Raw genomic sequence first — 72,089 nt, 5'->3', positions numbered from 1 at the left:
CTTAATCAAAAGAGCCCAAATACTCTCCTTTGAAGATGTCACTCACCCATGATCCTCTTGATAAAACTTGGCAAGTCCAGAGAACTCAGATATTTAAAACGTTCTGAGTACTCACAGTGAACTGAGCCAATGCAGTAATGTTTGAATACAGGATGATGTTGCTCCCAGTAGAGAATAAAGAAGTTGTACAATAACTCTTTTTAACTGGTTTCTCTGTGTCTTGGATCCCTGAAATTTCTACCCCATTACTTATAATCACAATTAGAACTTTCTTAGGAATTTGATCCTCGATTTCGCCATCACCTTATTGAATGTGATCATTGTAGTACTATTTGTAATTTGAAAAAGGGAGATAACACTAACCCCAACGGAAATGTTGAAAATTTGAACTATATCAAAAGTAGAAGTCAAAAAAGTGGTTTAGGGAAGTGGGTGGAAGTTTAGAAGGAATAGAAGGGAAAATTCTGTAGAGTGCTGGTAATGTTCTATCTTTTGATTTGGTTAGTACTTCTGTTAGTATCCTCACTTTGTGCTAGTTCATCAATTCATACATTTATGTATTTTACTCTTATATATATATATATATATATATATATATATATATATAATTTAACAAATATTATTGCAAAATATAAGATACTTAGAAATAAATCTAACAAAATATGCAATTTTTAAGGACAGAACTGCAATGAAAAGTACAAAGAAGACATAGAAAGCTATACAATATTAATAGATTGAAGGATCCAATATGGTGATGATGTAAAGGTATTTATGGATTTAGTCTAAAAATTTTTATGGAGAAATGATGAGTCCAGACACTGGGTTTGTGTTTTATTTTTATTCGCCTTTTTAATTTTTTTTTTTTTTTACTTTTTCCATTGTGGTAAAATACACACATAAAATTTACCATTTTAACCATTTTAAACTGTATAATTTGGTGACATTTATTACTTTCACAATCAAGTATCAAGTATCACCACTGTTTGTTCCAGAACATTATCATCGCCCAAAAAGGAAACCCCATATCCGTTAACTAGTCATTCTCCATGCTCCTCTATCCCCAGTCACTGGCAACCACTTATCTGCTTTTGATCTGTGTGAATAGGACTACCTGCATGTTAAGTATATGGAATCAAATAGTTTGTGGAATTTGTGTCTGATTTCCATCACTTATGTATAATGTTTCCAAGTTCACCCATGTTGTAACATGTTCCAAAACTTTGTTACTTCTTATGGCTAAGCAATATTCCACTGTAGAGGTGTCCTATGTTTATTTATCCAGTCATTATTTCCTGAGTTGGTTCTACTATTTTGCTACTGGGGTCAGTGCTGCTATAAACGTTCTTCTAAGAATTTTTGTTTGAACACACATTTTCAATTCTTTTTTTTTTTTGTTAACTTTATTTTATTTTTTTTTTAAATTTTTTATTGTTGGCTGTTCAAAACATTACATAGTTCTTGATATAACATATTTCACAATTTGATTCAAGTGGGTTATGAGCTCCCATTTTTACCCCATATACAGATTGCAGAATCACATCAGTAACACATCCATTGATTTACATATTGCCATACTAGTGTCTGTTGTATTCTGCTGCCTTTCCTATCCTCTACTATCCCCCCTCCCCTCCCCTCCCCTCTTCTCTCTCTGCTCCCTCTACTGACATTCGTTTGTCCCCCTTATATTATTTTTCCCCTTCCCCTCACTTCCTCTTGTATGTACTTTTGTATAACTCTGAGGGTCTCCTTCCATTTCCATGCATTTTCCCTTCTCTCTCCCTTTCCCTCCCACCTCTCATCCCTGTTTAATGTTAATCTTCTTCTCATGCTCTTCGACCCTACTCTGTTCTTAGTTACTCTCCTTATATCAAAGAAGACATTTGGCATTTGTTTTTTAGGGATTGGCTAGCTTCACTTAGCATAATCTGCTCTAATGCCATCCATTTCCCTGTAAATTCTATGATTTTGTCATTTTTTAATGCAGAGTAATACTCCATTGTGTATAAATGCCACATTTTTTTATCCATTCATCCATTGAAGGGCATCTAGGTTGGTTCCACAGTCTAGCTACTGTGAATTGTGCTGCTATGAACATCGATGTAGCAGTGTCCCTGTAGCATGCTCTTTTTAGGTCTTTAGGGAATAGACCGAGAAGGGGAATAGCTGGGTCAAATGGTGGCTCCATTCCCAGCTTTCCAAGAAATCTCCATACTGCTTTCCAAATTGGCTGCACCAATTTGCAGTCCCACCAGCAATGTACAAGTGTACCCTTTTCCCCACATCCTCGCCAGCACTTGTTGTTGTTTGACTTCATAATGGCTGCCAATCTAACTGGAGTGAGATGGTATCTTAGGGTGGTTTTGATTTGCATTTCTCTGACTGCTAGAGATGGTGAGCATTTTTTCATGTACTTGTTGATTGATTGTATGTCCTCCTCTGAGAAGTGTCTGTTCAGGTCCTTGGCCCATTTGTTGATTGGGTTGTTTGTTCTCTTATTGTCTAATTTTTTAAGTTCTTTGTATACTCTGGATATTAGGGCTCTATCTGAAGTGTGAGGAGTAAAGATTTGTTCCCAGGATGTAGGCTCTCTATTTACCTCTCTTATTGTATCTTTTGCTGAGAAAAAACTTTTTAGTTTGAGTAAGTCCCATTTGTTGATTCTAGTTATTAACTTTTGTGCTATGGGTGTCCTATTGAGGAATTTGGAGTCCGAACCCACAGTATGTAGATCGTAGCCAACTTTTTCTTCTATCAGACGGCGTGTCTCTGATTTGATATCAAGCTCCTTGATCCATTTTGAATTCACTTTTGTGCATGGCGAGAGAAAGGGATTCAGTTTCATTTTGTTGCATATGGATTTCCAGTTTTCCCAGCACCATTTGTTGAAGATGCTATCCTTCCTCCATTGCATGCTTTTAGCCCCTTTATCAAACATAAGGTAGTTGTAGTTTTGTGGATTGGTTTCTGTGTCCTCTATTCTGTACAATTGGTCCACCTGCCTGTATTGGTACCAGTACCATGCTGTTTTTGTTACTATTGCTCTGTAGTATAGTTTGAAGTCTGGTATCGCTGTACCACCTGATTCACACTTCCTGCTTAGCATTGTTTTTGCTATTCTGGGTCTTTTGTTTTTCCATATGAATTTCATGATTGCTTTCTCTATTTCTACAAGAAATGCCGTTGGGATTTTGATTGGCATTGCATTAAACCTATAGAGAACTTTTGGTAATATCGCCATTTTGATGATGTTAGTTCTGCCTATCCATGAACAGGGTATATTTTTCCATCTTCTAAGATCTTCTTCTATTTCTCTCTTTAGGGTTCTGTAGTTTTCATTGTATAAGTCTTTCACCTCTTTTGTTAGGTTGATTCCCAAGTATTTTATTTTTTTTGAAGATATTGTGAATGGAGTGGTTGTCCTCATTTCCATTTCAGAGGATTTGTCGCTGATATACAGGAATGCCTTTGATTTATGCATGTTGATTTTATATCCTGCCACTTTGCTGAATTCATTTATTAGCTCTAATAGTTTCTTTGTAGACCCTTTTGGGTCTGCTAGGTATAGAATCATGTCATCTGCAAATAGTGATAATTTAAGTTCTTCTTTTCCTATTTTGATGCCTTTAATTTCTTTCGTCTGTCTAATTGCTCTGGCCAGTGTTTCGAGAACTATGTTGAACAGAAGTGGTGATAGAGGGCATCCCTGTCTTGTTCCAGATTTTAGGGGGAATGCCTTCAATTTTTCTCCATTCAGAATGATGCTAGCCTGAGGCTTAGCATAGATTGCTTTTACAATATTGAGGTATGTTCCTGTTATCCCTAGTTTTTCTAGAGTTTTGAACATAAAGGGATGCTGTACTTTGTGAAATGCTTTTTCCGCATCTATCGAGATGATCATATGATTCTTATTTTTAAGTCTATTGATGTGGTGAATAACATTTATTGATTTCCGTATATTGAACCAGCCTTGCATCCCAGGGATGACTCCTACTTGATCATGGTGCACAATTTTTTTGATAAGTTTTTGTATCCGAGTGGCCAGAATTTTATTGAGGATTTTTGCATCTAGGTTCATTAGAGATATTGGTTTGTAGTTTTCTTTCTTTGAAGTGTCTTTGTCTGGTTTAGGTATCAGGGTGATGTTGGCCTCGTAGAATGAATTTGGAAGTTCTCCCTCTTTTTCTATTTCCCGAAGTAGCTTGAAAAGTATTGGTATTAGTTCCTCTTTAAAGGTTTTGTAAAACTCTGCTGTATACCCATCCGGTCCTGGGCTTTTCTTAGTTGGTAGTCTTTTGATGGTTTCTCCTATTTCCTCAATTGATATTGGTCTGTTTAGGTTGTCTATATCCTCCTGACTCAATCTGGGCAGATCATATGACTTAAGAAATTTATCTATGCCTTCACTATCTTCTAATTTATTGGAGTATAAGGATTCAAAATAATTTTTGATTATCTTCTGTATTTCTGAAGTGTCTGTTGTGATATTGCCTCTTTCATCCCGTATGTTAGTAATTTGAGTTCTCTCTCTTCTTCTCTTCGTTAGCATGGCTAAGGGTCTGTCGATTTTGTTTATTTTTTCAAAGAACCAACTTTTAGTTTTGTCAATTTTTTCAATTGTTTCTTTTGTTTCGATTTCATTAATTTCAGCTCTGATTTTAATTATTTCTTGCCTTCTACTTCTTTTGCTGTTGTTTTGCTCTTCTTTTTCTAGGATTTTGAGATGAAGTATGAGATCATTTATTTGTTGGTTTTTTCTTTTTTTAAGGAATGAACTCCAAGCAATGAATTTTCCTCTTAGAACTGCTTTCAATGTGTCCCATAGATTCCGATATGTTGTGTCTGTGTTTTCATTAATCTCTAAGAATTTTTTTGTTTCTTCCTTGATGTCTTCTATAACCCATTGATCATTCAGTAACCTATTGTTCATTCTCCAAGTGATGTATTCTTTTCCCTTCCTTCTTTTATCGTTGATTTTCAGTTCCATTCCATTATGATCAGATAGGATGCATGGTATTATCTCTACTCCTTTTTATTTTCTAAGAGTTTCCCTGTGACATAATATATGATCTATTTTTGAGAAGGATCCATGTGCTGCTGAGAAAAAAGTGTAACTGCTTGATGTTGGGTAGTATATTCTATATATGTCAATTAAGTCTAGGTTATTAATTGTGTTATTGAGTTCTATAGTTTCCTTATTCAACTTTTGTTTGGAAGATCTGTCCAGTGGTGATAGAGGTGTGTTGAAGTCTCCCATGATTATTGTATGGTGGTCTATTAGACTCTTGAACTTGAGAAGAGTTTGTTTGATGAACATAGCTGCACCATTGTTTGGGGCATATATATTTATGATTGTTATGTCTTGTTGGTGTATGGTTCCCTTGAGCAGTATGTAGTGTCCCTCTTTATCCCTTTTGATTAACTTGGGCTTGAAATCTATTTTATTTGATATGAGTATGGACACTCCTGCTTGTTTCCGAAGTCCATATGAGTGATATGATTTTTCCCAACCTTTCACCTTCAGCCTATGTATGTCTTTTCCTATCAAATGTGTCTCCTGTAGGCAGCATATTGTTGGGTCTTGTTTTGTGATCCATTCTACTAGCCTGTGTCTCTTGATTGGTGAGTTTAAGCCATTAACATTTAGGGTTATTATTGAGATATGGGTTGTTCTTCCAGCCATATTTGTTTATTTCTGTTACTAAACATGGTTTGTTTTCCTCTTTGATTATTTTCCCCCCTTTAGTGTCCTACCTCCCACTGTTGGTTTTCATTGTTATTTTCCATTTCCTCTTCCTGTAATGTTTTGCCAAGGATGTTTTGAAGAGATGGTTTTCTAGCTGCAAATTCTTTTAACTTTTGTTTATCGTGGAAGGTTTTAATTTCATCTTCCATCCTGAAGCTTAATTTCGCTGGATACACAATTCTTGGTTGGAACCCATTTTCTTTCAGTGTTTGAAATATGTTATTCCAGGATCTTCTAGCTTTCAGAGTCTGTGTTGAAAGATCAGCTGTTATCCTGATTGGCTTACCCCTAAATGTGATCTGCTTCCTTTCTCTTGTAGCTTTTAAAATTCTCTCCTTATTCTGTATGTTGGGCATCTTCATTATAATGTGTCTAGGTGTGGGTCTCTTATGATTTTGCACATTCGGTGTCCTGTAGGCTTCTAGGATTTGGGGTTCTGTCTCATTCTTCAAGTCTGGGAAGTGTTCTCGTATTATTTCATTGAATAGATTGCTCATTCCTTTGGTTTGAAACTCTGTCCCTTCCTGTATCCCAATGACTCTTAAATTTGGTCTCTTGATGTTATCCCATATTTCTTGGATGTTCTGCTCATGGTTTCTTAACAGTCTTGCTGAGCTGTCTATGTTCTTTTCAAGTTGAAATACTTTATCTTCATTGTCTGATGTTCTGTCTTCTAAGTGTTCTACTCTGCTGGTAGTATTCTCAATTGAGTTTTTAAGTTGGCTTATTGCTTCCTGCATTTCTAGGATTTCTGTTTGTTTGTTTTTTATAACCTCTATTTCCCTGTATAGTTGATCTTTTGCTTCTTGGATTTGTTTATGTAATTCATTGTTGAAGTGATCTTTCATTGTCTGATTTTGCTGTCTGATGTCTTCCTTGAGACTCCAGATCATCTGAAGCATGTATATCCTGAATTCTTTATCTGACATTCCATCTGCTGTAGCTATGACCTCTTCTAACGTTGAGTTGACCTGCAATGCTTGTGGTCCTTTCTTTCCTTGTCTCTTCATACTGTTCGCGTTCCTTTCTACTTGGTGAAACTGTTGTGCTATTGAATTTTCCACCTATATATTTATATTGGTCTTGTATAGTTGCAACGTCTCCCTCGCAGGCGTGGGCGGCGGCTCTGTCCCTCTGCGGGCCGCTAGGCTTGTTCTGTCGGTGGTCACAGTTCTGTCTACTTTGCAGGCGCAGGCAGCGGCACTGCCCTCTGCAGGCCTCTGGGACTGTACTGCCAGTGGGTCGCAGGTCCGCCTACCTTGCAGGCGCGGGGGGGGGGGCGGCTCTACCCTTCCTCATGCCACTGGGCCTGTTCTGTCTCTCGGTTGCAGGTCTGGCCTGTTCTGATGGTGGTCACAGTTCCCTCTACCTTGCCGGCGCAGGGGGGGGGGGCGGCTCTGCCTCTCAGCAGGCCGCTGCTCCTCTTCTGCCGGTGGGTCGCAGGCCCGCCTACCTTGCAGGAGTGATTGGAAGCTCTGTCCCGCCACGGGCCACTGGGCCTTTTCTGTCGGTTGTCACAGTTCCCCTACCTGGCAGGCGCGGGGTGTGGGGGGCGGCTCTGCCCCTCAGCAGGCCGCTGGGCCTGCTCTGTGCGTGGTCACAGTTCCCTCTATCTTGCCGGCACAAGGGGAGGGGGCGGCTCCGCCTCTCAGCAGGCCGCTGCTCCTCTTCTGCCGGTGGGTCACAGGCCCGCCTACCTTGCAGGAATGATTGGAAGCTCTGTCCCACCGCAGGCCACTGGGCCTTTTCTGTCGGTGGTCACCTGGCAGGCGCGGGGGGTGGGGGGTGGCTCTGCCCCTCAGCAGGCCGCTGGGCCTGCTCTGTGCGTGGTCACAGTTCCCTCTACCTTGCTGGTGCAGGGGGAGGGGGCGGCTCAGCCTCTCAGCAGGCCGCTGCTCCTCTTCTGCTGGTGGGTCGCAGGCCCGCCTACCTTGCAGGAGTGATTGGAAGCTCTGTCCCGCCGCAGGCCACTGGGCCTTTTCTGTCCGTGGTCACAGTTCCCCTACCTGGCAGGCGCCGGGGGTGGGGGGCGGCTCTGCCCCTCAGCAGGCCGCTGGGCCTGCTCTGTGTGTGGTCACAGTTCCCTCTACCTTGCTGGTGCAGGGGGAGGGGGCGGCTCAGCCTCTCAGCATGCCACTGCTCCTCTTCTGCCCCATTTTCAATTCTTTTGAGCATGTATTTAGTAGTAAAGTTGCTGAATCATATGGTAAGTCTGTTTTGACTTAGCAAAGAAGTGCCACACTCTTTTTCACAGTGGCTACTAGCAATATAAGAGGGGTTCAATATCTCTACATCCCCGTTGATCTTTATTTTCTTTCATTCTTTTTACTTGAAAACATTCTAGCCATGCTAGGAGGAATGGTGATATCTCATTATGTCATTGTGGTTTTGATTTGTGTTTCCGTAATGATTAGTGATAGTGAGCTTCTTTTTAGGTGCTTGTTGACCATTTGTATTTCTTGTTTGGAGAAATACCTATTAAAGTTCTTTTGCCATTTTTAAATGATTCTCTTTGTTGTTGAATTATAAGGCTTTTTCTTTTTTATTTGTTCTTTTTAAATATGCATGACAGTAGAGTGTATTTTGACATATTATACATCTATGGAGTATAATGTATTCTAATTAGGATGCCATTCTTGGTGTTGTACATGATGTGGAATTTCACTGGTGGTGTATTCATATATGAACATAGAAAATTATATCTGATTAATTCTACTTCTTTCCTAATCCCATCCCCACTCCCTTTCCTTTATTTTCCTTTGTCTAATCCAATGAACTTCCATTCTTCCACTCACTTATTTGTGTTAGCATCCACATATCAGACAGAACATTTGGCCTTTGGTTTTGAGGGATTGGCTTATTTCTCTTAGCAAGATAGTCTTCAGTTCCATCCATTTACGAGCAAATGCCATAATTTTATTCTTCTTTATGGTTGAATAATATTCCATTTTGTATAAACCATATTCTTTATCCATTCATCTGTTGAAGGGCAAGTAGGTTGGTTCCATAGCTTAGTTATTGTGAATTGAGCTTCTATAAACTTCAATGTGGCTGCGTTACTGTAGTATGCTGATATTAAGTCCTTTGAGTATATGCAGAGGAGTGGGATAACTGGGTCCAATGATGGTTTCATTCCAAGTTTTCTGAGGAATCTCTATTCTGCTTTACAGAGTGGCTGCACCAATTTGCAGCCCCACCAGCAAAATATGAGGGTATTATGAATACTAGATTCTTAGTAGAGGTATGCTTTTCAAATATTTTCTCCTAATTTATGGGTTGGGTTTTTAATTCTCTTAGTATTATCCTTTGATGCACTGAATTTTTAACTTTGATGAGGTCCAATTTATGTATTTTCTTTTCTTTTGTTGTTTGTCAATTTTGTTCATCTTTACAAAAAATAAATTTGGGTTTGCTGATTCTTTATATTGTTTTTTCTATTCTCCATTTCATCTCCACTCTATGCTCATTTTTTCTGCTAGTTTTAGGCTTAATTTGATATTTTCTTTCTATTTCTTTGAGATCTAAAGTTCAGTTATTGATTCAAGGTGTTTGCTATTTTTTAAAGTAGGTATTTATAGTTTTTTCCTTTTATTCTAAAAGTTTGAAAATTATCCTTTTTATTTGTCTCAAAATATATTCTCTAATTTCCCCTGTGATTTCTTTAACCCACTGATTGTTAAAAAAGAGTTTTTGAACCTGGAGGCACTTAATCACTGAGCCACATCCTTGGTCCTTTTCATTTTTTAATTTGAGAGAGGGTCTTGCTAACTTGCGGAGGCTGACCTTGAACTTGCCATCTTCCTGCTTCAGCCTCCCAAGTCGCCAGTATGTTGTTTAAGTCAACATATTTGTGAAATATATTTTGCAATTCTCTGACATTTGATAATGGAACAATTATATGAACAAGGAAACAGAGGATTTGAATAACACTATAAACCAACAAACCAGATCTTAAGAGTTATGGAGAACATTCTCCTCAACAGCAGAAGACACTTTCTCCTCAACTGTATCTGGAACATTCCCCAGGATCAAACATAATTTAGCCTACAAACAAGTCTCAATAAACTTAAAAAGATTGAAATTATTCAAGTATGTTCCTCTCCATAATGGGGTAAAACTAAAAATCAATCACAGGAGATTTCTATCTTTCCTTCTTTATCTTCAAGTATTTAAGATGTTCTTGAAGTCAGAAAAAGCATGATGTATTAAAACAAAAACAAAAACAAAAACTCTCAGTTTTAATGTCTAGGACATAGCAAAGAAGGAGGTCCAGGTCGTATGAGGTAGGATAAGGCCTGAATTAGTTAACGTCGACAGAATCTTCCTTAGCCATGAGGTTGAGAAAGAGGGAAAATAAGAAACGCATCATACAAATCACAAAGCTGAATTACCAAGCCTAGAATAATATCTGAACATCTATTTAAAACTCAGATATATTTTCCTGTCTTGTAAGTTTTCAACTAGAGAAATTCTGCTTGCTTTACTTATTTTATCATGCAACTTAATACATGTGTTAGTCACTTCCTGGATGCCCAATCTACTATGTGGATAAATTGGCTCTCCAGCGACCAGGAAGTATATGAATAATCTCTGTGATGCTCTTATTCACCATGCATGAGTGATTTAAATACTAATTAGTATTTGTAAAGTAGGAGGGGAAACAAGTGAAGTGGTGGTTGATTTTCATTACCTGATAATGATGAACATATCATAATATTATTCTAAAGTATAATTGTTCTACTGTCCTTTCATCTTGACAAGTTAATGAAAATGAATCTTTACCTCACTCCATGGGGGAATATTAAACAATAAATAGAAGATAAGGACAATGAATAGAATATAATTTTCAAAAAGAAGTATAATTATAGAATAAATTCTATATATAATTCTAATTATAGAATAAAACTTTTAACCTTTCTTGACTTTTGGACACACTTATTTAATAGATTCAGATAGATATCCACAACTCAAACATGTTCAAAATGTGAGATATCATCTTACCCCTAAACTCAATAGTTATACCATGGAACTCTCCATCTTTCTCCACAAATCTGTTTATTCTGTAGTTCCTATCTCCATAATCAATATAAACATCTACTCACTTTCCCAGCTCAGCAATCTGGGAGTCATCTGTCCAACTTCTGCCATTTCCATAAAAAAAATCTCTTTGTCTTATTGATTCTACCTTCTAAGTTATATTTAAATTCCAGATCTTCCCTATGTCCACTTCAGTTTGGGCTCTGATTACAACTTTCAGAATCCTATAATAGCCTCTTAGTTTTCTCCTGATCCAAATCTTTCTATTCTACAATATATTTTCTATGAATTCATCATAATTAATCTTCATAAAATGCATATCTCATTGCTTTTATGTCCAGCTTGATATTCAACATCGTATCTTATGGTATTTTAGATTAAATCCAAAATTTTTAGTTTGGTTCCTATAGTTCCTCATGACCTGACATTTGCCACCCTTTCATATGTACCTGACACAACAGCCATGCTGAGCTACATGTATGTACCTACATACTACACTGTTTCATTCCTCTGAGCCTGTGCACAGCTATTCTTTTGTATGCACACTGTTCTTTCTTCTACTCTCATATTTTTACAATACTTCTCAAGACTTGTCACCGTGTAACTTAACCATCAATACTCAGCTCAAATAAAACTTTCTCTGAGAGTGTATTTTTGATTTCCCATCTCTATCAGTCTGAGTTACTTGGCTTTCTTTACAATACTGTATAGGATTGAGGAACTTCTGTAAAGTCAAATAATACATATTTTAGTTTTTGAGACTGTAGTGGACTACAAAGATGCCACATCTTTATTTTTAAAAAGGGTCCTTGCAGATATAATTAAGGATCTTGAGATGAGGAAATCATCCTGAATTACTTGAGTTGGACCTAAATTCAATAATAAGCATCCTTACGAAAGGCACACAGAAGAGAAGATAGAAAGATAGAAATGGGAAAAGCAATCAAAAAAAGAGATTGGAGTGATAGAGTCATTAATTAGAGTGCCCACAGCCACCTGAAGTTGCACGAGGTAAGAAATGGATTCTTCCCTAGAGTAGCCAGAGAAAGTGTGGTTCCTTAATGTAAGATAATATATTTCTATTATTTTAGCCACATACAGTGTAGTCATTTCACACACACACACACACACACACACACACAAACACACACACACATATGACAGTAGAATGTATTTTGACATGTTATACATATATAGAGTACAACTTCCCATTTTTCTGTTTGTACATAATGTGGAATTACATAGGTCATGTATTCATATGTGAACATATATAAACAGAAAAGTAATGTCCAATTTATTCTACTAACTCCACCCTTTCCTTCATTCCTCCTTGTCTAATCAAAAGTATTTTTATTTTTCCCTACCCACCTCAGTTTATTGTGACTTAGCATCCACATATCAGAGAGAACATTTGCCCTTTGGGTTTGGGGGTTTGACTTATTTAATTTAGCATGATAGTCTTCTCCATCCATTTACCATCAAATGCCATAATTTCATTTCTCTTTATGGCTGAATGATATTCCATTGTGTATATATACCACATTTTCTTTATCCATTTATCTGTTGAAGGGTACCTGGGATAGTTCTTATGAATTGAGCTGCTATAAACATTGATGTGGCAGTGTCATTATAGTTTGTTGATTTAAGTCCTTTGGGTACATACCAAGCAGTAGGTTAACTGGGTCAAATGGTGGTTCCATTCCAAGTTTTAGGAGGAATTTCCATACTGCTTTCCAGAGTAGTTGTACCAATTTGCAGTCCCACCAGCAATGTATGAATGAACCTTTTTCCCCACATCCTTACCAGCATTTATTGTTAGTTATATTCTTGATAAATGCTATTCTGATTAGAGTGATATGAAATCTCAGTGTAGTTTAATTTGAATTTCCCTAACCACTAGATGTTGAACATTTTTTCATGTATTTGTTGACCAATTGTATTTCTTCTTCTGTGAAGTGCCTGTTCAGTTCCTTTGCGAATGATTGGGTTGTTATTATTATTATTATTATTATTATTATTATTATTATTATTATTATTTTGGTGTTAAGTTTTTTGAGTTCTTTGTAATCCTAGAGATTAATGCTCTATCTGAAGTGCAGGTGGCAAAGATTGTCTCCCATTCTATAGGCTCTCTCTTCCAGTGTGGTCATTTCTTAAAGTAGTTACAGGAAACTAAGAAGGGAGTCATGTAGCCTTAGTTGCAACTACTAAACTCTATCACAGCAGTATTAAAGAAGCTATAGGCAAAATGAGTGGGCTTGATGTTTCCATGAAAATGATTCATAAAAACAGAGAGTAGACAGATTTGATCCACAGGACTTATTTTGCCAACCCATATCTTCGAGTATTGATTGTCATGCCTGTTCACCACTCTTTACTCCCCTTTTCCTAAGAAGTTACTTTTCTCCAGGTAGCACCAGATGTGTACCTCCACATGTGTATTCTAACCAGAAAGAAGAAGGAAAGGACAGGGGGAAGCAGACACCTTCACTTTGATCATGCAACCAGGAAGCTGTCTGCATGATTTCTGCTCATATCCTAATGGGAAAAAATGTCCACACTTAGCTACAAAAGATGTTGAAGAGTGTAGTCCTTACTTTGGAAAACCATGTATTCAGCAAGCAGTTCACATTTACTTTAATATGGAAGAAGGGGAGAATGAAGAGGGAACAATAAGTGTGTAGTGAACCCAATGAAATAGTAAATCTGTTGAAAGAAATAGAGAAATCTGGTTTTAAAAGTCCAGCAAATCAGGCAATACCTAGCAACAACTAGCAAAAGTCAAATATATTGCAACAATCACAGTTTTAAAAAAGCATCAGATAACTGAAAGCAATGAGGTCTGCCTGCTGAGACAGACCAAAAGATAAAATAATTTAGAAAAATGAACAGTCTCAGAATCTTAAGAGACACCAAGCATACCAACATGCAATTATATACAGCTTGTGCATGTGTCCAGAGTGGTAGAAAAACTGTTTGAAGAAATAGTAGCAAAAAGGTCCCTTGATTTAATGAAAAGCACTAATCAACACACGGAAGAAGCTCAACAAACTCCAAATAGAATAGATTTAAAGGATTGCACACCTACACACATCAAAGTCAATCTGTCAGAGGACAAAGTCAGATAGAATCTTAAAAGCAGCAAGAGAAAAGTGACTCATCACATAAAAAGATCTTGAAAAGATACTCTAGGATTCAGGGGAGTGAGCACCCAAAGAAAGACAAGCTTGGAAGGGGAGTTCTGTGGTAGAGGCTGGGCTGCAAGGTCAGTGGGGGGACTCTATGCTCTCATGTGAGGCAGAGGAGAGCTCATGTTGCCACATGTGTTCAGCTGACAGGCTGTACAGCTGCAGTCACAAGAAATAAAACAGTAGATAACTAGACCAGGAAGAGCAGAAAACGGGGTGGACCAGCACCTGCTACCGACAAAGGTTGATATTGTATTCACTGCATAGGAAAAATGCTTATAGGGTCCAAATACAGAATACCTACTGAAAGGGTGAATTTGGTTTTGAGAGGCAATAAACTTATAGCACATGTTATGCTTTGGATGTGCGGTGTCCCCGAAAAGGTCCATGTGTGAAACAATATAAGAAAGTTTAGAGGCGGAATGGTTGAATTTTGAGAGTCTCAGCCCAATCAGTGAATTTATACTGTGAGGGGATTAACTGATTGTTAACTGTAGCATCAGGTGGGGTTTGGCTGGAGGAGTGGGCATTGGGGTGTGCCTTTGGGGTACATATTTTGTATATGGCGAGTGGAGTCTATTCTGTGTGATAATCATGTGAGCTGCTTCCCTCCACCACACTCTTCCACCATGATGTTCTGACTCATTTTGAACCCTGAGGAATGGAGCCTGGTATATATGGATTGAGACCTCCGAAATCGTAAGCCCCCAAAGAAACTTTTTCTCCTCTAAAATTGTTCTGGTCAGGTCTTTTAGTCAGAACAGCGAAAAAGCTAAAACAACATGCAATTATATATAGCTTGTGCGTGTGTGTGTGTGTGTGTTGCTGAGGATTTAACATGGGGGCTTTTAGTACCCTAGGTAAGTGCTCTACCACTGAATCACATCCCCAGCCCTTTTTCTGCAATTATTTAGAGGATTGCTAAGTTGCACAGGCTTGCCATGAAATTGTGATCCTCCTACCCCAGCCTCCTGAGATGCTGGGATTACAGATTTGCTTTTCTCAACTACACAGATTTATTGTCTTTATTTGATCTGACTCAGAGTTCACTTTGTAAAAAGATGTTAGATTTGTGTGTTTATAGCTTTGATTAAATTTGAAAAAAAAAAAAAAACTCAACCATTTATTCTTTGAGATTTTTTTTCTTTGTTTCCTCTCTCCTCTTCTGGGATTCTAATTATATAAATCTCTGCCTGGTTGATTTTGTCTCACAGGTCACTGAGATTCTGTAGTTTCCTCCATCCTCATATTTGTATATGTAATACTGATACATGTTCAAGTTCAACGATCTCTTTTTACTCAAGTATCTAATACTCTGAAGAGTTTATTCAGTGTTTTAGTCAGCTTTGGTTGCTGTGTCCAATAGACCTGACAAGAACAATTAGAGTAGGAAAAATTTATTTGGAAACTCACAATTTCAAACATTTCAGTCCATAGACAGCTGGCTCCATTCCTCCGGGCTGGGGAACATCAAGGCAGAAGATTGTGGTGGAGGAAAGCAGCTGGGGGCATGGCACTAGGAAACAGAGAAAGAGCTCTGCTCAACAAGAAGAAAATATTTACTCCCAAAGACACACCTCCAGGGACCCACCTCCTCCCGCCATACCCTACCTGCCTATGATTCCTACCCAGTTGAATCCTATTAGGGATTAATTCACTGATTAGGTTAAGTCCCTCACAACCCAATTACTTCACCTCTGAACTTTCTTGAATTGTCTCACACATGAGCTTTTGAGGGATACACTACATATCTAAACCATAATATTCAGTGAGTTTTTAATTTCATATATTATATTTTCATGTCCGAGTGTTAAATTTGGTTCATTTAAAAAATTCTATTTCTCTCCTCCTCATGTCCATATTTTAAGTCCTTGGGCATCTATTCAGAGGTCTTTTAAATCCTTAACCTATAAATACCACCATCTCCCTCTTTTTTTTAGTTTTATTGATTTTATTTTTTAAATACACAACAGTGGAATGCATTACAATTCTTTTTTTATTATACATATAGAGTACAATTTTTCATATCTTTGTATATAGAATATGTTCATGAAAATTCATGCCTTTATACATGTACTTTGTTATTTTGCATTACAATTCTTATTACACATATATACCACAATTTTCCATATCTCCGTTTGTATATAAAGTATGTTGACACCCAATTCCAGTCTTCATACGTGTATTTTGGATAATGATGTCCATCACATTCCGCCATACTTGCTAATCCCCTGCCCCCTCCCTTCCCCTCCCACCCCTCTGCCCTATCTAGAATTCATCTAATCCTCCCATGCTCCCCCTCCCTACCCCACTACGAGTCAGCCTCCTTATATCAAGAAAACATTTGGCATTTGGTTTTTTGGCATTGGCTAACTTCATTCAGCATTATATTCTCCAACTACATCCATTTACCTGCAAATGCCAGGATTTTATTCTCTTTTAATGCTGAGTAAAATTCCATTGTGTATATGTGTCACATTTTTTAATCCATTGAAGGGCATCTAGTTTGGCTTTTCAGTTTAGCTATTGTGACTTGTGCTGCTATAAACATTGATGTGGCTGTGTCCCTGTAGTATTCTTTGGGTATAGTCTGAGGAGAGGGATAGCTGGGTCAAATGGTGGTTCCATTCCCAGATTCCCAAGGAATCTCCATACTGCTTTCCATATTGGCTGCACCAATTTGCAGTCCCACCAGCAATATATGAGTGTACCTTTTCCCCTACATCCTCTCCAACACTTATTGTTGTTTGTCTTCATAATATCTGCCACTTATTCACAAATCTGTTTCTATTAACTGAATACTCTTTGGGATATACAATTTTTCTGTTTCTTTGCACATGTAGTATTAAATGAATGCTAAGTACTATGGTGTTAAAATAGTCAAATGTCTGGGTTTCCTTGTCTTTCTTTAAATTGTGTCCAATTTTGTTTTGGTGATTGGTTAAATTACTTGCTGACCAGCTTGGTAATTTTTATCTTTATTTAAAAATTTTGTTAAAGTAGTCTAGAGTAGGCTTTACTCTGGGCTGGTTTATCTCCACTACTAAGATATGATAATTTTGAAGTTTCTATTGAATTTCCTGGGAACTTAACTGCTTTTCCCCCTCTGGAAGATTGGAGTGAAAATATCTTCCAGCTTTATATAATCTCTGAGGATTATTCAGTTTGTAGCAACCAGATTTCCCCATTTTGTGGAGTTTCACCATACATATATTTAGCTTAGTATTGCCTGAAGTCTTATAGGAAACTCTGCAGAGTTTTAAATTTCTTTTTGTGTTTTGTAAGCCCCCCTACAAATTTCAGCAGCCACAGTCTCCCCAAACTCCAATTTAATGTCTCCTTAACCCAGCGATAGTGGCCTACTCTACTTGTGTTTCTCTTCCTTGTTCCACAGTCTGGAAAGTGCATTCAGGCAAAGCTAGAAAATGTTAAGGATTGCATTATTTTCTCTCAAGGGTATAGCCCTGCACAGCCTGTACAGTAGTCTCGTACATCTTATCCAGCTTCTCTGTCACAGCCAGGAGCAGAAGTTCCCTTTTTATGTTCTTCTGTGGCTAAAAAGACTAATACTTGTCATGTGGATTCCAACAAAAATTGGGGTCAAACCAGAAGGATTGCTCTTTAACAAAACTGTAACACTGCTGCTGTCAAACTCTGCTTCTGTCATCTGTTGAGACTTGGAGAAATTATTTTAATTTTAAATCCAGCACATCCTGGGTAGTTTCTCCTTCACAGGATGAAGTTTCAGGTAAGTCTTGTTGGTTGTGGTCCTAAGTATAGCTTCTATAGTAATTTCTCTTGATCTGAATACCCATGAACTAATGAGGCAATTTTATTACTCCCCAAATACTCAAAATTACAATAGTGAGGCAGGCATAAGATAACCACTATAGGCCTTCCCATTAAAAAAAGAGGACAATGAGAGGTAGATAGGAATCACTGATGCACAGAAATTATGAACTCTCTCTAGGCATGTGTTGCCAGTTCAGTTATTAAGACTCAATATTATTTTCTGGAAATAATTCCCCATGGCACTTCAGTCTACTCTTTGGAGTCTTGTTTCCACCTCTAAATATTCTTTCCTCTTCTATAAATGGTAACCCCTACTTGCAGGTGAATAATTTATCTCAGCCTTCTATATGACTCAATAAACTTGGTGGTCTGAAGACCTTTTTGCATTTTGTACCATCTTGGTCCATATCAGTTTATATACTATTGCCATTAATACAGTTCTTTTAAAAATTGTGTGAGTCTCTTATGAATCTTACTGGAGTTTACTCTATTAGCTAAAGCCATACTCACAAATGTCTTCACTGGAAGCCCTTTTCAACCTTAGGCTTCTTCTGGGGCTGTTGAAAGACATCCCCCAAGATATTTAGAAGCTTAATTATTTAATAGAGAAAATTTATGAAGAACATCTTTCAAATTTGTGTAGGACTTTTTTTTACTCACAGAGCAGTTCCATAAGGCATTATTTTAGATTTTTCTAAACTCTTAGCAAAGAATTTTACAGTTATACCATCTGCTTCATCTTTAGATCATGTTTTTACTGAGTGCCCTAGATTGATATATGCCTGAAAGCTATTTCTTAATTTTAGCATTGTTTGCCATCTGTAAAGTCTTGGAATAAGAAATGATTTTAATTTCAAAGCTAGCACATGCTGATTTTTTATCATTTGCACTTCTTCCTTTAGCTTATCTCCATGCTCTTATACTTTACGAGGAGCAGCAAGTAGAAGCCAGGCAATACATTTAACACTCCTGCTTGAAATCCTCTTAGCAATTTTTCCAGTTTAGTAGGCATATTTTAAATTCTCCATGCTACCTCAGGCAACAATAGTGATAAGTTTCCCATCACTCTGTAATAGTTGTCCTCTTTTCACCAGCTTCCAGTTACATTTTCTTTGCCTCTCTCTCACCTTATATCTTCAGTGAGCACCATCCAGTTTCCATTAACTGTCTCAAGTGACATTCAGGTTTCACTAATAACCTTTCCAAGTCCATTTTCGTTTTTCCCACCAACTTGTCCCAAAACGATCACCATATTTTTAGTTTTATTTTTTCATGACATCATCTCATTTTTTGTTATCAAAATCTGTATCTACTGTTGTGCAAAAAAGAAAAAAAATCACCCAAAGCCCTCTGGATTAGAACAAAACAAAATAAAAAACAAAATTCAAATTATTATCTAATAGTTTCTATGGATAAGAAATTCATTGTAGCTTGGTTGGTATATTTGGTTCAGGGTCTCTTGTGAGATACAGTCAGCAGTTTGTTTTGACTGAAGCTTTAACTGAGGTTACAAAATCACCTGTACAAAGCTGGCAGGTTGATGCTGGTTATTTTTTTCCCTTCCATTTGGGCTTCTGCATTAGGCTAAATGAGGTCCTCAGTATCTGGTAGCTCACTCACTTAGCTCACCTGTCTCATTGTAGGAAATCCAAGAGAAAAAGGTGAAACCACATCCCTTTTTATGAGCTAGCACCAGAAGTTATACACCACCATTGCTGCAGAAGTCTGTTGTGTATACAAGCCTGCTCTGATTCAGTGTGGAAGGGAATGAATACAAAGGGATGGGAATCACTGGGGACAGTCTTGAGGGATTTGAAATAGGGATGGGGATTTGTACTTAGGAAGTGTATTTGGACTTGTCAGCAGGAGCAATACTTGTGCAGGAAGGAAGAAACCAGCATTGAGCAGAAAGAATTTGTATGATGTAGTTTCAACAGTAGACTCACCCAACCCCTTGGGGGAACTCTGAAGCTGCAAAAGCCCTTCAGATGTGTCCTGAGTTAAGAACAGACTCTACATACACATCAAGCAGTCATTGGAAGTGAATTCTCCCCGCAGAAGTGCCACAGCTTGAGAAATCCTCTATCTTCACCAATAGTGATTCTTAAGGAGGGACCAAGCTATGAGCTCTTGGCATGTGACATTCCTGGTAAGAGGAGAAGTTATTACTTTGGTCCTGAAGGAGAGTCCTAGTGACACAGCACAGCAGCCCCTATGTGATAAAAATTGAAGATAACTGGTGAAACTTTTAGAGAGCTAAAAAAAATAGTTGCTAATATAGAATTCTATAGTCAGTGAACATATCTTTTAACAATGACGATGAAATAGGTACTTTTTTTCCCCAGGCAAACAAAATTAAGGAAATTTTATAATAAATTGTTTTCAGTAAAATTAAAGAACTATCTTCAGGCAGATGAAATAAGATCTCAAATAGAGGGCTGGGGATGTGGCTCACGTGGTAGCGCACTCGCCTGGCATGCGTGCGGCCCGGGTTCTATCCTCAGCACCACATACAAATAAAGATGTTGTGTCCGCCAAGAACTAAAAAAAAATATATATTAAAAAAAAAGATCTCAAATAGAAAAATAAAACTGGAGGAAGGAATAAAGAGCACCAGAAAGAGAAAGTAAATTGGTAAATATAAATGAGTATTAACCACATAAATCAATAGTCATATGTGAGTCACCTGAGGTTTAAATTATATTTAGAACAGTAATTTTAAAAAGTAAAAGGTAAGTAATAGTAAAAGGAATAATTTGTATTAGTCTATCATAAATCAAAATTGTATGTTGTAAATCTAGGCGAGCCACTACATAAATAGTTAATGACATATGATTCCAAGATAATAGAAGGAATAAATTGAATAGGAATTTTAAAAGTTTCATTAGTCCTATTTTATTAATTCTAAAGAAGGACAGAAAGATCTGGGCATGGTGGTGCAGATGCCTGTAATCCCTAAGTTCAATCCCCAGTACCAAACATACACACACACACACACACACACACACAGATGAACTTAATAAAAAAATGAATAGCAACATGGGATATATATATAAATCCAACATGTCAGTAATTACATTAATTGTAAATTAACTGAACACGCCAATCAAAAGTTTGTGGTTGTCAGAGAGGATTAAATAGCCACTTTATTGTGCTTAAAGAGTCACACTTTAAATATAAAAACACAGAAAAGTTGACAGTGAGAAAAAAAGCCATGCAAACACTAATCAAAGAAATGGTGATATGCTAAAACCAAAATAGATTTAAAGAAAAAAAAGGATTGAGAAAAGATGGGGATTACACAAATACTAATGGGTTAATCCAGCAGGAAGCAATTACATTCAAATATGAATGAACTCCATAAAAGAACTTAAAATATTGCTATAGTCTGAAAGTTTGTGTACTCTTCAAAATCCATATGTTGAAACATAATCACAGTGTGATTAGGAAGTGGGACCATTGGGAAGTGAAGGAGTCATGAGGGCACTGTCCTCATGGTGGGATCAATATCCTAATAAAAGGGATTCCAGAAAGCTCCTTCACTCTTCCTACCATGTGGGGGCATAGTCTATCATCTGTAAGGAAATTGGTCCTCATTGGACACCAGATCTGTAGGCACCTTGATCTTGGACTGCACATCCTCCAGGACTGTGGGAACTAAATTTCTGCTTAAGAATTACCTAGATAGTGATATTTTGGTATAGAAGCTTAAACTGACTAGTATAAATATTAAAGCAGATATTGACAGAATTAAAACAAATAATGGACAAATCCATTCTCTTAATGGAAAATTTCAACATACTTCATTTAATAGCTTGTAGTCTAGCAAAACAAACAAACAAAAAAACTGTAATAACATACCATAATTGACCAACTTGATCTGATTGGCTTACATAGAGTATTACATCAAACAATGACAGAATTCACCCTTTTTTCAGATACAAATGTATCTTTTACAAAAATCATAAATTTTAAAAGATTAGATTCATTCATAGTGTGCGATCTATCCTTCTGAAGCAGAATCAAGGTAGAAATAAATAATAATAAGTATAACCAGAATAATGCTAACTGCTTGGTAATTAAACAATAAGCTTTCAAATAAACCATGAATAATCAAAGAATCAAAATGCATATTGGAAAATTTGGATCTACATCATAATGAAGATATGACATATTCAAACTTATAAAATTCAGTTAAAGCAGTGCATAGGAAATACATTTCTTTAAATACATATGTTATGAAAGAAGACTAAATCATTTAAGTTTTGGTTTCAAGCTGCTGAAAAAGAGATGTAAATTAAATTTAAGGACAACAGAAGAAAGAAAAATAAAGGTAAGAGCAGAAATCAATGAATGGCAGAACAAGCATATAATTAATAATAAAAATAATTGGTTATTTGTAAAGATTAATAAAATGATAGGCTCACTGCAAAACTGTTAAAGAAAAAGCTTTTTTTTCCAATTTGGGTCCACAGAATGGCTCCTTCTAATAAGGATACTGAGAGGAAGGGACATTCTGCTACAAACGAGAAGGTGACCAGAGAATATGCCATCAATAGGTGTAAGTGCACCTGTGGAGTGGGCTTTAAAAAATAACAAGTCTCTTGGCAAACTAGAAATAAAAGAAAGCTTTCTCAAATGATAAATATAACCAATGATATGACATTTACTCCTCCTGAAAATGTTCTTTCTGAGATTGCAAATGAGAGAGGGATTCTAGCTATTACTACTTACATGCAACAATTTACTGAGGTCCTAGCCATTACAATATTTTTAACAATTTGAATTTGAAAGTTAGAAATCAAGCTATCTTTATTGTAGACATCAAGATTATATAGCAAGAGAATCCAAAAGAGTCTATAAACTAGGCAAATAATTGAATCTACAACGTTGATGAATACAGTTATTTAAAAATCACTTATATTTCCATGTATCATCTACAAATAGAAAATTAGATTTTAAAACGTACTGTTTATAATTATATTGAAATATAAACTACATAAGATTAATTCTAACAAAAGATTGGCACCACTACAAAACTGACAACAAGGAACATCCTTGAGAAACACTGAGTGTAAATTTTCAATATTTTGTAAACTATATTATAAAGATGTCAATTCTCCCCTAATTAATCTATAAGTTAAACACTATCTTAATCAAAATGCTGTCAGAAGCTTTTTTAGAAGTTGATAAATAGATTCTAAACTTCACATGGAAATGCAAGGGTCCTAGGAGATGCAGGGTAGTAAAAAGTGAAAGGGCAAAGCTGAAGATTCATTCTGCCTGAGAACAAAACTCATCATAAAGCTAAAGCAATGAAAACCCACAATATTGGTGCAGGATAGATAAAGTTACCAACAAAATAGATCAGAGAGCCCACGTGCAAATCATCACTTGATTCATGGCAAAGGCAACAGTGAAATGAGTGAAAGGCAGCTTCAATAAGTGTCACTGGATTAACTGATTCATATCTGGACCCTTTCCTACACTATGGCTCAAAAATGAATTCCAAGTTGGGTGCAGTTAGTGCACACTTGTAAATCCCAGAATCTCAGGAGGCTGAAGCAGAGGATCATAAGTTCAAAGCCAGCCTTAGCAACGTAGTGAGGCCTTAAGCAACTCAGCAAGACCCTGTCTCTAATAAACAAACAATAAAACAAAACAAAATCAGATGAACTTAAGATTGAAATGTGAAAAGTAAAACAATAAAGATTTCACAGAACATAGGAAGACAACCTTATGACCTTGGACATCTTCAACAAGACATAAAATCACTAGCCATAAAGGATGAATCTCCATATGTATATCTGACAAAGGACTCGAATACAGAATATATACAAAGTTTTATTAATCAATAGGAATAAGACAGGTAACTCAAAAGAAAATGAACAATAATTTGAATGAATATTTTTTAAGAAGATAACCAAGCATCCAAAACACTTGTGAAAAGGGCCTTGTTAGCCATCAGGAATATGTACATTATACTGCAGCAAGATACCACTATTCTCCCTCCAGAATGCTGAGTAAAGTCAGAAATTTCCAGGAACTGGGGTATTTGGAATTCTTTATTTTTAAAAAATTTGTTCTATTTAGTTGTACATGGCAGCAGAATGCATTTCAATTCATTGTACGCAAATGGAGTGCAACATTTCAATTCTGTGGTTATACACAATGTAGAGATGCATAATTCGTGCAATCATACATGTACTTAGGGTAACGATGTCCATCTCATTCCACCATCTTTCCTACCCTCATAACCCCTCCCCACCCTTCCCTTTGCCCAATCCAAAGATCCTCCATTCTTCCCATGCCCCCCTGCCTGCCTCCATCAGAGATCAGTATACTCTAATTTAAAAAAATATTCGGCCTTTAGTTTTTTGGGATTGTCTTACTTTGCTTAGCATAATGTTCTCCAACTCCATTCATTTACCTGCAAATACCATAATTTTATTCTCTTTTAATGCTGTTTATGTATACTACAGTTTCTTTATCCATTCATCTATCCATGGGCATCAAGGTTGCTTCCACAGTTTAGCTATTTGTGAATTCAGCTGCTATAAACATTGGTGTGACTATGTCACTATAATATACTGATTTAAGTCCTTTGGGTACAAACCTAGGAGTGAGATAGCTGGGTCAAATGGTAGTTCCATTCCAAGTTTTCCGAGGAATCTCCACACTGTTTTCCAAAGTGGTTGTACCAATTTGCAGTCCCACCTGCAATGTATGAGTGTACCTTTCCCCCGACAACGTCTCCAACACTTATTATTGCTGTATTCTTGATAACTGCCAAAAGTAGGCTCAAATCTTCATCATGTTGGATTAGGCCCCAACTTCCTTAACAAGATTCCTAAAGTGCAAGAAGTAAAATCAAGAATCAATAAATGGTATGGACTCAAACTAAAAAGCTTTTTCTCTGTAAAAGAAACAATAATTGAGGTGAAGAGAGAGCCTACAATATGGGAGCAAATTTTTACCACATGCACATCAGATAGAGCACTAACTTCTAGGATATATAGAGAATTCAAAAAATTTAATACCAGAAAGCCAAACAACCCAATCAATAAATGGGCTAAGGAGCTAAACATATACTTCTCAGAAGAAGATATACATGCAATTAACAAATATATGAAAAAGTGTTCAACATCTTTAGTAATTAGAGAAATGCAAATAAAAATGACTTTAAAATTTCATCTCATCCCAGTCAGAATGGAATTCTTGTACATGGATGGTAGGCTTGTATATTTTATGTTTTTTAGTACTATTTGGAAGTATTCACCCAAACTAAGTATGCACACTCTACAAACCAGCAGTTTTACTCCTGGAGCACCATAGAAATGTGTACATACATGCTCACCTAAAGACATCTGTGTTGAAATAAGAGAAGATCACACAATAGGAGCAAAGCAAAAGCTATTTATTCTAAGCTGTCTCCAGCAAGGGTCTGAGCTACTATCATTTGAATTTGGCAGAGACTCAAAGATAGATAATAAGAAGAAAATCTTCATAATGGAAAAAAATAAAAGCTGTAGGTATGCCCTACTTGGAATTTTGTGGTTCAGGGAAGCTGGAAGTTCAATGATTGGTTAGAAAAGAATATTTGGCTTTCTTTGATTGGTCCTAAAGTTAAAGTTGGGCCCCCAAATAGGGAAACTGACATTTGTGATTGAGTTCTGGCTATTTTGGGGGCTACCTGCTATAGAGGTTGTGACCTAGCTTCCTGGGCTGATCATTACAGATGTTATAAGTCAGAGTTCAGATTTTATATATGCTGGCCATGGTCTACTTGTATGCTCAGTGTCTCACTAAAATGTTTGCACCAGCTTTCCCCAATAACTCCAAGCTGGAAACTACCTAAATGCCCATCACTGTTGAATGCATAGAGTGTATTCACATAATGAAATACTATACTACTATGTACATGATATGGGTGAATCTCACAAGCAATGTTGAATGAAAGTTAGACACAAAAGAATGTCTACAACATGCTTCTGTTTAAAGGAGACACACAAAGCCAAGCCTAATCCATGGTGTGGAGATGGAATGGTGGGACTGTTCTGGGAGGCAGGGATAAGTACTTGATGGGACCAGGAAGAAATGTTCTGCAAAGAAGGTAATTACTATTTCTTGGTCTGCATGCTGGTTACATGAGTGTGTCCAGTTGTGAAAATATGTTAGAATTTACAGCTATGATATGAAACTTATACATATATTAGCTTTCAATAAAAAGTTAAAAATGATCTAATGGGGCCAGATGCAGTGGCACACACTTGTAATCCTAGTGGCTCAGGAGGCAGAGGCAGGAGGTGTGCAAGTTCAAAGCCAGCCTCAGCAATTTAGCAAGGCTCTAATTAACTCAGTGAGACCCTGTCTCTAAATAAAATATAAAAATGGTCAGGGGAAGAATAGCCAAAGCAATCCTTAGCAAGAAAAGTAAAGTAGGAGGCATCACAATACCAGATATTAAAGTATACTACAGAGCAATAGTAACAAAAATGGCATGCTATTGGCACCAAAACAGACGTGTAGACCAATGGTACAGAATAGAAAACAGAGACAAACCCACATAAATATGGTCATCTCATTCCAGACAAAAGTGGCAAAAACATATATTGGAGAAAAGATAGCCTATTCAATAAATGGTACTGAGAAAACTGGAAATCCATATGTAGCAAAATGAAATTAAACTCGTATCTCTCACCCTGCACAAAAATAAACTCAAAGTGGATCAAAGACTTAGGCACTAGAATAGAGACCCTGCACCTAACAGAAGAAAAAGTGGGATCAAATCTTTACCATGTAGGCTTAGAAACTGACTTCCTTAACAAGACTCCTAAAGTGCAAGAAGTAAAATCAAGAATCAATAAATAGGGACTGGGGATGTGGCTCAAGCGGTAGCACGCTCGCCTGGCATGCGTTTCTCTAATTGCTAAGATGATGAAATTTTTTTTCGCCTGGCATGCGTTTCTCTAATTGCTAAGATGATGAAATTTTTTTATATGTTTGTTGATCGATTGTATTTCTTCTTCTGTGGAGTGTCTGTTCAGTGCCTTAGCCCATTTATTGGTTGAGTTAATCAATAAATGATCGCCTGGGGCACTGGGTTTGATCCTCAGCACTACATAAAAATAAAATAAAGATGTTGTGTCCACCCAAAACTAAAAAATAAATATTAAAAAATTCTCTCTCTCTCTCTCTTAAAAAAAGAATCAATAAATGGGAAAATGGGATGGAGTCAAACTAAAACATTTCTTCTCATCCAAGGAAACATCAATAATGTGAAGAGAGAGTCTACAGAATGGGAGAAGATCTTTACCACACACACCTCAGATAGAGCACCTTTATATATATATATATATATATATATATATATATATATATATCCTCCAGGATATATAAAGAATTTTAAAAATTCAACAACACAAAAACCCAAATAACTCAATCAATAAATGGGCTAAGGAACTGAACAGACACTCCACAGAAGAAGAAATACAATTGATCAACAAACATATAAAAAATTTTTCATCATCGTAGCTATTAGAGAAATGCAAATTTAACTACACTGAGATTTTTATCTCCAGTCAGAATGGCAATTATCAAGAATACAAGCAACAATAAGGGTTGGTAAGGATGTGGGGGGAAAGGTGCATTCATACATTGCTGGTGGGACTGCAAATTGGTGCCATTGTCATGGGAAGTAGTATAGAGATTCCTCAGAAAATTTGGAATGGAACCACCATTTGACCCACCTATCCCACTCCTTGGTTTATACCCAGAAGACTCAAAATCAGCATTCTACAGTGATGCAGCCACATCAATGTTTATAGCAGCTCAACTCACAATAGCTGAAGTATGGAACCAACCTAGGTGTCCTTCCACAGATGAATGGATAAAGAAAACATGGTACAGATATACAATGGAATATTACCTAGCCTTAAAGAAGAACTAAATTGGGTTGGGATTGTGGCTCAGTGGTAGAGTGCTCGCCTAGCATGTGTGAGGCCCTGGGTTCGATCCTCAGCACCGCATAAAAATAAATAAATAAAGATACTGTGTCCAACTACAACTAAAAAATATTTTTTAAAAGAACTAAATTATGGCATTTGCAGGTAAATGGATGGAGCTGGAGAATATCATGCCAAGTGAAGTAAGCCGAACCCAAAAAACCAAAGACCAAATCATTTCTTTGATAAGCAGATGCTAATCCATAATAGGGGGTGGGGGGAGAATGAAGGAACTTTGGAGTGTTTAGAGGGGAATGAGGGGAGGGGAGATAGGGTAGAGATGGGAAGGATGGTGGAATGGGATGGACATTACCCTATATACATGTATGAGTACACTATCTGTGTGACTCTGTACCATGTTCAGCCAGAGGAAGGAGAAGTTGTGCTCCATGTGTTCTACAATGTGTCAAAATGCATTGTACTGTCATGTATAACAAATTTTAAAAAAAAAGAGCACATGCTGCAAAAAGCGGGGTGGCGGCTGGGGATGTGGCTCAGTGGTTAAGTGCCCCTGGGTTCAATCTCCACCGCCAAAAAGAAAAGTAGTTTTTTTCTTATTTTCACCTTGTAATAATAATGCTCTAAAGAAGCTATCTTTTTAACTCACTTTATAATTGTAACCATGAGCTGCTTAGCAAAATACATCTTTTAGCATAACCTAGGAAACCAGCCCAGTACTGATCTGGGTGGGAGAAGAGTTTCTTCTGTCTTCCAAGTCAGAAGAACAATTTCTATAGCCAACAAAGGGTAAAAAGGGCGCCAATTAAACTTTCAGATGTCTGCACTGGAGTAATATTTAAAAAGGATTCATCTTATGATGTTGGGTTATGGGGTTTAACCAGGTTTTACTGTTTGCTTTACATACAGGAGACAAGTCTATATGTATTTTATTTTCAAGTTCAGTTCTCTTGCCTATAGCAAAGTGCTTTTTCCTCTCTGCTTCTAAAAACAAATGTAATTTTCATCTAAAATAGCAGAATAAAATTACCTATGTATTTTAGGTCCTAGAAAACAGACTCTGTTTTGACAGAGCATCAGTTTCATAATTCATTCTTCACATAATTACATAATCCAAGCTCATTATTTAACAATCCCCATGTTTTAGCTGTATCTTTTTCTGTATATTTTATTCCATAGCAACATGCTTTCTAGCTCTCCAACAACCATTTTGCTTAGGGAAGATGTCTCAAAGATTTCTCTTCACATTGTAAATTACCAAGAAAGCAAAAGGCCTTGAAGGCTTGTGAGGAATAGACCCAGAGAAGTTTCTAACCGTCGTTGATTATATGTCCAACAAGTACTTTTCAAGGGCCCTCAATTTGCTAGGTAAGGATTTAGGCACCAGACATAGGATGAAGTAATGCTCATGCATGTAGGTTCTTAAGTTGCTTGGGTTCAAATCACGGCTATATAATTTAGTATTTCTTAAAAAAAAAAGTGAGTCATTTACCTCTCTCTGACTCCATTTACTTATTTAAGAAATAAGGCTAATACCTTTCTCCTGCACCTTGTTAGGAAGGTTAAGTGTCATATCGTGTGAAAAACCACTTAGAGCTATTCTGGGTACATGGTAAGGACTCAATGCATGTCAGCATCAGTACAGGAAGATGTGAATGGTGCTCTTTGCTAAAGTGCCACTCCACCATCACCAGGGCTGCCTGCTATGTTCTCTCCTATAGTCACCCTATCCATGCTATCAAGGAAATTATAAATGCTCTAAATAGAAAGTAGGATTGTAGTGCTGGAAATTCCTCAGTTCATTCTCGCTCCTGCCTTTTACAAATGAGGACAATGAAGTTCAGAGATGCTGCCCAGTCTACATCAAAACTCAAAGTTAATTAGGAGTGAAATGGGTCTTAGTCCTTGGGTGTCTACATTCTTAGTCCAAGCACTGGACCAAAGAAGTCAGCTAAATGCAAAACTAGCCCATTCCTTTCTCATCTGGCTTTTATTTGACCCCACCAAGGAGAGCAAATGACACTGCTCTTCTAGGTGGGAGGGAGCTCACCTTGCTGTAAGATGTCTAAATTTAGCCTCTATAGATGGCCTACTCCCTGTAGATTCACTCTGGCTAACAGACTGCTATGAGATTTAAGGCACTTTCCAAGGTGTTGCTTGGTGGTTGCTATGCCAACGGAATTTAATGGAAATAGTGTTTTCTAGTAGATTATTCTGGTGGAGGCTTTAAAGCCAAATTACAGCTAGGACTCTGAAGCTTAAAAGATGCAAGTGATTTGTACTGGCACACAGTAGGCTTGCCATAACACTTGTTGAGAGACAGAAAGAATGAATTCACGTATATAATTAGTTGCAGCCAGGAGTTGGAAGACAGAATCAGTGGAGAACTGATGGGTTACCTAAAAGTCAGTACTTAAGGCCAGTGTGGAGCAAGTGGACTTGTGCCCTTCTTGGGAAGTGTATAGCTAGCCCTGGGTTTTCATAATTACTTGGCACTCTGTGTGAAATAATTCATCTGATTTCCAAGGGCTGACACTTTTTAATGAGTCACATTATTCAGTAAACAGAGAAGAAAGGGACTCTATAAATCTCCATTCAATTCCTACATATTCCAGCAGGAATTCTCTGACAACCTCAGGCTGAAGAGCTCTTTTTCTAAATGAAAGCTATTTTCTATATCAACCATCTGGTCTTCCTTCCCTCCTCCTTTCCTATTTTCCATTCTGCCCATACTCTTTTTCTGCCTTCCTTCCTTCCACAGTGGCAGGGAAAAGAGCCACTGGAGTCAGAATTAGCCTCAAATCCTTCCTGTCTTGGAAGCTCATGAGTGGTGTGACCTACTGCAGCATTCATTACACCTTGAGCAACATTTTCTCTTGTGCATAAGGGACAACCAATGCCTGCCTTTGATGGTTCTTTAAGTCATGGATTGTTTCTCAAAACATTAGTGGTAACAAGAATTACTTGGAGAGGTAGGTGAAAATGCATATTTCCAAGACTCATGCCCATTGATTTCAATCAAGGTCCCAGACATCCTCATTTTGACAACCTCCCTAGGCTTCATGGGTCCTGCTTTTAGAAACACTAGATATGGATGTATATGCTTAGTAGTCAGACACATTGTAAATACTCTGAAGGTGGGAGCTATGACCATTTTTCATTCAACACACATTTACTGAGCATCTATTACGTACCAAGTGAGATACCAAGCTACATAGATTCTTCCTACTTAATTTCTTTTACTATGAATTTACTTCATTTATGTATGCCTTAGATCACTGGCTAAGTTGTAAGCTCTGGGAGGGAAGGTTAAAACAGCATAATGTAGCACAAAATAAAATAAATGTTACAAGACATGAATTTGAATCCTGTTTCTATTATTTATTAGTTTATGACTTTATGTAAGTACTTTGCCTCGTGGAACTTACTTTGTCAAAATCTGTTAAGGCAGTGAGTATAGAAGTTAAATGCCTAGAATTTGGGGTTCTGGCTCTTTCTGTTTTCTAGGTGTGATCTTGGGAAAGTTATTTAACTTCTTTGAACCCCCATTTCTTCATATGTAGAGATGCGATTCATTCGTTCAACGTGCATTCTGTCAAGAAATATTTTTTTAGCACTTTATAGGTGATCAGCACTGTGTTAGGTATTTGGAATACCCTGGAGAGCAAGACAGAGTCCCTGACTCATGCACCTTACAACTTAAAAGGGGACATAAATATTAAACAGACACAAGTAACTCATCCTATTGTAATAAATTCTGTTATGATAAATTGTATCAATGGAAGCCAACTTAGTCTGTGTCAGGGAAGACTTCTTCAGAGAAGGGATCTTAAGTTGAGCCCTGAAGGGCAAATAGGCATGAATGGGTAAAGAAGCCCCAGAGATAGGAAGAGCTAGACTCAGTGGTACAGGGATAACTCTGTGGCTGAAGCTGCGGACCTAGTTCCTCTACCTCACAGGTGTGGAAACATTTGATGCAATAAAATGCCTAGCATAGTGCCCACACTGCCCAGATACATAATGATCATGGAAATATATTTGATTGGTTTGGGTCAGTCAATGTATGAAGAGGTATTGTGGAAATGGGTGGTCCTCAAGTTTCTTCAGAATAACTGGGAGGGCTTGTTAAACCACAAATTGCTGGAAATCAGTTTCCAGGCTTTTTGATTCAGTAGTTCTGGCATGAGGCCAATCATAAGCTTTTCTTAGGTTGCCAGGTGATGTTCATGCTGTTGGTGGGGGAAGAGCTGTGTGCAAGTGATACTCTGGGAACTATTCATGTAAATTGTAAGGTCAGATATACCTGCGGGAGGAAGTGGAATCTCCCACAATGCTCAGGTCTTGATGCGGCACAGAACCTTTCTATAATTATTTAATATTTGTGTCATTTTTAGATTTGGGAAAAGTCTGAATCCAAGATCTTTTCCCTCTAGAGCTCACTTTTGTTGCATTCAGCCATAAAGGCAGCCAGAGTGACCTTGCATACTGCACACCCAATCACCAAGATAACCTGACTCTCCATTATGTGCATCCTTCAGACTTCCAACAATTTTTGCTAAATAATTATCTGGAATAAACAATTTTGAGAGTAAATCAAAAGGCAACTTCAATGAAATATTTCTAAAGAGAAATACCTTCACAGTTGCCTGGCTTGATTGATGTGGAAGTGAGTACATAATAATATCCCTTCTTGTTTCTGATTTTTTTTATTGGCATGTAGGCCTCTCTTATTGAATTAATATTAATAAATGAAATAACAATAACCATAAAAAAACTGCCTTTATCAGTGTAGGTCTGGGCCAGAGAACCTTACCCCATTTGATCCCTGACACCACATTAAGAGGTAGGTCCTGATTGTCTCCATTTTATTGACAAAAATCCAAAGCACAGAAAAATCTTGACTCAGGTCCTAGACTCAAGTCCAGAGCCAGGATTTGAATCAAGTCTGACTCCAGAGCTCAGGTTCTTAATTACAGTTATGTAATGATGCATTTGTCAAAAACAAAAGAAACAAAAACCCTCTCTCAAAACAAAACACAACTAAGATATTCTTGAGCTAATCACAGTAAAATAAAACCAGTTGAAACAACTTGAATTGCCTCCCTGGCAATTCAAGATGCCAAGAAAACCCATCAGTTACTTTTATCCTGGTTTCATATTTCAGGATGTAGACTAACAGTATCCCAAAGCAGGTTTAAGGTAAAACAAAACAAAATCCAACAATCTGAGACATCAGGATCCTTCAGAAGAAAAGAAATCTCTCTTTAGGATGATAAATCTTCGCTTTTCTGGAAAAGGAGAGTGTCCCCCCAGAGGATGGAGAGTCCTTGGTGGTTTAACTGTTAACAACTCCTATATTTTACTAGATTTAGTTCCTCCTGCTAACTTAGCTCCAGGACACTTGGCTTGGAAGGCTGGCGTAGACTTTCTTGGGCAGATATTTTGGGACATTCTCGCCCAGTAGTTTAGGATGAAGGGGTCATAATAAATACCTGGCCCCTCTAGCCTGCAGATTTTTCAAAGAGACGGCCAGCCATGCTTCATCTTCTTCCACACTTTCCCAGTCCCTAGTAACGGTAAAGTGCAGAAAAGCTTGCCAGGGCCTGCAGAAAGCGCAGCGCCTACGAGGCTGGCACGCGTCTCTCCTTCCCTCCCCCGGGAACGATCTCGGCACCTCCCGGTGATGTCAGTGGAATCCTGAGGCGGATCCCTCTCCCGGGCCGGGGGGAGGGCGCATGGCCTCCAGCCAGCTGGGCAGAGCCGGGGTGGAGAAGGCACCGGCAGAGTGGCAGCCCGGTGCCCGGCGCCCGCCTCCCGCCCCCGGACGCGCCGCCCCGCTGGCTGGCCCGCGCCACGCTCCGCCCTGGACGCCGCTCGTCCCGGCGCGGGGGTGCGCGGGGGGTGGGAGCGGGCCCCGGCTCAGCCTGATTTACGGCTCTGCTGAAAACCGCTCGGCTCCCGCAGCATCAGCACCGGCGGTGGCGGCATTAGCCGCAGCAGCAGCAGCAACAAGTCGGGTAAGTGGCCGCCGTTGGGCATCTGCTCCCGCGGTCCGCCAGAGGGGGCGCGGCCGAGGGGCCCGCCTGCGCCGAGGGAAGGGGTCCCGGTTCTCGCAGCACCGCGGGGAGTTGGGAGAGCCGGCTTCGCGGCCCCCACTTGCAGGGCTGCAACTCATGTGCGCATGATTTATGTCATCCCACCAGTAATCTACTCTGACACCCGCCGACAGGCAGGCAGCGGAGCGTGGGCTGGGAGACCTGGGACCCCAGAGACAGGTTCATTGCCTGCCTGGCCAGCTGGTGCAGACCTTTTCCACCAGCCCTGTGGAATTGGGGTTTCCGCTGGGCCCATGAAAGCCTGCATGCTCAGGAGTACGTGGTTATTCATTTCCCCATCCAGAGATGCCACCTCTTTCCCCTTGCCTCTCTAGAATCCTGATTCCCCTTCACCACTTGCAGTGGACTGTGGCCCTGCTCTGGATCAGGGTTTGTATCCCATATCCACAAAACCAGTGGTTAAACATCCCATTACAGAACAGGAAGAAATTCCCCTCTCTGGGGGCCAGAGGCTTATTAACCTGGAAGCTTTGCCAGTCTAGCTGTCTGGGGACCATTTGCACCTCTGTTTTTGAAGAGATTGAAGACCCAATAAAGACACTTTTCATCCTGAGATCCCATTTGGGACCCCTCATTGTGGGATACTTGCTACATTAAGTAGAAGCCATTCCTGGAGGGAATAGATTTGTACTGCTTGCAAAATTGGGTTATAACAGTCATCTGTTGCTAGGGTGAAGGAAATCAATTCCTACAAGGAAACGAGAATTTCCTGTTATTGAAAGAGTTAGCTGATACCTACCCAGCTCAAACATTGGCCAACTTCAGGTTTTCAAGTTAAAATAGGAGCAGAGAAAGCAGATCCATCCAGAACACTTGATATTATAATAAAATCTTGGCCATGGCCCTACTTATACCAAATGATGCTTGACACATCGCGTCCCCAAATTTAAGTAATGCTAGAGAATGGGACCATTGTTATTCTGATTACATTTTGATTTATGTCATCCCACCAGTAATTAATGAAAAAAGACAAATCGTAGGTTGAAAAAATTTCAGTCCATGTGTGTTTAATACTTGAGTAACTTTCATATACTTGAGAAAAGATCACTAAGCTTGTTCTCTTAGGACTTATTTTGACAATTCATGTGAATTTTTCTCATTTTCATGTAAGGCATGGTTTTGCATGTGGTATATTAAATTCAGGAGGGCAAGAAACAGGAGTTCCTCTTCTGGGTCGGCCCGTTTCTTTCTGACTTGGGGTTCATAATGCTTTCTTCTGGGAAGAGGGAGGATTATCCACCTTTTTTATTCTAGGCAGGTGTTGGCAGACTTTTTTTTTTTCTGCAAAAGGCCAAGTAATGAATATTTTTGACTTGCTGGGCATAACATCTGTGTCTCACTTATACTACTCACCTCTGATATTGATGTGCAAAAGCAGCAGTAAATGATACAGAAATGAATGGATGTGGCTTGCTGGATTTGACCTGGATTTGCTGGGTGTAGGTTTTAACTTTGACACAAAATCAATATAAAGTATTCTATACAAAACTTGCTTTAAACCAAAAGGCCACTGCGCCCATGGAGATGAGCAGCAATCATTTTGGTAGTATTATGTATTTATTTATTTTAAACTCCCCATTTTTCCTCCCTCCCAGGACTTTTAGAGTAATGCAACAGAAGGCTTTTGAGGAAGGCAGATATCCCTGGCAGGAGTCCTTTGAAAATGTTGCTGTGTGCCTGCCATTCCGCTGCCCGAGGTGTGGAGACCATACCAGATTTAGAAGCTTGTCATCCTTGAGGGCCCATCTGGAATTCAGTCACAGTTATGAAGAAAGAACGCTCCTGACAAAATGCAGCCTCTTTCCATCTCTCAAAGACACAGAACTACTCCCTTCCTCCGAACTCCTGAAACAGGGAAAATTGCAGAGCCACGGCAATGTGGTAAAGCAGAAACCAAGCTATGTTAACTTGTATAGCATTTCACATGAACACTCCAAGGACCGAAAGCCATTTGAGGTGGTGGCAGAGAGGCCTGTGTCCTACGTGCAGACCTATGCTGCGATGGACATACGTGCAGACTCACTGGATGGGCCACGGTCGAGTCCTGGACTTCCCACCTCAGACACGAAAGCCTCTTTCGAGGCACATGTCAGAGAAAAATTCAATCGCATGGTTGAGGCTGTGGATAGGACCATTGAGAAGAGAATTGATAAACTCACCAAAGAGTTGGCCCAGAAAACTGCTGAACTGTTGGAAGTCCGGGCAGCATTTGTGCAGCTGACTCAGAAAAAGCAGGAAGTTCAGAGACGAGAGCGGGCCCTCAACAGACAGGTGGATGTGGCAGTGGAAATGATCGCAGCACTAAGGCAGCGCCTGACAGAATCCGAGGAGGAGCTTCTTAGGAAGGAAGAGTAAGTGGTGCTGAGACAGGATGCTAACCCCTTTGCTTTAGACACCTCTCTCCAAGTTATAAGCAAATGTTAAGCAAGATTTGATTTGTAGTACTTATAGGTGTCTTGGCTGCATTTCTCTCATTGGTATAGTTGAACCAGGAGGTACAGGCCTTGATATTATTCACCCCCTCTGTGTACGGTCTGTAGTCCAGCAACTTTAAAGTCATAGTGTCCAACTCCTTGTTACCTTGGAAACTATAAACCACTGATGTTTTTAGAGGAGTAACACCACCTACATATGGGGGATCCCATAGGTAGTGAAGTCGCAAGTGAAGTTGAATGTGTAGGCGGAAAGAGGTACCCTGAGAGCCATACCTCCTGACAATATCTGTATTATAGAGTCAAGAACTTGAGATGCTGTCTTATTCAAGCATAAAAATATTGCTGAATTCAAATAACTTTGGCTTATTTGCCATTTTGGATTATCTGCCCACATTAATGAAGTGTCATTAGTTGAGAATTCGTTTAATTATAAGTTACATTTGGAAAAAAAGAGACATTAGGAAACCCAGAGGAAAGACATTCTGATATAGCTATACCTCTGTGATTTACATTTGAGATTTTCCTTTTTATAAAATGATGCATGATACTAGATTATCTTTGCTGCTTGCAAAGAGTTGACACTGGTTTTGCAAGTCAGAGGTGATCATAGAAGCTGTTACTTGAAAAATCATCATACTTAGAGAAGAATTTCTTTATCAGTAAGTATGGATTTAACCCACACTGGAAAAGCATAAGTAACAATTCAGTGTATTTTCCAAATGTAGAACATCAGATTTTATTTTAAATGGAGGCTCAGAATTTGTAGAATCAAAGGACATAAAAATTGACAGACTAAAACATCCTAGAAGACAGGTTTCCAAATAATTTGAGTGCTACTATAGAGATGATTTACTTTCATCTTCTCTTTGCCCTCTGGCACTCTTCTATCTTGTGTCGCTTCTTAAAATGTAATAATTAAAACTCCCTAAGAAGCCCTATGTATTAAAGAGGTCTATACTTGCTATCATTAAATGTTTATATTCTACCTTGGAGGGAAGCATAGGCATTTTTTTTTTTAAATAAAGGAAGGGTAAATTTGAATCAGCTACTGATTTGCTTTACTAGTTTTTTTTTTTTAGCTTCTGATGTTTCCTGGTAGGAAGGTAGTATTTTTTTTTTTTTTTGACCCATTGTGGTCACCAAGATGACCTGCCGTACGTACACTGTTGGGAAAATAGCTGATGGGGTTTGCTTTGTGTGTAGAAAAAGGCCTAGAATTAACTTTGTAGTATATCTGTTTGATTTAAGAGCATTGAATTTAAAAGGCCACCTAATTGATATTTTGCATTCATTGGTTTGTTCTATTGTGTAGATTAATAAGAGAAGTAATAATGAACAAAGGGTGTGAGATGGTGGCTGCTTGGACTATGGAAAGACAAGATACCGAAGGGATGGATCTTATGGTTAGATGTAGGTTATTGTCAAGGATCTAACTTTGGGGTGATAGGGTCAAGAGTACTTTATTAAAAATAACTGATTAAATAAAAGTGATCTATACATGGGTGCGTAATGATATTGTGTTATGATTAATCCATGCTGTCTCTTGAGCACCTAATGAAAAACATACACGTAGAAAACAAATTTTTAGCCAGATAGAATTGTATATGTAAAAAACTACCCCCTCCTCTCCAAGAATATCCGCTCCATTCTCTGGAGACAGCATTGTGAAGTTTACTAAACATCCGTCCAGAGCTTTTCTGTATACACATAGCCACATGTCATTTGTACACGTAGAGTTATAATGCTTTTCAAAATAGAGTCATGATGCATACTTTTCTGCCATTTGCATTTAGAGCTGTTTTTGTTTTAACATAATATGTCTCAGGCATCTTTTGTGCTCAAAATGTGAATTATGCCATTCCTTTTGGCTGTTGCATAATATTCCATGGATGCATAAGGCGGATTTAACCAGTGTGCTGTTGATAAATACACAGTTTGTTCCATTTTCATAGTATTATAGTGCCCAGTTAATATCACTGTACAGTTTTGTTGCCAATTTTGTTGGCGTCCCTAGGAGTTTTCTTATTTTTAATTTAATTTTGGGGCTAGAATTGAACCTAGGGCCTTGTGTATGCTAAGCACACACTCTACCACTTAGCCACCACCTCAGCAGGAGTTGATTTTTAGTATATCATTTTCAGGCTAACAGAAAACTATGGAATTTTAAAAAACACAAATTGGAATAAAAATACAGTGACATTGCCTTAATCTTTTAAATGTAAAATAAACAAAAGTCTTCATTTTTTAAAGCTTTAATTTGGGTCCATACTGTCAGTTTCTGTATTCAAGCCTCAAATAATCACTCTTTCTGTAAATAAAATAGACTGAAAGAGTCTTGTTTTCCATGAAGGACAGTGGAGCTTTTGGTCTTGGGAGCCACTGTGGACAGCATCCTCAGTGTCTAGCTTTGCCCCTCCTCCTCCTGCCATCTGATTGGGGATGCATAGGAACTGCCCATCTCCTACACCTGTGATACGGGGTGGATTTGGCTGGATCTGCAAGACTAGGTCTTGCCCCTTTCCTCCTCACCACTCCCTTGGAGGGCTGTGCCCTCCACTAAGAGATGGACTATCAGGTAAGGCCAGGCCCTGTTTAGCTGGGGTACATACCAGAAAATGTGCTTCCTTGCCAAATGCCTCCACATAAGCTCTCAAGGCCCATTTGTGAGAGAAAGTAGATTGTTGTGCTCCTATGTGAAATTGAATTAAGCTTGGGGACACTTTGGAACATAGATGGTTGATTTGTTTTTTTAAAAAAGCAAAAGTCTGATTTTTAGCATCCACATAAGACTTTCTTACCTATGGATTTACCCCTCAACTATAAAAATTCTTTCTTTGAAGTTGAAATAAAAAAAATCTCTAAAGCTGCATCTGCCCTGAGGTCATTGTTCTATGGAGGTCATATATATACTGTAATACAGAGGAAGTTTGAATTGGCAATATTTTGTACTTCCACGCTAGTGAATTTTCTTGTACTTGTGTAGAGAGGTATCTGTATATTTTTGGAGTGCAAATCCTAGAAAGAAGTTGCTCATCTTTACAAATTCTGTGTAACTTTAAGTCCCTCTGAAATGGGTATTTACTTATTGACGAGGAATGGGAGATGTTGGGCAGCATTGCCTGTAATCAGGTAAATCAATCCCAGCCACCTTGCAGCAAGGTATCCCTTAACAAGAAAGGTTGAATTTAAATGGTAACTGAGTTGGCCTTTTAGAGTTTGGAGAAATTGAGGGTAATAATGGTAATCCCAAATTTACTTGAGGACCTTTTCCTGGTAAATTTGGAAAGTCACTATAGATCACCAGTGATGTGCCTATCCCTGTACTGGGGGTATGTGGGGAATATAAAATTCTCAATACTTTCCTCTAAGGTGCTTATGTTTTACATAGTAAGAATAAAGCATACCCACGATCATACCTGTGCCCAAAAGCCAGGGTAGCTTTAACAAGTGCTTAAATGCAAGCCATAGTTTCAGGTTGATAGAACATTAGGGGACAGATCTTTTTACAGGGAGAAGCCACACTGAGGGAATGAGGAGGAAGGGTGGAATTTGCAGTAGCAGCCAGATGATGGTGACATTGAAGGGGCAACTGGGCTGTCAGAGATGGCCCCTGAGTGGATGGTGTGATTTTTGATTTTTAGAACTAGAAGGTATCTGTCCTCTGTCTCCTTTGGGGGACACGCTCATTACACAGATGCAGAAAATAAGCCCAGAGCAGTAGAATGACTTGCCCAAGGACAAAGATTTAGTGGCAAAGCTGAAACTGAAGCCATTTTCCTGCATCCCTGCAGAGTGCTTTTTCTGTTAGTTCACCATGTCCTAGCCAGACTTCTGAAAATGTGATATTTGCCCAAAGCGTCGAGACTTATGTAATATTCAGCGTGGCCCATTTTGGAATAGGCTTGTTTCTTTGCTATTTTAAGAGGGCTGCTATGATGACATCATTTATTTTTCTGATGTGATTAAAGAAAATACCAGCTGGCATCAAAGGTGTTGGGAGCAGGGAAGTGGTGCCACCACAGCCATGACATTAAGCTTCTGGTACACCCACCCCAGGGCTTTCATGTTCCAGCAAGGGCTTTTAACTGGACTCTCTGGATGTCCTTGCCCAGTCAGGGTAGGGCATGTGTCATTGCCAGCCTGTGATTGCCTCGAGGGGCCTCTTTGTGATCCCATCTCTAATTTCCGTCTACAGCTTTGTGAGCTACAATAGATAGATTCTGTTTCCCTTCTCCTTTCATTGCTTGCCCCATTCCCAGCTTGGAGCCCTGCAGAAGATAACATTTACTAAGAGCCTACTGATTGGCAGGTTCTACTCCAGGTTCTGGTCAAACAGTGCTTCCCCACGTGCAGTTCCTTCCTCCAAAGCACTTACAGAGCCCAAGGAAGCATGGCCTCCAACAGATCACTAGGCTGTGATAAAAGAGACATGGAGGGCAGCCTGAGCCCATCATGTCCATTTAGATTATTATCGAGGGCTGGCCATGGGATGCTGGCCTTTAAAAGGCAAGATTGACTTGGTAACTTGCTTTACACAGTCAAACCCTCTGGCCATTTACTTAAGTCATTCCCCTTTTCTGGGTCAGCCAAAGCACTGGGTAGACAAGCTGGAGTCCATACTGATGAACAGCTAGGAGACAGGCCAAGAAGCAGAGTGCAATAGAGGGGAGAGGGTTCTGTTGGTTCCATATTGTGAGGTTTCCTCTCTTTTCAAGCTGTGTCCCATGCAGGCTTAATAACTAAAACAGAATAAACCAGATGTCAAGCATGTTTTCTTGGGGATGCCATGTGGTAAAATTAGGAAACCAGAAAAATTTTCTGTTTCTCTCTGTCTCTCCATCTCTCTCCTCATGCCCACACCCAACCTGAGGAACTTAGAATATAGTGTTGATCTACTTAGAGCCAATAAGAATAATTTGTTGTTATTATAATTTGTTATTATAAAGATTTATTATAGAATCTTTTTTTAAAAAAAGTTCTTAACGAGGAGCATATTGGTTTAGTCCAAGAAACCAAAAAGGAAAGATGAGACAAAAAGCCAAAAAAAATGGGTTGGGGGAGTCTCCAGAGGTGTGGCTGGTGCAGATTGGCCTGTGTGTCCCCTTTGGAAACCAGGTAGGGCCTTGGAGTTTGCAGAGAGGCCCTTGGTGCTTGGAGCTGGCTGACTCTTGTTTCTGGATATACCTCCTGGCTGACATTATAGTCTGTCTGTGGTGCTCTGTGATCAATAGCTAAACTATTTTTAGCTAGAGGTATTTTTATCATTTCATATACCTCTGAAGAGGTTCATAAATCAGTAATGTAAAATGAAATTTAAATAACTTGGTAGAGCTCTGCCTTTGGGAGGAGAAAGCAATGTTAAAAGTGTTGTTAAGAATAGGAGGCATCAGGTTTAGATCCCACCCCCATTCCTGCAGGAGGCAACTGTGGGTTGCTCATTGGATTTAGGCCCCAGTACTTATCTGGAAAAAGGAAAAATTGTCTTTGTAGAGACAGAGTTGCACATTCTATGCATTCAGCAGATATGTGTTGAGCCCCTATTGTGCACTAGACTCATGTTAGATGCTGGGTACCCTAGTGAAGGAGAGATAAGGTCCCTGCCCTCACTGGTTTTATGATCAAATTGGGTCAGTGGCACAACTGGTCTCCAGGGCTGTGCACTTTGATAGAGTGAGCATGAGGTTTTGTGGCGGATATGGCAGACTATCTCATCTACACTTGGTCATGTGTCTGGGTGTGGTTCCTAGCAGGAGAGCCTGAGGTTAGAGGGAAGGGCAGGGAGAAAGAAACTGGCAGAGGGAACAGCATATTCAAAAGGAAGAGTCTGGCTGGATGCAGGAATGAATGGAGTTTAAATAGACTTAAGAAATGATTTATGGATAGTATACTGTAACTCATGATAGGATTGGCTTCTAGCTGCGTTGTTCACATAATAGTGTGTCTTTGGTTTTTCTCAATTAACCTGTCTTCAGCCCACCTCAGAAGAAGTAATTGAGGGGATTCAATCTGTGAAAAATTAAATGATATTATCTGTGTTTTAGACCATATGATCATCCTGTAAATGAATGAACTCATGAGTGAATGAATATTTTTTTCTAACTAAAGCTTTGAAACTATGCAGAAAGGGCTTTTCCCCTCAGTTCCCCCATCTACTCTGTTGATTTCTGAATGCCTGTGAATCCCAAGATACTGTCAGATTTCCAGGCCTGTAACTCATTCTGCATAATAAGGAGCTTCAAGGTCAGGTTCTCAAATATTACTGGCATGTTTTTACTTTATAGTCAAATATTGTTTCATCTATTTAATCAAGACAAAGAGTTTGTAACAGACTGACTGTAAGCATATTTTTCCATGAAACCTTATATTTAACCTTTTTTCCTTGTTAAATAAATAAGTCAAAGATGGGGCCAAAATTGGCCTAGAACCAGTTAATTTCCGCAAAGCACCCCTACTGGATTTCACACAGCTTTGCCCTTATCTTCTCATCTGGCTTTCTAACTTCACCCTGAATTCTGAGTCAGAGGGATGAGAACCTAAAGTAAAACGACACACACCTTTTACTGCTCTTTCTGATAGCATCAAATTATTCTTTCTCTCAGTCACATTCAGCTCAGCTTTGTAGGTACATATTTCTGTATTTGTTTCTTTTAATGTCTTCTCCCACTACATATATCTATTATGTTAACAAAAATAAAATTTTTATGGAAAATAGCTATTTTTCCAAAAACAATCTAGTGAAAATAATGTTATTAGAAGTTCTGCAAATATGTTTAATGTCTGGCTTCATAGAAGGCAGCTGGACTTTAGTGGTCCTACATTCAGTCTGTTACAGACTCTTTGTTTTGATTAAATAGATGAAAAAAGTAGTATCACACGGATACATAGCAGGAAAATGGAAGGATATTTTAATAGCCTTTTCAAATAATAGTGGATGTTCTGTCTTGATACTGTGCCAAAATGGAACAATTGGTAATTTCTTAAAGATTAATTGCTGTGTAGGTCCTGAAAGCATATCAGTGAGCATTTTGTTCTCATACATTGAAATCCATTGGTCTGTCTTGCACTTTGAACAGATGCTTTGCTGTTTGGAATATAATTATTAAAGAGGTTATATGTGCAATGTGGTTAAACCTCTTTCTTTTCCATTCAGAAATTTCTCAAGATTCCTTGGGGAAGTACATTGGTGGCTCTGGATATCCTTCATCCAGGTGAACAGGATGTGACAAGGATCTGAGATGTACATACCTGCTATTTCATGATTACACACTCTTTTCATTTAATGAAGATTTTTTTATACAATCTGCATGAGGAACTTCTTCAGCCTTTGTTTTATGTATTCAGCTTCTCTTTTAAAACAAAATCAGACTATAACCATCAAGCTTGATTTAATGGCCTTTTCTTTTCTAGTTGATGTGATACATTCACAAACTGAAATTAGGTTAGCATTTGTGCCAGGTTGTTTGAAAAATACAAAGGTTATTAACTTCTCAGCTTCAGGGCACCAAGATAATTGGATAAGGGAGGTTAGAAAAAGATTCTTCTTTTCTCCAATATGACATAACACTCCATGATAGACTAGGAGCATTAATGTTAATTTTTAAAAGTTTTATATGGAACCAGCAGCAAAACTTATGTGATTTAAAAATACAGCCATAATCATATGCAGTGTTGCATTCAGATTCATTCTCTTGATTTTGCAATATTAATCCTGTGAGATTAGGCTGTCAGGTGTTGCTTTTTCCTCATATTCTAAACTGTACCGCCTGAAGGCCCAAGAGTAGTAAATATGCAGAGAGCAAAAAGACTGGAAAAAATATATAGGAAGTTGGCAATAGTTACAGTAGGACTTGACAGTAGTGGGGTAATAAGTGATTTTTGGTTTCTTGTTCTTTGTAAACATTACTTATAAAAGATATTTATTTAATATGTGTCAAGCATTGTATTGAATATGGATCATTGAGCAGAGAAAAAAAGCCCTTGATCCTCTAATAGGTCAATTTTCATAATAAATGTGAAATATCCCTGCAATAAAATAAACAAGTATTATAAACCTGAATGAATTGTTGAAAAAAAAAAAAGGCTGGTCTCTTGTTTGAATTTTTGATGGTTTTCCCTTGTAAGTACACTTGGAGATGGTTTAATGATTCAGTTATCCTAAGATTTCTTTCATCATTACTAGGCCATACTGCCTAGGATGATGACTAGGATGGCTAGGATGGTCGGCATCTATCAATATGTTGAATGAATAAATTCCTGGCTCATTTATCCACTTTGTGTTCTAACATTTTTTTGCCCTGCAGAGAAGTAGTGACCTTCAACCATTTCTTGGAAACAGCAGCTGAGAAGGAGGTTCAGGGGAAAGCGAGGCTCCAGGACTTTATTGAGAATCTGTTGCAACGGGTAGAACTGGCAGAGAAGCAGCTAGAATACTACCAAAGCCAGCAGGTCTTAGGTCGAAGCCGTGACATCAGTGAGCATGTGGTAAGTCCCACCCTTCTAGTGGCCAGTGTGAGGTCCCCATGTATGGGGAGAGCTGGATGACTGGCAGGGCTCCCGAGGCATCCAATGAAAGCGTGCCTGGGCCACGCCTTTGTGTAGAGGGAAGCCAGATCCCAGATGGGTTGCACACCTCTCCTTCTTCACCCTCTTCCTCCATGCCCTGCTGAATTGCTATAAATAGCTTAATATTTGCTAAATGATAGAGTTTGAAGTATCCAAAGAAATCATTTGTTTCAACCTTGCTATTCAGGTAGATCAGAAGTTATCATTATTCTGTTGTGGAGCTCTTCAGGAGAATCTTATGAAAGCTGTGGTCCTTCTTACTAAAGCAAGATCCAAACACATACACTTTTTCCTTCCATTAATTGGAAGGAAAACGTGGTTCAACCATATCAATACATTAAATAGTGCTAAAGTAGAATTTCAACAAGAAACGTCATAGGTGGAAGGTCTAGGATAGACTTCTGCATACCATTTTATGAAGAGTTGAGGGGATTAAGAAAACTCTAGCGTCCAGATGAGAATCCTGGATGTGGGTGAAGATCCACATTCTCATTGGTGGATTAATTGAGACCCTGGTTTCTTTGTAGTGTGGTTGGGGGACACTGTAGGTGAAAGGAATGGGTGGTCATATTGCCCCCCTATATAGTTTCTTTGGTGTGGTGTCAACAACAAAGGCAAAGAAAGCATTTTTGAAACCCCAAAGTTGTGGTTTGTTTATAACATTTTCATGATTCATTGAGCTTCATTTATGCTTATCTCCTTTTCAGATTTTATTCTTTCACTGTATTATAAGGAAATATACTGTATTACGAGGAAAAGAAAAATAGGAAACAGTTTGGCTAACCAAAAGATTAGCAAGGTTGGCTGACTAAAAATTTGGCTTGAGCTTGTGGAAGTCACGATTTGAAGCAAATGTGATTATGTAATAAAACTAATTATCTAGAAGGAATGAGATGAAAGGCAAGTGGATAAAATAAGAAAGGCAGGGGAGGGAGACAGACAACAGGAAGGAAAGGAGAGAGGAACGTAAAAAATGAAAGAATCTTACCTAGTGCTTGCTGTAAAAATGTATACTCGGCTTAGTTCAGTGAGGCAAGCCCCAGAACCTTCCAGAACATAGTAGATGGGAAGGAAGTAAATTTGTTATGTCTGAGATTTTAGCACTGTTCCAAGCAGCCTCCTCTGTGTGAAACATTTATTATTATTTCCCAGGTGAGTGCCTACTAACTTCTCCATGAAGTACTTCTGAGTACTTCCCAACTTAAACCCCATTTTCTCCTTGGGAGACCATGATGGTGTCCAGTTCTGTTTTGGAGCTCTTCAAGAGAATCTTATGAAAGCTTTGGTCCTTCTAATTAAAGCAAGATCCAACCACGTACACTTTTTCCTCACCCAGGAAATAATAAATAATAACTAGCTGTAAAGTATCCAGTTGTGATTAGCTGTTGTTAGAGGGGGCACTGAAACCTTCTCTTAAAAGAGGGTTGTGGTAAGAGGTCATGGAGCCCCGACATAAGGTAAGAAGGCCTGGCTTTCAAAACATTCTTACTCTGCTTCTGACTGAGAGAGACATTTTTCCTGGAGCCTTTAAGTCTTCTATAAAATAAAGATATTGAATTCAATACTCTCTTAAAATCATTTGGCATCCCAAATGGTTTGATCATCGCCTGACTTTGATGGTTAGGAATTCTAAAATTGATAAGTAGCATTAACAGTTTCAGTATTTAGGCTACTAAGCCACTCAGTGCTTGAAGTTCTGTACTGAACTAAGGGAGAAGCCAGTGGAAGGCAAGGAGGAGGAAAGGAAGCCATTAGTTTTCCTCCCTCCTCTATTTTTTTTTTTTCGTACTGGTGCTTAAACCCAGGGGCACTTAACCACTGAGCCATATTCCTAGCCCTTTTTATTTTTGAATTTTTTATTAGTTCTTAGTTATACATGACTGTAGAATCCATTTTGATACAATTGTGTAAGCAAGGAATTTATCTTATTCTAACTAAGACCCCATTCCTATGGGTGTACACAATGGTGGGATTCACTTAGGTAATTTTATATACATACATATAGTCTCATTAAGTTGCTTAGGGCCTTGCTAAGTTGCTGAGGTTGGCTTTGAACTTCTGATCCTTCTGCCTCAGCCTCTGGAGTCACTGGAATTACAGGCATGCACCGCAGCACCTGGCTCTCTCTTTTTAAAATATCTATCTTTGCTCATTTTCTCTACTCAGTTTATTTTTGTAGCTTGAAAATTGAATACCTTCCAGAGACACAGCCCGTCGTTATTTCTCATCACATTATATCATGTAATCCCAAGCTTAGTGGCATCTCCACTTTTCTAGTCAGATGATGTACGTACAAAATTGCATGTGTGCACACACAACACACATTTATACACACAAATATGTTCAAATATGATGGGAAATTAAAAAATATTTATGATTATATCTTCTGTATTCCAGACATGATAGGACCTGCCTTCAGCAGACTTGTCCTGCCTAAGGAAAAAAGTTGACTGATCCAAATAAAATGAAGTGCAGTTACAATTATAATAAGGAATCTAGAAATGAGAGCTGTGTGTGAATGGGGCAAGATCAGGCTGCAGCGAGGAGAACCACCTCGTCATAGGAGGGACATGTGGCCCTGAGAAGACGAGGAATGAAGTGTGTAATTTTTGAAAGGATTGGGAAAATGTATTTTCTCCCCATTCCTGTGTATAGTCGTCCAAGTCCTGCTTTGAACCACAGTGTGCCATGTTATGAGATGGTCTATAGACCCTGTAGGCCATTTCTCCTTTTTTACTTAGCTTATTTCACTGTAATGATACATATCCACCTGTAAAATGAGGAGCCATGTCTTTGATATAAGCAGTGCTAAGTCTGGCCTCCTGGGCTGTCTGTGGTGATAGACACAGAATAACTCAGAAGCTTTTAACAGGGAAAGCGTCAAATGATATATTCAGGAAACTCTTTGACCCAGCTTAGTGAAGGTGTAGCACCCCGAGAAACTAAAACTTCCAGAGCCTTCACTCTAGCTGCACCCAGGATAGCTCCTTGATCCAGGGCCTCCAGGACAAGCAGACATGCTGTACAGTTCCTCTGCCCCCTGCCAGCTTGCACACCAGATATCCCTCCTTCAGAACAGTCAGGAATGCCATCCCAGCCCAGCTCTCATCCTTTCTGCTAAGACTGCGCTGCCAAGAACGTGTCTGCTTTCTTCATCTCCTCCTTATATCTACCTTAATTCCCTCTCTCTCCTCTCCCCTTTTTGTCATTACCACTCCAGAAAGCAATGAAATCCCTAGATTGATAAGTGAGTTACTTCTTTCTAAGGTGACTTCTAGCATTAAAATTCTTCTGTGCTATGAAAAAAAATTTCCTTCCCTTCACATTTAGTGCCTTTTCTGAAATAATGTTTTGGCATCTGTATCTTTCCCTTAATCCCCTTGAGCATTTATGTACTTTTTCACCTGGCTGATTTCTAAAAATACAGTGTGCTTACTCAGATATTTTATCTTTATGCTCTGAAAAAAAAATGCTGTCAAATTAGACACAAAGTGACCTAATATCCCATCTGCCAAAAATCTTTCCAGAACTGCTCACATGGAAGGTCAATGAGACAATTTGAATAATCTTGCTTTAAGTGTTGCTTTTATTTCCTTCAGATTGCTAAATTAGGACTAGCAGTAATTCTTTTAACACATACTTATTGGGGGTGCAGTATTTACTGGGTGCTAAGGAAGCTGCAGTGAAAGGCCCCTGCTCTCAGTGGGGAGGGGGACATAGTTTCATACAGTGATAAGTACTGTGAAGGAAGAAAGTAAAAAGATACATTTGAGGGGTTCAGGGTGGGGAACTTTGGATTGAGTGGTCAGGAAAACCTTGCTGGGGAGGCAGCATTTGCACTGTGACCTGAATACCAAGCAGGATGCAGGTCTGTGGAAAGTGAGAAGCAGAATGTTCTAGGCAAGGAACAGGCAGAGCAGGAGATGAACTTGTGTTTTAGCAAAGCCACTCTGGCTGCTCTGTTGGGAATAAGCTGGAGATGCAAAATGAAATATGGGGTAGGGGACTATTATAATAAAAGGTTAAGAGTGCTGGTAGCTGGAAAAGAGTGGAAGAAGTAGAGATAAGGATGTGTTCTGGGGTAGAATTGAAAAGACCGGTTGCCTTGATGAAGGAATAGATTTAATAGACAAGGAAAAGAGGAGAATCAAGAATAAATCCAAGGTTTTGGTCTAAACAAGTTGGGTACACTACCTATATAGAAGGCAAGTTGGAAAAGAGCTAGATGATCAGTTGCCCTAAGCCCATAGCAACCTGAATCACCATGCTTATATTTTAGAAGTCCTTGTGGTCCTCTGTACCTATGGGCTCTACATCCATTCATTCAACCATAGATTGAAACTATTTGGAAAAAAATTACATTGGTACTGAACATTTACTGACTTTTTCCCTTGCCATTATTCCCTAACTGATGCAGTGTAACAGCTATTTTGATAACATTTACATTTTATTAGGTATTATAAGTAATCTGGAGAGGACTTAAAGTACATGGGAGGATGCATAAAGGTTCTATGCAAATATGAGACCATTTTATACAGGGGACTTGAGCATCTGCAGATTTCAGTATCATCATGGGTCCTGGAACCAGTCCCCCACAGACACTAAGTGTGTCTTAGCCACACTATCCCAAATACTGAAGTGGCCCCTTCTCTACATTTTCTTTGTTCTCTTCTGTTTGTCTGCTGATGCAACGTTGCTTCATCTAGTGAAAGCTGTATGAGGGAGATCAGGGATGAAAGGCTGGGAATATGCTGGGTTTGCCTATAAACGGAATGGTGACATCTGGATCACAAAATGATAATTATCAATTTATTCTGCAAATGAAGTCATTCCGAGCCACAAAAGTACATGCAGACATTTTATTGCATGGGTTATTAGGAGTGGAAAATAAGCTCAATGATAGATGGCCTCGGGGATATTTGAGGGTTTGGTATTCATATGTTCTCATTTTTGAAATGATGTATTTTAGGCAGTAAACATTTTATGCCAATTTCCTCTTAGTTGATACTTTGTGACCAGCCACAACTATATTAAGTTAACGGTAAATTTAGCCTGATACTCAGGAAATACACATCATTCCAGTTTTTAAAGACATGTTTCTTCAAACATTCATTTGTTGGGATGCTTTTGACTTTCTTAAATTTTTAAGATCTGCTGATGTAAGCTTCTTGGAAAGCCCAGCACAGGTCCCCAAGGCTCCCTGAGTAAGTAGGGGCTAAACCTCTCATTCACTGATATGATGAGTGGTGCCATGGGTAACATGCCAGGAACAGTAACTTCCTTCATGGGAATTCACTTTCTTAAAAATGCAGGAAAGAATTTTAAAACCAAATTCAGCCTTCAAGTTAAGTAATATGTTCTCTTATTTGTTTTCTTTCAGCTTACAGATATCTCTTCAAATAGGAAACTCAAATGCCTGTATGTATATCTTCTTATACTTGGGCCATTTGATAACATATGTTTGTTTCCCTGTTGCATTTTATATATCTATAATATAAATGGATTTGAGAGGCTTAGATGGAAATTTACCTGCTTGTATACCTGACCATAAAATGATGATGTAATAAAATCTATTAGCATATGGCAATATGAGAATGCTAGAGTATAATTTTTTTTATTGGTTGTTCAAAACATTATAAAGCTCTTGACATATCATATTTCATACATTAGATTCAAGTTGGTTATGAACTCCCAATTTTACCCCAAATACAGATTGCAGAATCACATCGGTTACACATCCACATTTTTACATAATGCCCTATTAGTAACTGATAGGAAAGGTAGTAGAGTATAATTTTGTAATGTAACTTTCTCTTTTGAGAAATAGTACAGTCATAATAGCTCTATATTATTGTTTATTTTAATCTTTTGGTACTGGGGATTGGATCTGGGAGTTCCTTATCACTTAGCTATCCCCAGCCTTTTTAAATTTTATTTTGAGACAGGGTCTTGCTAAATTGCTGAGGCTGTCCTCTAACTTGTGATCCTCCTGCCTCAGCCTCTTGCCATGGGATTACAGGTGTGCACCCATGCCTGACTCTATAGTACTATTAATGTAATTAATATGCATACATTATTATATAAATCATATCCTTTATACTGTCTTTTATAATGTCTACTCAATGGATTTTCCTGAATCCCTTAGTAAAAGAGTCAAAAGATGGGGGCTCTGGCCCCACCTTCTCTGTAGACCAACTAAATAGTCATTTAAATTTTATGTTCTTCAATTTTGTCACTGGGTAGTAGGACTAATAATATCTCCCTGGGAACTTAGTATCATCTGATCATTTCCTGGGGATCACAGGAACTTTTTGGAAGAGAAATACCAGTATTGATGATTTGTCTCAGTGGGAGCATTATCACCACCGTGCATGCAGGAGTGATCATGCCATGACTAGTTACAATTATTTTAAGGCTTAAAGAGATCTTTTTTTTTGTTCATCTCCCTTCCACTCCCACCTAACTATCTGTAGAAGCCGAGGACACCCACATTCTGTGTGTGGCCATCCTGATCTTAAGGCCCATTTCCACCCGAAGGGAAGGAGCTACCTGAAGAAAGCCAAGGATGAGAGAGCTGGACTGCAGCCTGCCAAGTCTGTTCATGAACAGGCTGAGTCCTCAAGAGAACTCTGCAGACCACCCAAGAAAGGGGAGCTTCTGGGGCTTAGCCGGAAAGGCAACATCAGGCCCAAAATGGCTAAAAAGAAGCCAACAGCGATTGTGAACATCATCTAAAAGGGTGGGTGGCTCAGGACCATCATCTCTTGCCTTTGGGGAATGTTGTTCCAGGGACCAATGTAATTGTCCTTTTGGGCACATCCCACAGTAAGACATTGGAAAAGCAAAGATCATGATGCACATAAGCACCTCAATTAACCAGAATTTAACAAAGGGGAATCTCAGTGAACCAGAATTTTATTATAACCTCCTTTTAAAAGGTTTAAAAGAAAGAAGCAAATTGTAGAAAGAACAACAACAAGAAGAAAAATAAAATGAAACAGTCTTATCCAAAGGTTTTAGTAAAACAAAGCTCCAGCTGATAAAATAATTGGCCCAGTCTCCATTAGTCCTGGCACCTGGGCCCCTTATGCATTGGTCATTAATGTTCAGGCTCAGGGCCTCACAAGATGTCAGACACTGGCAGAAATTTCATCTGTAGCCACAGCTTTCTAAATTGTGAGGCCAGGAATGGAAAAGTTCTGTTAATAGCAATGAAATGAAGATATTTTTGTTTGCATCTAACCTCCCCCTCTGTTAATTTGAAAGCCTCCAAAATAAGGATTCCTGTTTCCCCCGAGTTTTCTTCTGGTTAATCAAGATTTCAATCTTTAGGTTGTGTAAGGGACTTGTTCAGTCAGATTTCAGTTCTCATTTGACAGATTGCTTTTCAGTTTGTTAGTTTGAGTCAGGTTTTTTGGTGTCCATAGATGCATGTTCAGATTTTGGCACACCTGTGCAGTCGTCTTTGGCTGAGTATTCTGCACCCTCAAACCCAGCTGCCAGCCTCTATCTTAATAGCTGCTTTTGTGGTGTGGTTGAGGAGGGCAGTAAAACCCTTTTGATCAACAACCATCATTGGTGCAGCATCTGAGCACTTGGCATGACAGTAGATGGCACAGTTAGTGCATTGGGACCACCCTGGAAGCACTGCAGCCCTCACCTAAGACCACCTCCCCTGGTAGTTATCAGCAGCTTGCTCTCTATTAACCATGGGCATGACTTTCTTTTTGCTGGCTTAACTTTTCCAAAGAGCAGCTCCTTTCACCTCCTGCTGCTTGTATTAGCCCTTTTATGGCTAAAATATACTTTCTTACCTTTCAACCAAGTATCTGGGGTGTTCACTGTACAGTGTATTCTAACATAATTTCTGAACTAAACAATGCATGTAGGATCCAGAATCTGACACCATCTTCCCCAAATAGTTTTTTTTCCACAAAGAACTATCTTTTGAGAATTTCCTGCTTTAAAATTTTCTTCTAGAATGAATTTCCATAATTTTTTTCTCATAAATTTTTCAATGCCATTAGGTCTCATGCTGAGTTTTCAAGTGCTGACATCCTTCTGGAAACAAGAGCAATGTTGTCCACAGATATATACACATATACATATATATAATGCACATACAAGATATATGTCAGGTATATTAATAATTTATTTTTAAATCCTCATGGAGAAAGTGTGTGTTTGTGGTGGGTGGTTTTAAAACTATATAGGTTTGCTCATGTAAATTGAATTTTCTTATTTTAAAAATTAAAACTGTAACCTAATTAACACTAGTAGAATTATGATTGTTATTGCAATAAGCATCAGATTAGCAGTATATTTAAAATAGGTAATAAAGCAGTTACTTAAAATGACAGTAAATCAAAAAGTGTAACTTCTTATTTAAATATTTTGAACCTATCATAGTGAAGATGTTGATTTTTTTGAGTGTTCACTTTGACCTTTGGCTTATGGGGGTGGACCATTCGTATGGTACGTAGGCAGCTATCAAGTGGGAAAAAAATATTGCTGTGAATATCACTGTTTAGGCTAGCATTGTAAAAATGGTAATGTTATTATTTATTTGGATACTTAATCTCCTCCAAAGTTATTTAATATTGATGCTTCTATCATGGTTGCACTTTAGCTTTCCCATACTAAAAAATGACTTGTTAGTTGTATTGCATGCTCCTTGTCCTGTAATGTGTGTGCAAAGACAACAACTTTTTAAAAAATGCTATAGCCAGATTTTTTTTTCTGTTTCATTTTAAATAGCTCATAATTTTGATGTTCCTTTAACATGCCTAGAGGGCGTAGCAGCTCTCTTTGACAGTGGTATCCAGTGATCTTCAGAAAGCACCATAGTGTCATAATCTATAAACATCACATGAGGCAAATAATTTTGAGATTTATTATATTAAAAAAATTTTTTTTGATATCCGGGATTGAACTCAGGGGCACCTAAGTACTGAGCCACATCCTCAGCCCCTTTTTATTTTTTATATTGAAACAGGGTCTCACTAAGTTGCTGAAGTTGGCTTTAAATTTGTGATCCTCCTGCCTCAGCCTCCTGAGTTGCTGGGATTACAGATGTGTGCCATGGTGCCTGGCTTAATTTTTTTTCTTTTTAAGTTCAAACTAAATTATAATCCCCATGCAAGGAAATGTGTTACGTATGTTATACTTCCTTTGAGACATAAATTTACTGTTGAAATATGGGAGCTGGTTTATTCAGAGGGATACTCCATTTACATGCCATGGCTTGAGCCGTGTGCCATGGGACACCATTTATGTCCTATTTTAAAATAATTTTCTTGTTTCCCTGGGCAATTAACCTTAAAGTTGAGGCAGTCGCTTTTTCGAAGAAATCACCAAAGTTTCTGGGAAACCGTGTTCAAAGTTAAACTGAAGAATAAATGAATTTTATTATTTGTCTTTTAGGGGAGAAAATTTTATTTGAACTATTCTTTCTTTTTTTTTCTTTCTTCCCAAAATAAATTACAGATTCTTATCTACAAAGTACAGGTTGCTTAGACACCGTTTTCCAGTATTCTGCAGGGCCAGTCAGTTGTTGTACAGAAGTTGGAATATTCTGTTCCCAGAATTTAAAGAAAAGTTTTTAGATTATGAAATATGATAATAAAGCTATATTTCTGACTAATGTGTTGTTATGTTTTGTCTAATTCAACTATTTTTGGGGAATCCAACATGTTGGTCTATTGACAGCAAAAGAGTCCTCAAATGATTTGTTCGTTGTATATATCATCACCATCGCCTTGTAAACTAGAAGCTTTCTGGAAAACTTAGCTTGACTGTTTTGTTCATCCTTTGCCTAAATCTGAAAGCTCTCTCTACATATGTTCACCCTGAGAAATCTTCATTAAAAGCCCATTTGGCACTTTATTCCTGTTTTCCTCCACAACTAGGAGTACTTTTTCTACAGTTTTTTTTTTTTAAACTTGTCAATTCCTAGCAGAACTATGAACAGATTTTACAGTATATGGCCCAACCTGTATCTGCTCTCCATCCTAGTCATTGCAAAATCCAGAGTGGTTAGGATAGAGAACAGGGAGAAGTGTATCACCATTAGAATCAGCCATTGATCTTTGAAGAACTGTGGGATCACAAAAATTTAGGGGATTCCATTTGTTCAGCTGATAAGGTTGTTGAGGAAGTGACTTTAACCTGTTCTTAGCACTGTTCAGGTTAAGGTTATTATGTGTTCACCAAATTATAGTTTTTGCTTCTTTCTTTTTGAGAAACCAGGTGACATTCCCGATTATTTATGGGCATTAGAAAACAAATTCTAGTATCTTGATTCTGTTTAATCTGGGTTTTTGAAAAATGAATTCCAGGGCTAGCACACATGCATGATCCTAAACAGAGGGCCTAAAGCAATTACAATATAAATGATAGGGAGATTTAGATATTGGATTCATTGTGAAATTAAGGTAGTTGATTTTTTCTTTTATTCATGTTCTGTACCAGTGAAATGGAGACGTGATTATTTAAGAAACAGCTATATAATCTATAGCTTGGTGATAAATTTACTCTGCATGTATAGCTATGATTCTAAGAAGAGTTTTTCCAGAGGAGGAATGTTATCTATAGGCAGGCTACATTCTGCCCACCCTATAATGGGGACATTGGCTGATTTCACATTTGGGGTGGTAGGTGCCTAGAATGGTAAATGAGGACTTTGATACCCTCATCCTGTGAGAAGAAAAGATAAAACAGCTGTCCTCAGTTATCTGAAGTGTCAACACAGGGGAAATTACTTGGTAATATCTTTGAAAGATATTACCAACATCTTGCCTTCCTTAGATATTTCCAGGTAGTTTTAATTATGCTTCAACATTTGACTTTCTTTTGGAAAAAAAAAAGTTGTAAAGAAGCAGAAGTCAAATCATTGAATGAGGAAATCTCTAAGTGCAACATGGAAGCAGTCACCTTGAAAAAAAAGTGAGCTCCCTCTCTCTGAGTTCCTCTTTATGGAAGGTGGAATGGATTCTTATAGAAGTTTTATAGCTCCGGGATCCTATGGTATATGTACTGATACTACATTAATACAGATGTTAGCCACAATAGACTTAATGTTGATGTGGCACACTTGGAGACAGGGACTTTGTAAAGTTTTCTGTAACACATATCCACACTGATCCTCTGAGAATCCTTTTGAGACAGGGAGGGATGAGGAGGTATATTTTTCTTCTCTTAGCAGGTGGAGAAACAGCAGTTGTAGAAGTAGGAGATGTACATCTGGCACTGTTACCTCAGCATGTTGAGCTTCTCAGAGCGGAAGCATCTCACCTCGTTGAGTGTGGTTTCAGTGTTTCCAGAGAAGGTACATTTTTGTTAACAACATGGTTCCTGAATGCAAGCCAGCCACTTCATCTGGTGTTCAGTTGAATCAACAGCAACCCTTTCCAACACTGGGGGAGGAATTGGCAATGTTGGACCTGGTGAGAGATGTATGGCGTGTTAGGCTCCAACATCGTGCCTTCCGTAGGCATTTCCGGGTAGTTTTAATTATGCTTCAACATTTGACTTTCTTATGAAAATACTAAAGATGGTGACTAGATCCCATTTTACAATGAAACCAAGGTTTATGAGGTTTGAAAAATTCCTTCTGCATTGCATCCAATGCTCTTTCACAACATTGAGCCTCCTCACTGGAAAAAGTCCCAGAGAAGGGTCTTAAAATATATGAATTTATTGATTACACAAAGGTCCTCATTGTCCTAAAATTCACTTCAATATCAACTATTGCACCCACTTTATGCAAGCCACTGTAAGGGATATAAATATTACCACACTGTAATCTCTAGACTTCCACCACCCTTTGTAGAAGAGCTGCCTGCCCCAGCTTCCCAAGAATTCCAACATCTCAAAAGCCAATGCCTCAAAGTCTGTTAGAGTTTAGTGCACACATTTTTGGACACTTCACACTGGTACTTTACTAACTAATGAGTGGCAGTAAGTTCACCCTGGTTGGGTGTATGTCCTAGAGGGTTTTTTTTTTCCTTTTTTTTTTTCTAACAATCTCTTCTTTTCCATTCCTAATTCTTTGTTCAAAGGAAAAGACTCCACTCTTCCTATTCTCAGAAATGTTCCACTTTATTCTTAAGTGTGCCTATATCTTGACATGATAGCTCACCTTCTCATGTGATCCAAAACTTGGGGGAGGAACCAAGATTCCTTAGGGAGAGGGACACCCTGGCCTGAACACAAAAGAGCTTAATAGAATGGACTAAGGGCAAGTGAAAGGACATAGTTATTGGGATGAAGAACAAAGCCTGTCACTTGTCCAGTGTGCCCTGGCTTGGGTCAGCCTCTCTACTCATCTAGCAGTACACCTCTGACTGACACCTTGGACCACTTCTTCCTTTCAGAGCATCTGGTATACCCCACTTTCTATACTGCTTTTATGCCGTGATGTGCCTTTGCCTGCAATGCCCTTCTTCTTCATCTAGAATGTCTACTGAGCCTTCAGATTGCAGGTCAGTAGTCACTTCCCCAAGTCAGCCTCAAAACACTCAGAACATGTAACTTTTCACTGTAGGACTGATCCCAGGATTCCTGTCATATTTCATGATGTGATTCCTTGACTCATCTGCCTCCCTTACTAGTCTCAGATATAATTAAAAAAAGAAAAAGTGCAATGTTGAGAAAGTGGATGTTCTTAGTCAGGAAGAATGAAAAAGGAAGTGGTTTTTGAAGAATGAGTAGGATTGGAAGTAGCAGAAGAGAGGAACATTTTAGGCAGTTTGGGCACAGTCATAGAGGTGAAAAGCATGGTCAAGTGGTGCCTGGGAATTAACATTATTTTACCTTGCATAATCATTTGTCATGATCATCTGTCTCTGTCTAAAAGGTAAACTGCTCAGATCTGCATCTATCCTACTATGAAAATACTGTACTTCCCTTGGTGTCTCAGGGAAGGAGGTCAGCTTGCTGGAGAGGGGTCAGTAGCTCCAGGTATGGGAAGAGAAGGACTATAGGGTACGGAACCAGGCAGATCACTGAAGCACTGCCCTCACAAGGCCTGTACAGCTAGGACTGCAGCACTCAGACTAGCTGGTCCCTTCTCTTATCACTCTCCTTTTAGGCTGCATCTATGGTAGCATAGAAAACATGGCATTTCCTTCTTCTGGATCCATGATAGACATTCCCAATTGACCACAGTCATCTATCCCTACAAGCTCAGATAGCCTCAGAATCCTTCCTTGATCTTAACAAAGTAAAACTTATTTGTAATTTTAGAATTGTGAAATCATAAATATGTGTTGTTTTGAGCCACTGAATTTATGGTGATTTGTTACAAGCAGCCATAGAAAATGAATAGACAAGCTAATCAGCTACAGCATACAGATTGCAACCTATGTTCTGTCCCTCAACAATGGTGCAGTGGAAAGAGCGATAATGTGAATATCCTGATTTACAACATAATTCTGCTGGGACTGTGGATCCAGTTTCCTCAACTGGAAAATGGACAGAATGATGTTTTGCCTTAGCCATGTAGGAAGTATATGGACACAGCCATGAAAGCTTGCCTCTCGTATCAACTCCCTATGCATGAACTCAAAAATAGAAAAAATGAGACTCTTTCCTGTGTACAAAAGTAAAACGCAAAACCATAGCAGAAAATTATCATCATCATTATTATTATTTTGCAGTGTTGGGGATCAGAGAGGAGAAAATTATAAAACGGACTGAATAGCAAAGAACTGACTATAATCTGTTTGAAGACATTAACTTATCTAATAGAAGCAGGCAGGTTTTAATATATCTAAAGAAAGACATCAGGTTCCACAACTTACTAGTTTTATTATCTTGGACAATTCATTTCATCAATTAGAACCTTAACGTTCTTTCTTTGTTATCAGAATTGGGATGCAGATTCAGAGAGATGATCTATGTGAAGTTTTAAGCTTAACACCTGACATAGAACCAGCACATAATATATTTATTTAAGGGAGAGTTAGTTAAATATGGAGACACAGGAAATGGAATGTAAAAAAAAAATAGCAGTAACATCTGTTTGGGATATATGAGCTGGTAAATAAAATTTCCATCCCAAGTTCTGAACCAAATATAATTATGACATACGAGCTCAATGCCTGGAGACTGAAAATTTATGAGGTACTGGTAAAGCTGTACTATAGAATATTCTTTGGACTCAAAGTTCTGCTTGTGGACTTTCATGCACTTTCTTTGCTTTCTTCATGGGGTTCTATGTCTTCATTCCCCACTGGGGTCAAGGTGCTGTCCCTGATCTATCTCTTGGAGTCTCATCTCAGCTACAGTTAATATCTGTTCTTTTTTGGCTTCCCAGAATTCAATCTCCCTTCCTATATATTCAGGGAGATCCCTCAACTAATATAGAACCATCTCCTGCTACTGAAAATGCCACATAATTTTCTAGCCTTTCCTGAAGCTCTGAGGCTTAGATTTTTATAATTAGACCTGTCTACACCAGTTTTTATTTAGGAGAAATTGACTCAAAGAGGCAGAGAGTGTACAGAATCCAACCTGGTGATGGAAGAGTAGAGGCAGGACATTCAGTTTCCTGAGCCATTCACAATGGTAGTACTGATAACAGAATCCAGCATCTGGTTTGGCTGAGGCTAGGTGTGGTGTTCGTGAACACTGGAAGTGACCCCAGTGTTTCCACTGGATCAGTTCAGTGGTATAATTTCTAGCATTGTAAAACTAGTTGGCTAGAACCTTCACATCCAGAGGAATAGTGTGAGTCAACAATGCCCTTCTCACAAACTTCTTTCTAATAAATCAGCTAGAATCCATTTCTGTTGTTTGCCACCAAGAACCTCAATGAGTTTAATACATCCACTTCGAGAAGTTTGGGAAGAAGTGAGGGACCACTTATTTTGAAATGGGTTTGGACTGAATTCCCAGGAGGAAGAAGTTCCTATTGACTCTGTGGTAGAGAAGGATTTTCATGTATTCTTATTCCCTTTCCTTCCTGCGCTTTGGGGTGAGGTATAGAGTACCTTATAATTTGCCTAACAGGAGGGAGTAGTTCATCAAAGTATAGTTAGTTTGGCCCAATAGTTAAACAAGTCTGGTTTAAGGTCTTACCAGATAGAAATTGTTAGAACTCCTAGCATTAACTACAAGTCCATCCATCCACCCACCTACCCATCCATCCATCCACCTACTAACCATTCACCAATATTTATTTGGGGCCCTGTATGAGCCAGTCCATTGTAGTAGATACAAGAGGTATACATCGCCTCATTACCAGACATATTTGGGTAGCTGGTGAAGTTTTCTGAACCATCAAGGCCATTTCCCTTCATTGTCAGTCTGTCTGTGTTAGTGGCCCCATTATTTTGACTGGCCCTAATGCTTTTTGAAGACCTCCAGGTCCATAGAATCTCAATAGGATCCATGACTTAGGCATTCTCTGACTTATAATACTATATTTCCTTCACAGCCCTGATCACTACCTTAAATGATCTTATTTATTGGTTTACTTGCTTATTGTCTGTCTCCTACTACTGTCTCATGAAAGTTCCTTGTTAGCTTTGTTTACTGAACATGGCCAGAGTCCTGATTAATAAAATTTTGTTCAATGAACCAATGAATAGGTTCTAGAGAGAAAAATACCACTCTTGAGCTCTGATTTGGAGCAGGACTAAAGGATAGCTTACACTGAGAAGACTTGAAGAAATCCCTGTAGTTTTTAGACTGAATAGAGGAATCATTGGGTTGTCCCATGAGATCTATATGCTCTTCCTTCTATGTAGCAGTCCATAGCTGAAGCTGGTCCTCCTAGGCATAGCACAGGCTTTTTCCAAGTAAGTTGGGAAGATGGTGAATAGGCTAAAAGGAAATTGTACCCCCCAAGATGGTAGTAGAAACACCCCTGAGATTATATAGCAGTGCTCACTCCTGGTGGGTATCACAATCATCATTGAATTTGGTGAAACTAAATTTGGTGAAACTAAATTTGGTGAAACATTGAATTTGGTGAAAGACATCTCATATTCTCTCCAGCTGAGTTTGATACACACCCAAGCCTTAAAACTATTGCTCTATACTATGGCTGCATTTCCCATTTTGTTCCCTAGAACCCCATTTCCTTAGAATGTTTAACTAGTTAAATAAATGAAACGGAATTTTTAGGCTAATCATGTTTCCCTATAGCAGACAGTTCAGCATTACAAAAATGCAAATGTGCACTGTGATTCTTCCTGAGAAGGAAAAAGTACCCAAAAGCCTCCCAAATGTATTTGGTCACAGAATGGTTTCTTCTCAGGAATGTGCATGAATATCTTCTGCAACCACAGGAGTTAATGTTAAGAATTTACTTCAGTGAACACTTCAAAAGTACAAACACTAGGCACACTTCTGTCTTAGTAAAATTTCTGGTCCCCACTCCCAAGGCAACCTATTGTTTATATTTGCCAAATTGTAGGTGATTTAGGGTCTGCCTAAAACCCTGCTTCTCAAAGTGGTCCATGGACTTGTATCACTTGGGAGATCATTAAAAATGTAGACTCCTGGTCCTACCCTAGATCTATTGTTTTGGAATCTTCATTTTGATAAGATACCAGGGTAATTCACTTGAACCAATCTAGAGAAGTAGTTCTTAGGGTACCAATTATTGGCTTTCTCCTTTCCATCCCTTATCAGAATTTCTGATTTACTCTTGTAAATGAAAGATATGGAAAATGTATCACTGTTAATATTGATAATACTTTCTGTGGATTCCCTTCTTTCGCTCATCTTTGGAGGCTAGGCTCCTGGCTGAGTCTGGGCATGATAACTCTTACGAATTCAAGGTACCCAACAACAACAACAAAAAAAAACTTTCCTAAAACTTAGTGTTTTTCAACCAGTAAATTATGTACATTGATTTATTGAACACCTTAGACAAAAATGCTTCATGACTCAAATTAGTGAAAAAATAATTGTTTTTAAATTGTTTTTAGGCTTCTTAGTACAGATGAACTCAAGGTGAACTTCAAGGTTATCCTAGCTAGCTCTTTACTCTTATGGGCTTTCACCTCCTTTTCTGAAATACTCTGACAAGTCTGGCACCCAGTAGATCATACATATAAATCTTTCCTCCTCTTTTATTTTTCTGTTCATATGTCCTTTCCCAAGTTTCTAGCCTTTTTATATATACCTGTACCACCAGAGGATGTCCAGGGAGATCCCAGAGAGGGGAACCTCAATCTCAAGCAAGTAGATTTCTGGACAAAATGTCACATAAATGAATTTAAGGATATATCAGAGGACAGGGAGAGATTTATTTAGGAAAGCAGAAACATATTCAAAGGAGAATGTGGGTCATCTCAAGAACAAGGAGCAGCAGACCCTTGGTTTGTGGGCTTAGTATTTATAGGGGGACAATACCTAGAGGCTGGACTAGAGATGGAGTCAGTGAAGAGCTGCACAATTTCACATCAGTTTTCCTTGGGCTAGTGCACTGCCATTACCTCTTGTTACATTTTTTAGGCAAGGACATGGGCTGGATTACTCATGAGATGCTTTTTTTTTTTTTTCATTCAAATGATTGATGGGTGATTTTCTTTGGAGACAGTATATCTTTTTTACCCTGATCCTCAAATTCCCATCTCTCCTGCATTCTTTTCCTTGCCTTGCTTTTGGTTTGCAGAAATTTTATTATGACGTGTCTGTATGACTTTCTTTATATTTATGTTGCTTATTGTAGCTTCTTGAGTTGCCATCATATCTTCAAATAATTCTGCCTCATTCTCTTCAATTCTTCTGAGGTTCATATTCATATGTAGTTTGTACATTTTCACTGTGCTACACAAGTCTCTTGGGCTTTTGTCTATATTTTCTGTTCCTATTCTCTCCGTGCTTCTGTTTGGTAATTTTCTATGGACCATTATTCCAGCCCATTAATCCTGTCCTCATGTGTCTAATATATATTAAGCTCATAATTTCAGATATTATGTTTTAAATTTTAAGGTTTTCATGTTTTAGAAATTATAATCCTGAAAATTCTCTATTTTAAAATTTACTTGCTCTATATTTTTAAACATATTAATCACAGTTTCTTTTAACTGCTAACTCCAATGCCTAGGCCCTCTGTAGTTCTATTCCTATTGCATGTTTTTTTCTCTTGTTTCCCAGTAATATGGTTTTTACTCATATCATGTCTAGAATTTAAAATAATTGTTAAAATTTAAAAGTTAAATTTTTAAAAATTTAATTAATTTAAAAAATTTTTATGTAATTAAAAAATTATATGCAAAAAATAATTATTTATTACAGAGGCGCAGCCACATCAATGTTTATAGGCTCACAATTCACATTAGTTAAATTGTGGAACCAACCTAGATGCCCTTCATTAGATGAGTGGATAAAGAAAATGTGCTGTATATACACAATGGAACATTATTCAGCATTAAAAGAGAATAAAATCATGGCATTTGCAGGTAAATGGATGGAGCTGGAGAATATAATGCTAAGTGAAATTAGCCACCCCCCCAAAACCAAATGCTGAATGATTTCTCTGGTTTAAGGATGCTGATTCATAATATGCTGTGGAGGGGGGGATTAAATGAACTCTAGATAGAGCAAAGGGGAAAAGGGGAGGGAGGGGCATGGGGTTAGGAAAGTTGGTGGAATGAGACGGTCATCTTTACTCTAAGTACATGTAAGAAGACATGAAGAATGTGACTCTACTTTGTGTACAACCAGAGATATAAAAATTGTGCTCTATATATGTAATATGAATTTTAATGCATTCCGTTGTCATATATAACAAATCAAATTTTTTAAAAAAGATAAAAGAGGGGCTGGGATGTGGCTCAAGCGGTAGCGCGCTCGCCTGGCATGCACGGGGTGCTGGGTTGGATCCTCAGCACCACATAAAGATAAAATAGAGATGTTGTGTCCACCAAAAACTGAAAAATAAATATTAAAAAATTCTCTCTCTTCTCTCTCTCCCTCTCTCTTTAAAAAAAAAATTGTTGTTCCTCAGGGTTTTCAGTTGAATACCTAGTGTGTTCATAGGGCTCCCATCCTCTGATAGGATCTAATCAGAATTGTGAAATAGTAATTTTTCAGATTTTTGGCTTAGCTTGCAAGTCCCAACCTCTATCCTTATTTCTCCAATACCTTATTGGTATGGCATGCATGCTACTTCATGCTTCAGATGTTCTCTACTTGACTTGTTAAACCACTCCCAACTTCAGATATCAGCAAATGTTTTGAGGCGGGTGTGTTTGAGGTTCTTCAAACCTTCAATTGCATTTCTACAGTTCCAGAAGACCATTGAAATTTTTGCTGATATTTCTTTGCAACAGTAATCTAGAAAAATCTTAAATTGCCATTCTCTCAGAATTAGCAAATTTCCCTACAGAAGAAGGTAACTCTGAAGTTCTCTCCTCTGGAGAAATTTAGTCATTCTTTTCCTCTTTGGTCCAACAACTATCTGATGTCTTTAAACAAGAAAATTTACATTTTATCCACTGTTTGTAGTTCTTGAAGGAAGCATGGGTCAGCTAAAATTTACCATATCTTACCCAGAATTAAACTGTGTGTGTGTGGGTGGGGGGGGGTACCTGGGACTGAACCCAGGGGTGCTCTATCACTGAGCCTCATCCCCAGTCCTTTTGTATTTTTTACTTTTGAGACAGGATGTCAGTAAGTTATCCAGGTTAGCATTGAACTTGTGCTTCTCCTGCTCCAGAATCTCAAGTAGCTGGGGTTATAGATGTGCACCAGCACATCTGGCTCAGAACTGGATGTTTTTAACTTGCTTTTGGAGTTTTCTGGATTGACACTTTGATCACATGATTCATGTGTCTTTCATTTTGATTTTACCTCTGGATTCTATGTCTTGGCTTACATTCAGCTCTGTGCAAATCTCTCAATCCCTCTGCCAGCACAGATCCTAACACAGGTTAGGTTTCCATCTAATCAGATCAAACATTATCAGACCTCCTCCCCCAAATACTACTCTAAAACCAAAATTCAGTAAAAACTAACTAAATAAAACCAAAATTCAGTACAAGCTGAATACAGACAGATCCAAATGCAAGGAATTACTTTGGTGGGAGAATGATTATGTGTACCCACCGTGGTTAATGTTCTCCTAACAGAAGAAGGGCAAGTACTTTCTCAAGGTATTCATTCTCTGAAGAATGCATTTCAAATTAAATGTTCCCATGTTTTCCTAATACTGATTCTAAAAAACAGAAGTCTAATTTCTTGAGTGGAAAACCTATTACTTATAATTTCTTGATGACAGAAAACAGGAAAAATAATGCATGGATTAAAGATGTTTGAAAGGTCTTGGATGATGAGATTATTAGAAGTTGCTTTGTAGCTCAAAGTAAACTTTTTATTTACATTAAATTCTTATGGGTTTGAGAGAGTTGAGTAGACGGTGTAATCATAAAACATGAGGTTAATACTATAATTTAATGTGCTTCACCAAACCAATTACAAGAGCCTTTGAAAGTAGGTCCTTCTAGAATTCAGTATCCCAGAGAATTTCAGATGTTTTGAGATCTAAATAGACCTATTTTGTTAGCATAAGAGTTATTGGAAATAATATTAAAATATGTATTCCTATTCAAGTGAATCAGCCTCCATAAGTATACTTACTTTGTTTACCAAATGACCACTTACATTGTTCCTAAAAATTTCCAACATTAGTCCTCAAGTACTTGAGTCGACTTGAACTAAACATACTATGCTTTCTCCTTATTTTGCGTCACTATAATGTTTGCTTATGCATCAACCTAATGCTGATTATTACTGTGCATCCTGTTGAAGGGTTTGGAGTAGACTATTTTAGTACTTTGTGCCCTCATAGTCATTTTTTTAAAATACCATTAATGATCCCAGTGGATAAAGCATTCAATAGTCTTTCATAAATAGAACCTGTTATAAACATGAACAAAATGTTCATTCTCATTTCTTTGTTAATGCTAGGCTTGATGCAGTTGAAGTTCTTTCCTGCAGCCTTTACCTCTAAAGGGTTGGCATAGAAGACGAAGAAAATGAAAATCAGCTCAACTTAATAAAAACATTGGGACACTTGCTAAAATTCCTCAGATCTATTTATCTAACTCAAGCTAGATGTACTTTAATATCCATAACTCAGAATGTATTGATTCATTTTTGCCTTGGAATTAACAGAACTTAGAGACCTTTAGTATCCTTCCTAGTCTCTTGCCTTTTTTACACTTGGGGAAAATGAGGCACATTTGACAGGGTGACATTCTAAGAGTCCCCTAGAGAGATAGTAGAAGAGGAAGGATTACAGCCTGAATCTCTTAATTTTTTTAAACTTAAGGTCCTTGAGGTCAAGTTAAAGAATTTATTTTTTCTTTAAAAACTTGCTTTCCTCTTGTAGTATACCTATACATAAAAAAAAAAAAAATACACAAATCTGAGTCAGGGTATAAACTGGGTAGAGTATCCTACATTCTGTGTGAAAATACAAAGGGGGAGTAAAATATGTTTTTTTAAAAAAAGAATATATTTGCAAAAGGGAGAAATAGAAGAATAAACTAAAAACTAATAAAATGGTTACTTGTCCGGGGAGGAGAGTATAGAAAGGGAGTTCAGAGATGCAATTAAAACTTCTCTGAATTACCTTGTTTTATGATTTTCATTTTGGAATCATGTGTTTTACATAATAAACAAAAACTAAATGTAGAAAATTTGAAAACAATGCAAAACTGCACAAATAACCAAAGAAATAAAAACTAGAATCTAACATGATTATATCAAATGTTTTAAAGCGGTCTATCTTACAGTAATGGTATTTGAACATTACTATTAAACTTGACAGTGGTCAATATTTCCAAGGTAAGGAAAGTTAGTATGATTTGGATATGGTTCTGATGTGTCCTCCAAATATTCATGTGTTTGGTCCTCAATGTAGCAGTGGAAGGTAATATAGTTAAGAGGTAGAGTCAAGAGAAAAGCCCTCCAGAGGGATGTGTGAGACCCCCGCCTCTCTGAATTCCTGTTTTCCAAGGTGATCTCTTCACATACATGCTTCTGCCATGATATGACTCAGCCAAGAGGGCCCTCACCAGAGCTGAGTGAATGCCAGCATCATGCCCTCAAACCTCCAAAACTGTGAGCTAAAGAAATATCTTTTATTTGTAAAGTTCATTTTTCTTAGACTTTTCATTATACTAACATAAAACAGACTAATAAAAAAGTTAACAGTAAATGTGTGCATTCTGCTTTCCTATAGTCTACTCCTAAAGACAGTGTAATATATGTCACATGCCAGTCTTAGAACTGTGTCACCCTTAAAAATGGTACTATGTACTGGGTTTGATTTGGGATGTACAGACAGATTAACTCCACTGTTTTTGTGACATTGGATAAATCAACTTCTCTGAGCTTCCATTCACATATGTAAATAGTGCACATAACAATTATCCTTATTTCAGGGGATTGCCGTGAGGATTAATATTAAATAATCCATGTAAACACTTTAGTGCCATTTCAAGTATATAGTGAGAGCTCTTTAAATTTTAAAAATTATTTAAAGAAGCACTACTTCAACAAATAAGAGATAACTGAAAGATAAAATGATTAAATCTATTTTATATTAAAATGTGAACCACATTATGCATACCAAAGAGTATGCATATATACATATGTGTGTATATATACATATATATAAATATATATGTATATATATATATATATATATATATATATATATTGAGAGTAAAATAAACACTTGGGTACCTACCTAGCTTAAGATCCAGAACATTTATAAACAATTTCAAAGTCCCTGCATACACTGTTTTCTTCAGTTTGTTTTAGAAATTTTTAAGAGATTTTACTGTATATACCTTCTATGATTTGATTTTTTTCTTAACATTTGAAATTTGTACTTATTAGCTACAATTCACTCAATGTCATTGTTGTTAGGTATCCTATTACATGAGTGCACCACAATATTATTAAAAATCCATTCAAATATTGTTGAATAGTTGAATAGAGTTCAATTTTTACTATTACTAGCAAAGTTGATATGAACATTCTCAAACATTTTTCCAGATGCAAATACACAAGTGTTTTTCTAACATATAGACTCAGAAATGAAATTGCTCTGTTGTGAAATACACATTTAGATTTACTGTGTAGTTACAATTTATTTTCAAAAGTGATGATACTTGATGATAATTTGTCATCACTGGACAGTATATGAATGCTGTTGTTAACTCTACTTTCTTATCAGGATTGCTTTGATGGGAATATATTGTCTCATTTTATCCCATGATTACAAATTAGTTTGAGAATTTTTGTACCTTTTTTGTACCAATTGGATTTCCTCTTTCATAAGTGCCCATCAACACTCCCCCCACCCCCGCCCACTGCCACTGATTTAGCTTTTTTTTTCTCTTTTCTTTTTAAAAATGAACCTAAAAGAGGTTTTTTATTTCCTCTTACCCTCTTTTTTTTTTTTTGCATTTTCTGTATTTGGATGATCAAGGTCAAAATGTTAATGTCAAGTTTATCAATAGACTCCCTATACAGACAGTGCTGTTTTTGGTCTCCTTCCCTACTCAAGGTCATGAAAAAATCTTCTTGTATTAATTAATGTTCTAGAAATAATTATAATAATTATTGCAGAGTTTTGGTATATACTCTTCATACTATTTTGGCTCCTATCAATTTCTTGTTTAGTAAGAATTATTTTTTTACTGCATATGTCACAAATGGACATGAACTTGAAGGAATGCTTTCTTGTTTACCTAATGAGATTTTGTTTTGTTTTGTTTTCCTTTAATCTTTTTTTTTTAATTTTTTATTGTTGGCTGTTCAAAACATTACATAGTTCTTGATATATCATATTTCACAATTTGATTCAAGTGGGTTATGAGCTCCCATTTTTACCCCATATACAGATTGCAGAATCACATCAGTTACACATCCATTGATTTACATATTGCCATACTAGTGTCTGTTGTATTCTGCTGCCTTTCCTATCCTCTACTATCCCCCCTCCCCTCCCCTCCCCTCCCCTCCCCTCTTCTCTCTCTGCTCCCTCTACTGACATTCGTTTGTCCCCCTTATATTATTTTTCCCCTTCCCCTCACTTCCTCTTGTATGTACTTTTGTATAACTCTGAGGGTCTCCTTCCATTTCCATGCATTTTCCCTTCTCTCTCCCTTTCCCTCCCACCTCTCATCCCTGTTTAATGTTAATCTTCTTCTCATGCTCTTCGACCCTACTCTGTTCTTAGTTACTCTCCTTATATCAAAGAAGACATTTGGCATTTGTTTTTTAGGGATTGGCTAGCTTCACTTAGCATAATCTGCTCTAATGCCATCCATTTCAGTGTAAATTCTATGACTTTGTCATTTTTTAATGCAGAGTAATACTCCATTGTGTATAAATGCCACATTTTTTTTATCCATTCATCCATTGAAGGGCATCTAGGTTGGTTCCACAGTCTAGCTATTGTGAATTGTGCTGCTATGAACATCGATGTAGCAGTGTCCCTGTAGCATGCTCTTTTTAGGACTTTAGGGAATAGACCGAGAAGGGGAATAGCTGGGTCAAATGGTGGCTCCATTCCCAGCTTTCCAAGAAATCTCCATACTGCTTTCCAAATTGGCTGCACCAATTTGCAGTCCCACCAGCAATGTACAAGTGTACCCTTTTCCCCACATCCTCGCCAGCACTTGTTGTTGTTTGACTTCATAATGGCTGCCAATCTAACTGGAGTGAGATGGTATCTTAGGGTGGTTTTGATTTGCATTTCTCTGACTGCTAGAGATGGTGAGCATTTTTTCATGTACTTGTTGATTGATTGTATGTCCTCCTCTGAGAAGTGTCTGTTCAGGTCCTTGGCCCATTTGTTGATTGGGTTGTTTGTTCTCTTATTGTCTAATTTTTTGAGTTCTTTGTATACTCTGGATATTAGGGCTCTATCTGAAGTGTGAGGAGTAAAGATTTGTTCCCAGGATGTAGGCTCTCTATTTACCTCTCTTATTGTATCTTTTGCTGAGAAAAAACTTTTTAGTTTGAGTAAGTCCCATTTGTTGATTCTAGTTATTAACGTTTGTGCTATGGGTGTCCTATTGAGGAATTTGGAGCCCGACCCCACAGATGTAGATCGTAGCCAACTTTTTCTTCTATCAGACGGCGTGTCTCTGATTTGATATCAAGCTCCTTGATCCATTTTGAATTCACTTTTGTGCATGGCGAGAGAAAGGGATTCAGTTTCATTTTGTTGCATATGGATTTCCAGTTTTCCCAGCACCATTTGTTGAAGATGCTATCCTTCCTCCATTGCATGCTTTTAGCCCCTTTATCAAACATAAGGTAGTTGTAGTTTTGTGGATTGGTTTCTGTGTCCTTTATTCTGTACAATTGGTCCACCTGCCTGTATTGGTACCAGTACCATGCTGTTTTTGTTACTATTGCTCTGTAGTATAGTTTGAAGTCTGGTATCGCTATACCACCTGATTCACACTTCCTGCTTAGCATTGTTTTTGCTATTCTGGGTCTTTTGTTTTTCCATATGAATTTCATGATTGCTTTCTCTATTTCTACAAGAAATGCCGTTGGGATTTTGATTGGCATTGCATTAAACCTATAGAGAACTTTTGGTAATATCGCCATTTTGATGATGTTAGTTCTGCCTATCCATGAACAGGGTATATTTTTCCATCTTCTAAGATCTTCTTCTATTTCTCTCTTTAGGGTTCTGTAGTTTTCATTGTATAAGTCTTTCACCTCTTTTGTTAGGTTGATTCCCAAGTATTTTATTTTTTTTGAAGATATTGTGAATGGAGTGGTTGTCCTCATTTCCATTTCAGAGGATTTGTCGCTGATATACAGGAATGCCTTTGATTTATGCATGTTGATTTTATAGCCTGCCACATTGCTGAATTCATTTACTAGCTCTAATAGTTTCTTTGTAGACCCTTTTGGGTCTGCTAGGTATAGAATCATGTCAGCTGCAAATAGTGATAATTTAAGTTCTTCTTTTCCTATTTTGATGCCTTTAATTTCTTTCGTCTGTCTAATTGCTCTGGCCAGTGTTTCGAGAAATATGTTGAACAGAAGTGGAGAGAGAGGGCATCCCTGTCTTGTTCCAGATTTTAGAGGGAATGCCTTCAGTTTTTCTCCATTCAGAATGATGCTAGCCTGAGGCTTAGCATAGATTGCTTTTACAATATTGAGGTATGTTCCTGTTATCCCTAGTTTTTCTAGAGTTTTGAACATAAAGGGATGCTGTACTTTGTCGAATGCTTTTTCCGCATCTATCGAGATGATCATATGGTTCTTATTTTTAAGTCTATTGATGTGGTGAATAACATTTATTGATTTCCGTATATTGAACCAGCCTTGCATCCCAGGGATGACTCCTACTTGATCATGGTGCACAATTTTTTTGATAAGTTTTTGTATCCGAGTGGCCAGAATTTTATTGAGGATTTTTGCATCTAGGTTCATTAGAGATATTGGTCTGTAGTTTTCTTTCTTTGAAGTGTCTTTGTCTGGTTTAGGTATCAGGGTGATGTTGGCCTCGTAGAATGAATGTGGAAGTTCTCCCTCTTTTTCTATTTCCCGAAGTAGCTTGAAAAGTATTGGTATTAGTTCCTCTTTAAAGGTTTTGTAAAACTCTGCTGTATACCCATCCGGTCCTGGGCTTTTCTTAGTTGGTAGTCTTTTGATGGTTTCTTCTATTTCCTCAATTGATATTGGTCTGTTTAGGTTGTCTATATCCTCCTGACTCAATCTGGGCAGATCATATGACTTAAGAAATTTATCTATGCCTTCACTATCTTCTAATTTATTGGAGTATAAGGATTCAAAATAATTTTTGATTATCATCTGTATTTCTGAAGTGTCTGTTGTGATATTGCCTCTTTCATCCCGTATGTTTGTAATTTGAGTTCTCTCTCTTCTTCTCTTCGCTAGCATCGCTAAGGGTCTGTCGATTTTGTTTATTTTTTCAAAGAACCAACTTTTAGTTTTGTCAATTTTTTCAATTGTTTCTTTTGTTTCGATTTCATTAATTTCAGCTCTGATTTTAATTATTTCTTGCCTTCTACTTCTTTTGCTGTTGTTTTGCTCTTCTTTTTCTAGGATTTTGAGATGAAGTATGAGATCATTTATTTGTTGGTTTTTTTCTTTTTTTAAGGAATGAACTCCAAGCAATGAATTTTCCTCTTAGAACTGCTTTCAATGTGTCCCATAGATTCCGATATGTTGTGTCTGTGTTTTCATTAATCTCTAAGAATTTTTTAATTTCTTCCTTGATGTCT

General features: G+C 38.0%; 1 protein-coding gene across 1 annotated transcript; it reads left to right on the top strand.

Moving 5' to 3' along the window:
* The first annotated feature begins 33,581 nt into the window (after positions 1-33,581).
* On the top strand, positions 33,582-54,478 carry Znf365 (zinc finger protein 365). The gene is made up of 5 exons (XM_046419965.2): positions 33,582-33,739; positions 35,434-36,189; positions 44,574-44,754; positions 50,216-50,253; positions 51,309-54,478. Exons 2-5 carry the CDS (start codon positions 35,447-35,449, stop codon positions 51,568-51,570), a joined length of 1,224 nt encoding a protein of 407 aa, XP_046275921.1. The 5' UTR covers positions 33,582-33,739; positions 35,434-35,446; the 3' UTR covers positions 51,571-54,478.
* The last annotated feature ends 17,611 nt before the right edge of the window (positions 54,479-72,089 follow it).

The sequence above is a fragment of the Marmota monax genome, unplaced genomic scaffold (assembly GCF_021218885.2).
Source record: "Marmota monax isolate L192 unplaced genomic scaffold, Marmota_monax_Labrador192_F-V1.1 WCK01_AAM20220418_F8-fsc00019, whole genome shotgun sequence".
NCBI lineage: Eukaryota > Metazoa > Chordata > Mammalia > Rodentia > Sciuridae > Marmota > Marmota monax.
The sequence above is the reverse complement of the archived record's forward strand: the minus strand, read 5'-3'. Positions and strand labels throughout refer to the sequence as shown.

Excerpts from the sequence above, each read along its gene's own strand:
- Znf365 (XM_046419965.2), top strand. The coding sequence starts at position 35,447 with ATGCAACAGAAGGCTTTTGAGGAAGGCAGATATCCCTGGCAGGAGTCC. Across the intron at positions 44,755-50,215 it reads GTGACATCAGTGAGCATGTG|CTTACAGATATCTCTTCAAA; the intron begins GTAAGTCCCACC and ends GTTTTCTTTCAG. Across the intron at positions 50,254-51,308 it reads AATAGGAAACTCAAATGCCT|AAGCCGAGGACACCCACATT; the intron begins GTATGTATATCT and ends AACTATCTGTAG.